At 43.3% G+C, this 72089-nt stretch overlaps 2 protein-coding genes across 2 annotated transcripts in view; one reads left to right on the forward strand and one right to left on the reverse strand.

Moving 5' to 3' along the window:
* Window positions 1–7403: 7403 nt before the first annotated feature.
* On the reverse strand, window positions 7404–44470 carry CA13 (carbonic anhydrase 13). Its single transcript, XM_068983647.1, has 7 exons — window positions 44434–44470; window positions 39365–39562; window positions 28537–28655; window positions 22026–22121; window positions 20700–20762; window positions 20027–20182; window positions 7404–7523 (listed from the first exon to the last, which is right to left on the reverse strand). Exons 1-7 carry the CDS (start codon window positions 44468–44470, stop codon window positions 7404–7406), a joined length of 789 nt encoding a protein of 262 aa, XP_068839748.1.
* A 24546-nt stretch (window positions 44471–69016) lies between these two features.
* RBIS (ribosomal biogenesis factor) overlaps window positions 69017–72089 on the forward strand; it is a 7406-nt gene continuing 4333 nt past the window's right edge. The window contains exon 1 of the mRNA XM_068983453.1: window positions 69017–69130. The gene's annotated coding sequence lies outside the window, so the exon portion shown is untranslated. The remainder of the gene's footprint in view (window positions 69131–72089) is intronic.

Raw genomic sequence — 72089 nt, forward strand, 5'->3', positions numbered from 1 at the left:
GCTATGGTTTTTCCTGTAGTCATGTATGGATGTGAGACCTGGACTATCAAGAAAGCTCAGCACCCAAGAATTGATGCTTTTGAACTGTGGTGTTGGAGAATACTCTTGAGAGTCCTTTGGACTGCAATGAGATCCAACCAGTCCATCCTAAAGGAGATCAGTCCTGAATATTCATTGGAAGGACTGATGCTGAAGCTGAAACTCCAATACTTTGGCCATGTGATGCGAAGAACTGACTCACTGGAAAAGACCCTGATGCTGGGAAAGGTTGAAGGCAGGAGGAGAAGGGGAGGACAGAGGATGAGATGGTTGGATGGCATCACCGACTCAATGGACACGAGTTTGAGTAAACTCCAGGGGTTGGCAATGGACAGGGAGGCCTGGCCTGCTGCAGTCCACGGGGTCGCAAAGGGTCAGACACGACTGAGTGACTGAACTGAACTGAAATAAAATGCTGTTTCCCTAGGAGAAAATCACCATAAAAATAAAACAGAATAAAATGAAGGAACAGGATATATTGAATTCTTTTTAATATGCTGTCTCATTTTTTGTTTTCTTTTATATCCATTCAGTAAATAGATTCAAATAATACCATTGTTAGTCTTAAAAGATTTACTGAGACTTTCCAAGGGAAAATAAAAAGCCTTGAGAATAAGAAAAATAAGTTTAAAAGTTTACATATCAGCTAAATAGGTCTACGAGTTTGGTTTTGTAATCTATATATTATGAATAAAAGCAGACACTTGAAAACTCTCCTTAAAGGACAGAGTGGCCTTCAGATTTTAAACTCTAACTTGAGTGAATGTGACTTGTCCAAAAACAAGTGCCAACTGGGGAAAAGGTTGATTAGTCACAAAAGAACAGAAAAAAGGAAAATTGCAGAGGCGCATATTAATAAAGTTTACCCAAGCATGACCCAATGCTGAGAAAATATTAGCCAACAGACCAAAGTTCTTCTGCCAAAATTATCCGTATTTTAGAGGCAGTGCTGTGTAGATACAACCAAAAAAATTCTATCATTATGGTCTCATTTAAAAGCACCCTTTTAGGGACTTGGATGTTTCCTGCTCTTCCAGGTCTCGTCATATGAAACGCTCACTGCTTCTGCTCATCGTCTTTGTTCTGAGTTCCATACTCACCAAGCAAACGTTTGATTCAGTTTCCTGTGTATGGTAGCCTTCCTAGTGGAACTCAGTAAATGTCCCCTGAATGAATGACCCAGCTAAGGACCATGCTCAAGGTCCAGCTTGAATATCCCAAGCTAAGGTAAGACTCGTATCACTCTTCCTAAATTAATAACTTGAGTTTTGTTTTATATAACAGCCTTGCAAACTCACTTTTTGTGGGTGTGCACTTGAAAAAGGCATTCATTGTGGTGACGAATTGGGTTTCAGACCTTGCAGAGCTGAGCCCTGTGTCTAGACCTGGAGAGTCCCGTCAAGGCAGATCAGCTCGTGAGACTTCTATTGTGATGGCCAACACCTGGCTGCACATCGCCCTCTTGTAATGCTATGACCCAGCAAGAAAGCAGAATCGTAACTAACCTGACAAGACAGCTACTCTTTTCCAAGAGGAGAAGCAAGAACTGGAAGATAGAGGCCCTGGAGAGATAATTCCCTAAGGATGGAAGAGAAAGAGATACGGAAAGGGGATCATTAAACGTAAAAGACGGGGTTAGGAAAGGATGTGGCAGGGAAACTTGAAGGTCATGGTCAAAAGTGTTCAGAAACACCCAATGGGAAAAACAGAAAGGGCTGGAAAGAATTTTTCCAAACTCAGTACTTACAACAGAAGGAAGAGAAGTTTGCTAGGAGCAAAAAGTCAGTGAATAATTTCTGTTAGCGGAACCCAGGGAACTACTATATAACTCGAGTGACTACAATAAGTAGTGTGGGCTGAATTCAAGGAGTTAACCTAAATTTAGGAAAAAATTATGTTGTTCCTTTAGCACCTAAACAGGAATTAATGCAAATTTCTTGACCTTGAACTTGATATTAGGAAGAATAAATCTAGAAGTACCTGAAATTAAGTGATTAATCCTATGTCAAATAATCTGAGACTATGAAGAAGGCAATGGCACCCTACTCCGGTACTTTTGCTTGGAAAATCCCACGGACGGAAGAGCCTAGTGGGCTGCAGTCCATGGGGTCGCTAAGAGTCGGACACGACTGAGTGACTTCACTTTCATTTTTCACTTTCATGCATTGGAGAAGGAAATGGTGACCCACTCCAGTGTTCTTGCCTGGAGAATCCCAGGGAAAGTGGAGCCTGGTGGGCTGCCATCTGCGGGGTCGCACAGAGTTGGACACAACTGAAGCGACTTAGCGGCAGCAGCAGCAGCAGCAGCATGTGACTACTATTTACCTTTTCTATGTGAGTAATGCATATATATGTGCGTACATGGGCTTCCCAGGTGGTGCTAGTGGTAAAAAACCCGCCTGCCAACACAGGAGACTTAACAGCTGTGGGTTCGATTCCCAGGTCAAGAAGATCCTCTGGAGGAGGGAAGGGCACCCTACTCCAGTATTTTTGCCTAGAGAATCCCATGGACAGAGGAGCCTGGTGGGCTACAGTCCATCGGACATAAATGAAGCGACTTAGCACCCACGCATGCACGTGTATGACTACTAATACTATTTACATACCACTTACAGTCACAGCCCTGACGCTAAGAAGCCAGCAGTTTTAAACATCATTGCTTTTGCATTAGCACTGCAAGTGTCCAGTAGTGAAAAAGGCAGATAGCTTCCTGGACAATTAGGCAGTGGTTTTCTTTTTCTTTGGGGTTTTTTTTTGTTGTTGTTGTTGCTCATTTGTTTGTTGTTTTTTGAATTTGTTACAATACTGCTTCCTTTTTTTTTTTTTTCCTTAATGCTTTGTGTTTTTGGCTGTGAAGCTCGTGGAATCTTAGTTCCCTGGCCAGGGATCAAACCCTCTGCCTGGGAAGGTGACGTCTTAACCACTGGTCTTCCAGGGAAGTCCTTGTTTTCTTTGGTTTATTTGGCTGTGCTAGGATCTTCTGTATTTTCAGTGGTACGTGGGATCTTCGGTTGTGGCATGTGGGATTTAGTTCCCTGACCAAGGACTGAACCCAGGATCCTGGCGTGGAGAGCCTAGAGTCCTAGTCACTGGACCACCAGGGAAATCCAGAAAATAGTTTTGACTTCACTGACCCCTTGAAACTGTCTCAGAACCCTCAGGGGTCTTCAGACCAGACTGAGTGCCGCTGGTATGTACCATGTGCTGTGGAAGGCAATTCTCTAGTTGTCCATATGAGGGCAGTAGAAGGTTTTACTCGGAGGAGTCGTATGAGAACCTGGGCTTTGGCAAGAACCTGTCTGGAGACAGTTCCGGGGACCCTGGTGGCTCAAATGGTAAAGAATCTGCCTGCAGTGTGGGAGACCTGGATACAAAGAGTCGGACACGACTGAGCGACAAGGCACAGCACATCCTGGGGAGAGGGCGTCCCGTTTAGTTACAACACAACAATGCAACCTATAGTCCCTACACATTTATCTTGGCTTAATTTCACAACTGGTAAAGTAACATTTCCCTTACAGGACAAATTGCTTGGATTTTTAGTTTCCCTGGTGGTTCAGACAGTAAAGAATCTCCCTGCAATAGGGGAGACCCGGGTTCTATCCCTGGGTCAGGAAGATCCCCCTGGAGGAGGGCATGGCAACCCCCTCCAGTATTCTTGCCTGGAGGATTCCATCGACAGAGGAGCCTGGTGGGCTACAGTCCATGAGGTCACAAAGGGTTGGACACGACTGAGCAACTAACACACAGAGTACAGATCAGTAATTATGGGCACTTGCCAGTTTATTGAGGAAGGACACATCTCAGGATGTGCTAAGTTTACACAGAATCAGAGCAGCTATCCATTCGTGTGTTGGCTGGTTAATTCTTTCAACAGATGCTTCTTGAGCCACCCATAAATACACGGCCCTGTGACTAGCAGGCATCATCACTCCACACTGGTTGATGGGCAAGTCCGAAGGAGGCTGAAGAGTTGAGGACAAGATCTAACTGAGACACCTTGCTTCCCGGGAACCTGAGGGCTCACCTGGAGACAGACCACAGTGGTCAGAAGCCGGTGTCTACACACGGAGCACCCGCTGATCCGCTGGGTCTCTGTCCCGCATGGGCCAGGTTTTCTGGCTCCTCCTTGGGTACCACATCTGCCCATCTCTGTTCTTCCCTCTCACTGGGGGAGAGGACCCATTTATCACTTCATGAGAGTTGGACTATAAAGAAAGCTACCTGCTGAAGAATTGATGCTTTTGAACTGTGGTGTTGGAGAAGACTCTTGAGAGTCCCTTGGACTGCAAGGAGATCCAACCAGTCCATCCTAAGGGAAATCGGTCCTGGGTGTTCATTGGAAGGACTGATGTTAAAGCTGAAACTGCAATCCTTTGGCCACCTGATGGGAAGAGCTGACTCATTGGAAAAGCCCCTGATGCTGGGAAAGATTGAAGGTGGGAGGAGAAGGGGACCGCAGAGGATGAGATGGTTGGATGGCATCACTGACTCCATGGACATGAGTTTGGGTGGACTCTGGGAGTTGGTGATGGACAGGGAGGCCTGGCATGCTGCAGCGCATGGGGTCACAAAGAGTCAGACCTGACTGAGTGACTGAACTGAACTGAAATGACTGAGTTACTTTCAAATGGCATAGGCAGTGATAAAAAAGCAAGGTTAACCTCATGGAACTGATTCATTGGAAAAGACTCTGATGGTAGGAAAGACTGAAGGCAGGAGGAGAAGGGGGTTACAACAGAGGATGAGATGGTTGGATGGTTGGATGGCATTACCAACTCAATGGACATGAGTTTGAGCAAGCTCCAGGAGTTGGCAATGGACAGGGAAGCCTGGTATGATACAGTCCATGAGGTTGCAAAGAGCCGGACACAACTGAGCAACTGAACTGAACTGAATCTCATAGCTAGTTTAGCCATAGTTGTGTAGGGTTTCCCAGATGGCACAATGGTAAAGATTCTGCCTGCCAGTACAGGAGACAGAAGACACACAGGTTTCATCCCTGGGTCGGGAAGATCCCCTGGAGGAGGGCATGGCAACCCACTCCAGTATTCTTGCCTGGAGAATCCCACAGACAGAGGAACCTGGCAGGCTATATTCCATAGGATTGCAAAGAACTGGACATGACTGAGTGACTGAGCATGCACACACACACACCAGTTCTATAGGATAATGTCCTAACTTGTGAAAATATACACTAAAGTTTCTGAGATGATGCAGTAACCTGTTGGCAACTTTACTGTCAAATTCAGAGGGGAAAAAAAAAGGTGTTTACAGTTTTTCTGCGGATTTGAAATTATCTTCTAAATACAGAGTGTAAAAGTGTAATTTCATTCTGTATCTTGCATAAACAAGTTCAAAGTTTCTCTCATTATCTTTATTGCGATTGAATCCAATTTAAGTTAAAATACAAAATGCTTAACAAATATAGATCCAATCTAGGCGGGAAACAAAAGATTAGTATTTACAACTCTTTAATCTTTTCAAAAGATAACAATTTTGGATAACACTTAGACCTTTTGCCTCTGAGAGATAAATAAATTAGCAGATAATTTTCAAGGAAATCCGTGCTGTGCAGACTTTTTGAGTCTACTAAAGTCCAATTTGTAGCATAGAACTGATGGAATACTGTGGCAGAAACCGTGAATTACAAAGTGGTAATGCTCATACACAGCAGTTAGAATCCCTGTCTTGCATGCTCGTTACTTTCTCTGAGAAAACAGACTTCTTTGACTCACTCACTTTAGCTTCTTTCCAAACTAAAGAAATTCATTCAACACCGGTCTTTCTAAAGCCATTAGAACTTCTGGTTACACAGGCAGATTTAATAAGTATTCCTTTAAGAAAAAAATAATTTTCAAGAGATAAACTGCACTTTACTTGTTACCTGAACTTAACAGTGCATTTGATTGCAAGCAGCAAGATAACTACCGAAGATACAAAATAAAGTTTTTAAAACATTCAATGAATTACATATTTATTATATGTCAATCTCCTACAAGGCCTCAAGCTAGATAACGTAAAGCGAAAAAGAAAATCAAAGGAGCTTTTGTCTTAGGAACTCATCTTAATGCAAATATATGTCACTATTGCACAACTTTCTACTGGATTCTTTCAATTATGATACTCTACATCCAGAGGAAGACAGGTGTCTGAAACAAATCATCACAATTAAGGAAACTCAATTAACTTCTTTCAGAAGATGGCAGAGTGGACTACGTGTTCGTCTTAAATTTGATTATTAAGTTAATGCTGAGTGTCACTGCCTTTGTACCAGAAAGAGCAGAAGGACCTCACTGTAACGACATTCATTAAAGTGAATGTCAAGAGCCAACTTACAAAACTGCTTAAGAGATGGAGGGACGCTTGTGTCAGGGGAGAGAGGTGTTGCTATGGAAATGGGTTGATGGGACTGTGGACTGAGAAAATATTTGAGACTCAAGTAATTTTCCCCATTAGTTGATAAAACAGTGATCTTCACAGGACTGCTCTCTGCTCTGCTGTCAAAACACAGAGAAAAATTAGGCAGTCTGTCCCTCGAGCCCATGGGCATGCATGGCACCTCATTAGTTTCAAACCACACCCTAAACATCATTTGTGCCATATACTGTCAATCACTGTGTCTGATCAATTATTAGCCAGTTTATTATTAGCATCACCATGTGAATGAGATAGGTGGTGCAAGTCATTAAAGTTTAAATAGCTACTTATATCCCGGGGAAGTCCTCTCCAAAACTGGATGGGCTCTTCTTGAGCTGTGGAATAGACGCTTTAATTCACTATATCCCATCTCGCCATAGCTCTCATTCTGTTTGGTTTATTAGAAGTACTCTGCAATGAAAACCAGCAACATAATCCAAATGAAAATTCACTTGAAAAGGAAATAGTATCTACTTTTATGAATTGGAATGATATCAAGATATCCAGTAGAATCACTTGTTTAGAAAAAGGTACCACAACCCTACTATTCTGGGAATGAATTTAGGTATATTGCCAACACCACTGAGAGATGTGACTGATCAGTCTCTATGGCAAGGGACGATTCCTAACACATTCTGAGGTTTACAATGCCCGTCATGTGGTCACACAGGTTAAAACAGACGTATTCCATGGGCTTTAACACATCAAACATTGTCTGCTGCTTATAAACCTAAGAGTGCAAATCTGAGACAGGTGACTTAAGTCAGTTTGATTCAGAAGATCTGATTTTCTTTGGGCACAAGCTGATGGCAAAACGGCTATGTCACCCCATAAACATCACCCCATAAACTACAATTCTAGGAAAGAACAGTTAGTTGGGAGTTTTGTATTTGTTTTGTTTTCTCTCCACAGGCATGTCTGGGGTGGTTTCTTGGCGACGACTTTTAACGGAAAGAGGCTCTCACTTTTCGGCCCTTCAAAGGCTGTGGTGGACGGTGATTGCTCAACAGAAAAGCCGCTGTTTCACCCTCCCTGCTGCACAGGAGGGTGCGGAATGCAGCCAGCTGTTGGAGAAAAGAGGAGAATTATTAGCAGAGAAAGTCACACCAGTGTTAATGAACTGCTCTGCCTGGAAAGTTAAGAAGCTTATAAGCTTTCTTCTACTAGGAATTAAATGTATTTCAGTGAAAATTTTCTACGTTATGGCTCATATGTCATAAAGCAACTCTTCTGCCAGAGTCTTCAGTTCAGTTCAGTTCAGTCGCTCAGTCGTGTCCAACTCTTTGCGACCCCATGAATCACAGCACACCAGGCCTCCCTGTCCATCACCAACTCCTGGAGTTCAGACTCATGTCCATCGAGTCAGTGATGCCATCCAGCCATCTCATCCTCTGTGGTCCCCTTCTCCTCCTGCCCCCAATCCCTCCCAGCATCAGAGTCTTCCAATGAGTCAACCCTTCGCATGAGTCTTACCACTATACAAATACCTATGGCTTCAAAAATAAGTATAGAAGCAGTCTTCATCTGAAGATCAAATAAGGGAGAAAAAACATTTAGGATGTGGTTTAGAGAGAACATATGTAGAAATGAGAAAATGTGACCTCCAGTGGCAGAATGAAGGTGGGAAGGGCTTTCCAGGTGGGGCCCCACTCCTCGTCTGCTATTAGTGAGCTGTGTGACCTCGGAAATTCACTTACTGTCTTTAGTCTTCAGTTCCTCCCCTATAAGGTGAAGCCCTGGATTAGATTACCTCAGCAGGAGCCATCAGTTCTTAGAATTACACTCAGCACTTAGAGCACTCCAATATAATGGAGCCACACGCTATTCATCCTATACAATGTCCATCTTTTATGGACTTTTTTCCTTAAACAGTGATTTATCCCTCACCATAACTGTGCCTTATAAGCAAATAACTAGGGGAAAAGCCTAGAGTCCTCCAACTGCTGACACTATTTCAATACAATTTAAGTGATACAGGCATATTTCTCAACACAAACGTTTACTTTTTCATATCACACACACAACAAAATGCTTGCTTACCTTATAACCTTCATATAGTACACAAGCGTCAAGAAGAAAATAGAAATTACTAGTAATCACATCACAAAATTTAACCCCTGTTCACATTATGGAGTATATTCTTCCAGAAGTTTCTTTGTGTATAAACGCTATACACTGGAGCACGCATTCGACAGTTTCAGTGCAAAATAAGCTCAAGATATTTACGCATCTGAAACCTTATTTTTTCTCTTAATATATATCCTTTGCATGTCAATAGATATTGGTCTACTTTTTTTAATTGTTGAAAAGTTTATGTTATAAGCATGTTTATGAGTTATTCAGGAATTCCTTGGCGACTTAACATTACTAAGATTAAGAACAGGTTTATAGTCATAAAATGAAAGCTGGGTAAAGTATCTGAATAATTCTGCTGTCTCAAAAACACTCACTGAAAACATGCTGCCACATGAGTAAGTTTTTGGTGCTTTGCTGTTTGCGTGTGCACAAATTATTAAACTGTTGGAAACAGCCTTTATTCTCTAAGCTTTGATAGTCATCTAATCAAAGAGTCACAGAAATTCTGATCAGGACACGTCACTTAGGTTTCCATCATTACCATTTATCTACAGCCTAAAACAGTTCTCTTACAGGACTATCCAGGATAGGAGACAGAGGTGATAGCTGTCCTTCATAATAAATAGGCAACAGTTTATAACCATGCTCTACGGAGATAAGTTCAAGTATCACACAAGCAGTTATGTGTTCCCACAGTGATATTTTGAGGTATCTTTTCAAAGAGTAGAGATATGAGGAGTATAAGATAAATATTTACAACTTGCTATTACTCACGTTTCATCAGACCATGTCACTATGGCAAAAGCAAGATGAGACATAAATAATTCTCTGGTAAAGTCAAGCTGGAATCAAGATTGCTGGGAGAAATATCAATAACCTCAGATATGCAGATAACACCACCCTTATGGCAGAAAGTGTAGAGGAACTAAAAAGCCTCTTGAGGAAAGTGAAAGAGGAGAGTGAAAAAGTTGGCTTAAAGCTCAACATTCAGAAAATGAAGATCATGGCTTCAGGTCCCATCACTTCATGTCAGATAGATGGGGAAACAGTGACAGACTATTTTTGGGGGGCTCCAAAATCACTGCAGATGGTGACTGCAGCCATGAAATTAAAAGACGCTTACTCCTTGGAAGGAAAGTTATGACCAACCTAGACAGCATATTAAAAAGCAGAGGCTATGGTTTTTCCAGTAGTCACATATGGATGTGAGAGTTGGACCATTAAGAAAGCTGAGCACCAAAGAATTGATGCTTTTGAACTGTGGTATTGGAGAAGACTCTTGAGAGTCCCCACTGCAAGGAGATCCAACCAGTCCATCCTAAAGGAAGTCAGTCCTGGGTGTTCATTGGAAGGACTGATGCTGAAGCTGAAGCTCCAATATTCTGGCCACCTGATGCAAAGAGCTGTCTCATTTGAAAAGACCCTGATGCTTCAAAACATTGAAGGCGGGATGAGAAGGGGATCACAGAGGATGAGCTGGTTGAATGGCATCACCAACTCAATGGATATGAGTTGGGTGGTTCCAGGAGTTGGTGATGGACAGGGAGGCCTGGTGTCCTGCGGTTCATGGGGTCGCAAAGAGTCAGACATGACTAAGCGACTGAACTGAACTGAACTAAAAGTCAAGTTGTTGTTGTTGAGTTGCTAAGTTGTATCCAAATCTTTGCAACCCCATGGACAGTAGCCCATCAGGCTCCTCTGTCCATGGGATTTCCCAGGCAAGAATACTGGAGCGAGTTGCCATTTCCTTCTCCAGGGGATTTTCCCAACCCCAGGATCAAACCCTCATCTCCTGTATTGCAGGAGGATTCTTTACTGCTGAGCCGCCAGGGAAGCCCAATATACACCCTTAGCCCTCTTCAATGCCTCTGTACACTGACAGTGGCTCCCTACCTCTGCAGCGTTTTAGCCTCATCAGTTTAGAACTGGAACTTAGCTCTAGATCTTTCTCTGACCAGTTTGCTCATTTTGCTGAAAGTCTCTGAGCCCGTCCTGATGTCTCATCAAGTTCCTTCCCTTTCTGGCTCTGGCTCGCCCTCCCAGTCACTTAGTCCAGCTTGGTAGACCCTGCATCTCCCAGGCCCTGCTTACATTGGTTTGTCTTGGCCGTGGGGTCCCCCACCGCCGCACTGGGTGCAAAATGCAGCCCCTTGACTGGCCACTACCGGCCCCTTGCCCTCCCCAAGCCTCTGGCTTCATTCCAGCAGAAAACCTGTCCCTCTGTTCCTAAGGCTGACACAGCCTCTTCACAGCTCCTGCAAGAACCTCCGCAGCTCAGTTGGAAGGCTGAGGAAGGTACGACCTGTCTTACTGTTTTCTTGGGCTCTAATACTGAAAGCTTGCATTTCTTCTCTAGTAACCCCAGTAAGCAGATATCGCTTTTCTAATGTTTTGGAAACAGTTTTGATTAGTCACTCTCGGGCTCAAACATCTTTAATAGCTCTCCGTTGCCTGCCAAAGTTGAGTAATAATAAAAATAAGCTCTCTTATAAAATATGATGGGCCAGGTACTATGCTAAGTGTTTCACATTACATATTGCATTGAATCCCCTGAACAACCCTATCAATAATATACTATCATCCCTATTCTAAAGGTGAGGGACTTGCAAATGAACCATCCAGTAAATAAGACATGCACTAACCACAGCACTCCTCTGCATCTCTAAGTGTTTTTCTTGTTCTGTTTTTTTTCACCATTTTCTTCTGATCTTTTACTTTTTATTATGGAAACTTTCAGACATACACAAAGGTAGACAGGGCAACATGATAAACCATCGCCAGCTTTAGCAGTCATCAACACATGGCCAATTCTGTTTCTTCCACACTCTCACCCATTCTCTCTCTCCATCTCTGAATCCTGCCCAAATCGTAGTATTTTGAAGCCAATTTCAACTGTCATTTCAGGCATAAACATTTCAAAATATATCTCTAACATACATGACATTTTGAACTTTATTCAGGCCCCAAAACAAACTTGTGCGCACAGCTGCTAAGCCTCTTGGCCACCTGGTTCCAAATCATCTCTCTAAATCGTCTTCTATTATTGTACGCACAGGTCCCAGGCAGTCTTGTGAAGAGAGTGGGGAGGGGGACTCAGAGAATCTGAATGAAAAGACTTAGGTTATTCTTAAAACTTCAGATTCCAGGACCTCATCTCAGACTGCTAAATCAGTTTTCTAATAAGGCTCAAGGACCCGCTTGGCTTTCTCAGGTGATTCTTTACATATATAAATAACTTTATTTATGTATCTGGTTTTGGCTGTGCTGGGTCTTTGTTGCTGTGAGCCTTTCTCTATTGCGGTGGCCAGGGGGGGCCGCTCTCCACTTATGGTGCATGGGCCTCTCATTTCACAGCCTCTCTTGTGGCAGGGCGGGGCTCTGGGTCACGCGGGCTCCGCAGTTGCAGCGCGCGGGCCCTAGAGCGCAGGCTCAGTAGTTGCAGTGAGCGGCCTCAGTTGCTCCGAGACATGTGGGACCTTCCTGGATCAGGGCTGACCCGGTGTCTCCTGCACTGGTGGGCGGATTCTTCTCCACTGAGCCAGCAGGGGAGCCCTGTCAGGTGATTTTTGCATACACTAAACTTTGAGAACCACAGGTGCAAAGTTACCCACATGGCATGATGCAAGAGATACAGACAAGTGTTTAAAAGATCCTTGTTCTTCAGCAGTTTAGAATCTAAATCAGAGGACACAAGAAAAGCATAAAAACTATAACACAATGGCTTTGCTTGGTACCTTGAGAGGATGATAAGGTATAGGGAAGTTCTTGCCTTTATTTACGCTACTCCTTGAAATCCCCCCTTTCTTCTTATCCCACTTTTGAAACCAACCCAAATGTCAGCTCTTTCATGAAGTCTTTTCCTGATTTCTCCACTGAGAACTAGTCTCTCCCCATGTGAACTTCCCTATACCTTATCATCCTCTCAAGGTACCAAGCAAAGCCATTGTGTTATAGTTTTTATGCTTTTATTGTATCCTCTGATTTAGATTCTAAACTGCTGGAGAACAAGGATCTTTTAAACACTTGTCTGTATCTCTTGCATCATGCCTTGTAAGAATTGGCCATTATTAAACAATTCCAGAAATGACTTGTAGTGTCTTCTATGATTTAAAACTTTAATTGCAAAGCTAAGTAGATAGAGTTTTATATATTAGGTCAAGCAATGTTGAAGTGCATGAATTCTTTTCCCCATTTCACCATAGTCTAATGAGGCAGAAGTTAGGAAAGTTTTCCTAGACTGTTAATTATCATTCATTACAAAATACAAAATTTTACTATTAAAAAGGACATTAGAGTTTTGATTCCAGATATATCGGACTAAGAACCCTGCAGACAACCTTCCTATAGAAGATAACTCTAAAACCCAAACACAATACAAAAAAGCAACCAGCTGCAGGTACTGAAGAGTGAAGGGAAGTACAAGGATTCAGACGAGAAGTTCATGTTCACTCAGAAAGGTGAGTTCCTGTCTCTACAGTTTTTCAGCTGGACAGGTGCCGTCTGCACTGGAGGCATACCTGCCTTGCAAGGAAAGAGCCAGAGAGAGGATCCCCAAACTCTATACCAAGAACCATACATGGCTTTACTGAGACTGGAACTACTGCAAGAGAGAGAAAATTTCCAATTCAAGTCAAGCCAAGAAATTTATCTGCTAATCCAAAGGAAACAATAGTCATCAGAGAAAAACAACAGATCCAGAATCTCCACAACTTAATGTGTATAACATCTAGGCTGCAATGCAAAGTTACTCAATATACAAAGAACCAAGAAAATGTAAACAGGATCAAAGAAAAATCAATGAAGTCAGACTCAAGATGAACCAAATGTGGAACTCACAAGGATTTTAGAGCGACTACTTTCACTAACTGTGAGCTACATGAAGGTAAACAGGGCACATTTCTCAGTGCGTGAGAAATCCCAGTAGAGTAATGGGAATTCTCAGAAAAGAAATAGAAATAAGAAAATCAAACAAATTTTAGAACTAAAAACTATAATCTCTAAAGCAAGAAATTCAGTGGCTAGAATTAACAGTCAAATTGACATGACAGGGGAAAGAACAAATGAGCTTGACTATAGGTCAATAGACACTATCCATGTAAGTTCAGTTCAGTCGCTCAGTCGTGTCCGACTCTCTGAGACCCCATGGACTGCAGCACGTCAGGCCTCCCTGTCCATCACCAACTCCCGGAGTTTACTCAAACTCATGTCCATCAAGTCGGTGATGCCATCCAACCATCTCATCCTCTGTCATCCCCTTCTCCTCCTGCCCTCAGTCCTTCCCAGAATCAGGGTCTTTTCTAGTGAGTCAGTTGTTCGCATCAGGTGGCCAAAGCACTGGAGTTTCAGCTTCAGCATCAGTCCTTCCAATGAATATTCAGGACTGATTTCCTTTAGGATGGACTGGTTGGATCTCCTTGCAGTCCAAGGGACTCTCAAGAGTCTTCTCCTACACCACAGTTCAAAAGCATCAGTTCTTCGGTGCTCAGCTTTCTTTATGGTCCAGCTCTCACATCCATACATGACCACTGGAAAAACCATAGCTTTGACTAGACAGACCTTTGTTGGCAAAGTAATGTCTCTGCTTTTTAATATGCTGTCTAGGTTGCTTATAGCTTTTCTTCCAAGGAGTAAGTGTCTTTTAATTTCATGGCTGCAGTCACCATTTGCAGTGATTTTGGAGCCCAAATAAATAAAGTCTCTCACTGTTTCCATTGTTTCCCCATCTATCTGACATGAAGTGATGGGACCAGATGCCATGATCTTCGTTTTCTGAATGTTGAGCTTTAAGCCAACTTTTTCACTCTCCTCTTTCACTTTCATCAAGAGGTTTTTTAGTTCTTCACTTTTTGCCATAAGGGTGGTGTTATCTGCATATCTGAGCTTATTGATATTTCTCCCAGCAATCTTGATTCCAGCTTGTGCTTCACCCAGCCTGGCACCCATTGTGAAGAGCAGAAATTTTAAAAATATTTGAAACTAATAGAGCCTTGGGATCTCTTTTGAACAGGTCAAATGTATGCATAATTAGAATATCAGATACAGAAGCAATCTATAAGTCCATCATGAGATGAATGGATAAAGGTGTGGGGTGTATTATATATGGTACATATATACATATGGTGTGTATGTGTGTGTGTTATGTATATATATATACATAACACATACACAATAGTATATTACTTCATCATTAAAAATGAAAATGCCATTTACAGCAACAGGAACCGACCTGGAGAGTATCGAAAAATAAGTCAGAGAAAGACAAATATTGTGTGTTTACACTCATATTTGTATCTACAAAATCAATGAATGACTATCAGAAAACAGAAACAAATTTACAGATACAGAGAAAAAACTAGCGGTTATGGAAGGTAGAAGGGTGGGGGAGAGGCGATACTGGCGAAGGTGATCAGATGCACAAACCATCAGGTGGCACAGAATAAAGAAGTCACGAGGATATCAGGAGCAGGGCAGGGAGCGCAGCCAGCACTTCCCAGCAACTTCACACGAACAAAAACATTAGATAATTACACTGCACACCTGAAACATACAATATTGTAAGCAAACTACACTTCAATGTAAAAAAGAATATCAGACGGAAAGAGAATGGAGCATAGCATACACAAAATTGATTCATAAATAATACAAGACTAAAAGGTAAGAGCTAAAACTATTACTTAAAGTAGGAAAAATATTTTGTGGCATATAGCCAGGCAAAGATTTCTTAAACAGGACACCAAAGCACACACTGTAAAAGGTATTTTGATAAAATGACCTTCATCAAGATTAACAAGTTTTCTTTAATTTTGGCTCTTCAAAAGACATGGTGGGGGCAAAAAAGACAAGTTTTGTAAAGCAAATGTTGAAAACAGGGCTTTTATCCAGATTGTATAAAAAAAACCCTTGCAACTCCACAATGAGAAGACAAACAGTTTAATTTTAAAGTGGACAAATTATCTGAACAAATACTTCACAAAAGAAGATATAAGCATAATCAGTAATTATATGAAAAAGTGCTCCACATCATTAGTCATCAGATAAATGCAAATTAAAAATCACACACACCATACATACCCACTAGAATGGCTAAAAGTTAAAATTACTTAGAAAACCGAGTGTTAACAAGGATGTAGAAAAACTAGAAATGTTTTGCATTGCTGATGCAAACAGAAGACTGAAGAGTCACGTTAGGAAGCAACACGGCAGTCCCTTATAAAAGTAGGTGTGACCCAGTAACCCAGTGCGAGGTATCGCCACAGGAAGTGAAAATATGGGTCCACACGGAAGTGTATATGCCAATTATTCCTAACAGCTAAATATGGGTTGGTGCTACTGCTGCTAAGTTGCTTCAGTCGTGTCCGACTCTGTGCGACCCCATAGATGGCAGCCTACCAGCCTCCCCCGTCCCTGGGATTCTCCAGGCAAGAACACTGGAGTGGGTTGCCATTTCCTTCTCCAATGCATGAAAATGAAAAGTGAAAGTAAAGTCGCTCAGTCATGTCTGACTCTTTGCGACCCCATGGACTACAGCCTACCAGGCTGCTCCGTCCATGGGATTTTCCAGGCAAGAGTACTGGAGTGGTGTGCCATTGCCTTCTCCAGAAATATGGGTAGTTGCTATTTATAATGGTCCCAAACTGGAAGCAACCCAATGGCTAATCAGTTAGTGAACAGATTTAAAAAGAATGCGTATCCATACCATAAATATTGCATGCGTGCGTGCTAAGTTGCTTCAGTCGTATCTGACTTTTTGCGACCCCGTGGACTGTAGCCCGGCGGGCTCCTCTGTCCATGGGATTCTCCAGGCAAGAATATTGGAGTGGGTTGCCAAGCCCTCCTCCAGGGGATCTTCCCAACCCAGGGAGCAAATCCGCATCTCTCATTATCTAACCTGCTTTGGCAGGCGGGTTCTTTACCACAGTCGCCACCTGGAAGGCCCATAAATATTACTCAGTAACAAAGAGGAAATCAATATAACTTAAAAATGTTATGTGAAATGAGTGAAGTGAAGTCGCTCAGTCGTGTCCAACTCTTTGCGACCCCACGGACTGTAGCCCACCAGGCTCCTCCGTCCACGGGATTCTCCAGGCAAGCATACTGGAGTGGGTTGCCATTTCCTTCTCCAGAGGATCTTCCCGACATAGGGATGGGATCCGCATCTCCTGAATTGGCACGTGGATTCTTTACCTCTGTGTACTATATGATTCCATTTTAATAAAATTCTAAAAAAGACAAAATTCTTGGGACATCTCAGCGGTTGCCTGGGGCATGGGTGAGGAAGAAGGTGGACTATAAAGGGGCACAAGCAAACTTCTCCAGCCAAGGGATCTATTCCATACTTTGATGGCAGTAGTAGTTGTTGCAATAATCAAAATCATCACCTGCATACTAAAATGTATGAATCTTACTGTATGCAAATATCATAATGAACAACAAAGGTTTGTTGTTGTTGTTGTTGTTGTTGTTGTTTTCAAAAAAAGGAGCTCAGAACTAAATTCTGCACATCAAATTTCAGCAGATGAGGAAGCCAATTTAGATAATCTGGGATAAACCACAGAGACTTGGCAAGAGACGTCAGCCTTCCAAAGGATGACAGATCTGTTATGAGAAGTATCAAAAACAGTGTATCTTTTTACTGACCTGGCAGTTAAATCAAGCATTTCAGTAAATGACTCTAAGGAGAAAAATGGACTTGAATCAAGAAAAAGGAAATGGAAACCATCTGATTTGCCCTGTAGGTCAAACAGTGACTTGGCAAGAGATAGAAGCAGGAAAAAAACCTTGAAAAAATCGGCACCAACTTACTAAAAAGAGGATTTAATCTTCACAACTCGTGACATTATATAGTGGAATAGGAAATGAAATAAAAACAATATTTTCCAGATTCTTCTAAAATAAGGACCGCTAAAATTAATATTAAAAATTATCTTTTGTAAAGTAACTCTCAAGTCAGTGGTGTACACAAAAAGGACCTTCATTTTACTTTATGCAAAAGAGCTAAGCAACTAAATAATCTTATCATGTGATGGAATATTTTAAAATCTGCTTTTTATTTTAGAACAGTTTTAGATTTACCAAATTACTGCAAAGATAGAATAATTCTAGTATACCCCACAATTCAGTTTCCCCTTTTTCTTTTTCACTCTTAAAGAATGCACAAAGAAGTGCCCTCTGTTATTAACATTCTACGTTAGTATGGTACATTTTTAACAATTAGTGAACCAATACTATTAACTGAAGTCCACCCTTTATTTCAATTTCTTCTGTTTTTACCTAATATCATTTTCTGTTCCAGGATCCTATCAGGAAATAAATTCATACTTGTTGTCTTGTCTGCATGAGTATTTCATGATTATGACAATTTTTTATGTTTTTCACAACCTTGTCAGCTTTGACGATTATTGATCAGATATTTTGAGAACTGGGCACTGCCTGATGCTTTTCTCAGTTAAAATGGGACTGAACTTTTAAAATATCTTTTACTTCATTCTTTAAATCTTAAAATCACCATAATAATTTGGATTACTAAGCTATTATAGTCATCATAATAATTGTGATTACTACCCAAATAATCATTTCAATCTGACTGAAAATGTCTGACAGTGTTCCTGCTACAGAAGATTTAAGTGAATGCCTCAGAATAAGTTATCACTCACACTAAAGCTCTAAAATGCAGCTATTATTTTATAAACTCTAATGGCATAAAAACCACATTAATAATTAATATTAATAAATGGAACCTCAAAATGAATTATTGCTCACACTAAAGTTCTAAATACAGTTATCATTTTATAAACTGCATAAAAACTACATTAATAATTAATGTTAATGATTAAAGTGAGGTATAATAGTGAATTCACATCTAGGCAGTCATTTGTACATTTGCAGGGTGTTATTTTTGATTAGGTTAAATGTATGTATTGTATGTGCCTAAATAATATTTTGATATATTCTCTTCCAAATCACAGGTGGATTAAAAAAATACATTTTTCAACTGGTTTTAATGGATAAATTAATTCTTAAAATATGAGAAAAAAACACGATTCCCTTTTTATTACTACCTTATTAACTCTTACTATTAACCTGTTCAAATTTAATAAAGAAGAGTAAAGCAAACCACTTAGTGCATGAAGGGGAGAAAAATGAACTGCATTAATAAAGCTGCTGAGTCCATGAGAGGTCATTTTTCCCATGATGCAACTCATGTTATTTATGACGGAAAAATCCACAGGAATTTCCATGTCAGTCACGCTCTGGCTATCTACCCAGATTTTTATAAAATGTTTTAATAAGTATGAGCCAGATTATTTTCTGGCTTTCATCCTAAACACAAGGTCAGCAGAAGCTGGATGATTCAACACCACAAGGGGAAACGTTACCTGATGCGACCTTCATAAAGGTGAACCAACTCTAGTCTTTGCTTAGGGGAAAAATGAAACAGTTAGGTGTGTGGGCCAGCCCACAACGGGAGTACATCATTAGCTGCAAAAATTACCAGGCTGTGTTCTTGCCAAGATTTCGCAGCATATAATTTGAAAAAGAAAACAATAACAAAACCAAAACCAAATCCATTAGGCAAACAGCATCCACCTGGCAGACTGGTCAGTCCCATGATGGGCTTCCCCGGAAGCTGCAGATTTGACCCTTGGGTCGGGAAGATCCCCTGGAGGAGGGCATGGCAATCCACTCCAGTATTCTTGCCTAGAGAACCCCAGGGACAGAGGAGCCCCGCAGGCTACAGTCCATGGGGTCTCGAAGAGCGGGACAGGACTGACTGACTACACCACCACCATGGGGGTCACAGCTCTATCTGGAGTCTCTAGGCATCAAAGACACGTTGAACCTGCCAACTGTTGGGCCCACTGACCCTGGAAGCCTGATCAGAAGAACAGAGAGAGGAAATGTGTTCCCAGGAAGAGCTCAGGCAGCCACCCACAGCTTCTAGGCAAATGCTTGAAAGCCCCTCAGCCAGCTTCACAATAGCTTTGCCAACAAAAGCCAAAAGATCAGATGGATTTCCTCAATCTAGCAAGTACAGAGTGCCGGGCCCACGGCTGTTCTCACTGTTTCGTTCCTGAACGTGGAATCTGCAGGAGGAGCAGGTCCAGGCACCGAGGTCAAAAAGGAGAATGTCGCCCTTTCAAGGAAGACTCGCTCCTGATTTTCCCTTTTGTATCGCGCGCAGACCTTCAATACCTCGGACCACACAAGAGAAGAAAGAGCAGAGCCCTTAAGGGGGCACGTCCATCCATGCCTGTCTGCACATCACATTTCTAGGAACTGGGAAAGAAATAACCTAATCATAGAAGGTCAGATAAGAAAGGAAGAGAAACCTCACCAGGTTCAACTGCTCATCTGACTAATGAAGGGAAAACACAGGCTTCATAACAGCAGAAACGAAGGGCAGGGTTTGAAACACAGACAGACACACAGACACAAGATTCAGCCCAGTCTCCTCTAGAGAATCAGGGTCAGCGTGGAGGAAGCAATGTACCTGTTGAGAGCTGATGTTTATGGGCTGCTTTAAAATGATCCAAGTGACGCTCTCCAGAAGAGGTGGGACCGTAAGAGAGCCAGGATACGTCCAATAATCCCGGCATGGAGGAAGCAGACATACCGGGTCGAAATTTGTGAACCGAGTTTGTTTACCCTGAGGAAGAAAAGAGAATTCTCATAAATGACAATGGGAAAGCTTTACACAGACCTCAAAAAAATAAATATCTGTGAAATGCTATTTCACTGGAATTCTGTAATTCATGGAACGATTTAGTATCTGCTGTTAGGTCTTTAAAAAAATCTATCTGCCTTACTCTAAAAACTGAGGATGAATTAGCGCCTCACCTAGATTTATTTAAGCAGCACTGGATTTCTTTTTAATGTAAGTGGCCTGACATTATTTGTTTTAGATAATTTTAGAAATTTTAGATAATTTACATAAAATTTAATGTAAATTTTAATACTTTACATTATTGTTTTAGATAATTTAAGATCCCGTCATAATTTTCAAGAGATAAGTGGCAATGTTACTTCCGCTCTATTGGTCAAAGATGTTTCAAACCCGCTTTCAAGCCAGCAGCATATGCTACGTCAAAGTCTAACAGAAAATAAGAGAATTCAGGAGAAAACAGGGAACATATTAGTCACTGGTAAACAGTAATTAATTTTACCTTTTCTTTAATGGAATCCAAAATGTCAGTAATCTTTTGCAGTTGGGGATTATGTTCACCAATCTGAAAACATGAAATTTCAAAAGAAATGGTTACTGTCTGACTCATTTTATTCACTATTTTTTATTTTTTTTTAGAACCCTAAGTCAACTCAGAACAAGCAGTGATTGTTCTATAATGAGGCTCTTTTTCACCTGCCAGCCGTATCACACCAGAAAAATCTAAGCAACAAGATACTATTACAGGGCTCCTTGGCTTTGATTCCAAAGCTGGAAGTAATGGTTTCATATTCTTCCAGCTTTATGAACGTTTAGGATACAGGTTCTCTCGAGAGAAACCTTGCTTAGGAAACTCCTCCATAACACCTGCACTGTTTAACTAGATGTGACTTTCAGACCCTGATTCTTGGTGACATCAAACATTAGAGGAAAACATCTCCCACTTTCCACATAAAATGACTTGAGGTTCTGAATCAACAGACTGTCATCATGAGGAGAAGCCTTCAGAAAATATATATATATTTCTTTTCCTTTGTTTGAGGTGTCCTGAGTTATCTGAAGGTGGTAAGTCATTCAGGGTTCAAGTATAATGCCTTTCCCCACTTGGCCTTCACGGCCACTACCAGACCTGGGGACCAAAAGAAGGAGCTGCTGCTGTGCACGCTGGTCTCCGCTCTGCCCCCAGCTTCCCCCAGCCCTGCACAACGAGTTACACCACACGCAGAGCCGCTGGCATCACGAGAGGGCACACCCTAAAGAATGTGGCGCAGTGGGGGTTGAGCCGCCCTGCCCTTTGCACAGGTATCAGGACACTGACACTTGTCTACCTCATATGAATCCCAGACAAAGGGAAACACAACAAAATCTTTAAAACTGATCAGTGCGTTTGGGATAATAAACCCTAATAAACTAGTGGTCAAACTAGTGCTTCAAGGATCAGGAATTTGAACTTTACCCTAACCTGTATCTCCAAATATTGAGCAATCAGGAAGAGCCTATCATAAAGATTTTCTTCTCAAGGTATCAGTGTAACACTTCTGCTATTAGGTAATACTTCTGATATTATTGTTATTGCAGCTACATTTGCTATTCACATAAAACTCATCTGTGGACAATAAGATGAATCATAAGACAAGCCTCCTAGGGTAGTCTTAGATGGACCATAAACTAACATATAAAATGTGAATATTCACTTCAAAAGGAAAACTGCAAGCCTAGAACAAGTTTATTATTATTGAGTAGAAAGTGGTAGACTACTCCACAATGAAACTCTTTATCCAACACGACTGACTAGTTATTCAAAACGAAACCAGTGGATTTTTTTCACCTGTAAAAATATTCCCAAGACAGCTAGTCCATCTGGCTCATGAGCTGCCTCAACAAAGCTGGGGTATTTGTCTGAATTCCAGTGAACAACGTGGAGCTGAAAGGGAGGAACAAGACATAATTCAAACATTATTTTTTAAACACCTTTAAAAACATAAATGCAGATGAAACATTTATATATATCTTCCTGTCCTATGCATGAGAACCTTGCACAGAATCCTCCTATTGACTTTGGTCTGAAAACTACACAAGGGAAGGATCCTGTCACTTAGCTGGTCTGTGGTGTCCTGTGCTGAGGTCTACATCATAGAAGGTTCTAGAGCATCCTGCCAAGCCTCTCTAGCCCAAAAAATCACCAACCATTGCTCCCAAGAGACTTGGGGCTCCCCCATGTCCACAGTTCGGTTCAGGCACTCAGTCATGTCTGACTCTTTGTGACCCCAAGAACCGCAGCACACCAGGCCTCCCTGTCCATCACCAACTCCTGGAGTTCACCCAAACCCATGTCCATCGAGTCGATGAGGCCATCCAACCATCTCATCCTCTGTCGTCCCCCTCTCCTCCTGCCCTCAATCTTTCCCAGCATCAGGATCTTTTCCAGTAAGTCAGTTCTTCACATCAGGTGGCCAAAGTATTGGAGTTTCAGATTCAGCATCAGTCCCTCCAAAGAACATCCAGGACGGATCTCCTCTAGGATGGACTGGTTGGATCTCCTTGCAGTCCAAGGGACTCTCAAGAGTCTTCTCCAACACCACAGTTCAAAACACCCACGTCCACAGATGGAACTGCAATTGCGCAGCCTTCTGTCAGACCCCCGCTGGCGGCTGAATCCAGCACACAAGCTCACGCTCACGGATGGGTGGGGAAGTCAACCCCCCAACAGAAGGTAATCGGGCACAATCCTGCTGCTAAGGGCAGTGCTCAACTGTCCTTGAAAAGTTTTAAGTCTTAAAAGTTTAAGACTATTTATGCCTTGAAAACGCAAATTCACCTTAAGAATAATTGTTTTTAGCAATAGTTACATATATTCTACTTTCTATGAATGTTCAAATTCTTTGCTGAGAGGAACTTTTAACAGGAAAAAGAGGCCTCAGGGTATTCCAAACAGAGCCATCTCAGGAAGAAAATGAGAGGCAGCTGCTGCCACAGACGAGGGGAAGAGGAAAATCAGGGAGACAAGCAGGTGGAGGGCCTGGCGCTCTAGCAGACAGGCTTCACCCGCGTCCAGCTCTCCCGCAGTAGCGGCTGACTGCAAGCTCCAGAGGTGTGCTCCGTGTCCCATCTGGGACGCAATGCAGAATCCCCAACTCACAAACAAGTGTGAAGGGCTACAGAGTGACAGCAAGGCGGAAAATCCTTCCTGGAGGATCTTCATTCCTGGCTAAGGGAAGGACAAACTGAGGCAGAAGCCAGGGGACCGCGAGGCACCCACCTGACTCGGCCTAGGTCACAGCTCGGCCCTGCTCAGCAAGGACCGTCCCTGAAGGACGGGCTTCAGGTAAGACCTCCATCAAAGGAGCCCTTCTGGCGCTCAGGGAGGAAACGCCTGTGAAGGGTTTCTTGCACAGATCACCCTCCTAGCTGTTACAGAGAGGATTTAGTACCATCAATGGAATGGTTTTAGCCATTCCTTTAAACATAACTTCCCATCTTACAGGCAACTAATATGGGAAGATTATTAGATAAATAAGAATTCTCCTCAACTGTGAACTATAAAAACTTTAAAATAGTGCACCATCCAGAAACAATCAAGGAAGACTGGAATACCCAGACAGATAACACAGGGCAGATTCCTGCAGTGCCATGTTTCATGCTCATTTGAGGTAGTCAGGGGGAAGCGCAAAGCACCTGAAAGCATTGGATGATGAAACAAAATTCATCTGGCTCACAGGAGAGCAACGCTGTTCCACAGGGAGGGAGGGGCAGGCAGGTACGCTGAAGCTGTTTGAAACGGCTCCAAGGCAACACAGCAGTTCACTTGGTAAGAGATGAGAGCAAAGAGACAGACAGATGCGAATTGCCCTCTTGAGGTTCACAATCCCAAAGGGCTAGAAAAGGAATGTGCCACTAAGGAGATGTAAACCCATCTATCATCTTTCCACTGGTTAAAAAGCAACAAGTATTTGAAATACTATGGGAAACTAAAGCAAGAAAAATCTTTTGTTCTTTTAAACGAGTCCTTCTTGCTCCCACACACCTTGCTTAACTGGAAGTGTCACCTAAGGGGAACTGACACAACTTTTATTAGCATTCATATATGAACTAAACTTCAAACAAATAACAAACGCACATTTCCTAACAGTGACAGCCACAGTGATTTGAACTGAATGACAAAAAGTCATCGCAGCCGATGTATAAATGGAAATAAGACTCTCCTCTATTGAAAAGCAGTTTCTAAATAACAGCATTATTCAACTTTGGTGTTTTTAAATTGCATACTACTGATACATAAAATGAGCTCATTATGCTGGAAGTCCCCATTAATGTTGAAATCATAATTTTACTATCAACTACATAGTTAATCTGCTTATCATATATTTGGTATAAATTATAATCAGATAAAGTTCTAAATATGCAATGGACTATTAGCCTACTTTTTTATTAATAGATATGCAACTCGAGATAAAGTCTTCCATGATTTAGATTATTTTAATCTCTGTAATGTCACAAATCATTAGATTAGGCTCCAAATTAAACTTTTTATATAGGTTACAGCCTTAAAGGGCTTCCCTTGTGACTCAGCTGGCAAAGAATCCACCTAGGTTCGATCCCTGGGTTGGGAAGATCCCCTGGAGAAGGAAAAGGCTACTGATTCCAATATTCTGGCCTGGAGAATTCCATGGACTGTATAGCCCATGGGGTCACAAAGAGTCAGACCTGACTGAGCAATTTTCACTCACAGCTTTAAATGGTTTTCCCTTTCATTTTTTTCACATTTTTATTTTTTAAGAGGATACAACTTGCTGATAATTCTGAAGTTAGGTACAAAAGTAGCTGGAAAGACTAAGGAAACTCTTTGGAATCACGTCTATAGCCAAGCACAAAGAGATACTTCAGAACTGAAACCAAACGCAAGTGATTCCCAAATGCCTCCGTCGGCAGCTCTGACCTCTTCTTTAGACTCAGGTCTGTATCCAGTACCCAACTTGAACGTGAGCCTGGAATATCTATGTTGTCGCTGTTCAGCTGCTAAATCACGTCTGACGCTTTGTGACCCCATGAACTGTAGCCTGCCAGTCTCCTCTATCCCCGGGATTCTCCAGGCAAGAATAGTGGAGGGGCTCGCTATTTCCTTCTCCAACGGAACTTCCCCACCCAGGGATCAAACCCGTCTCTTAAGTCTCCTGTACTGGCAGGTGGATTCTTTACCACTGAGCCACCTGGGAAGGTAAGCCCGAGGCATCTCCAAATTAACACATCCCAGCAGTTAATTCCTGTCTCAGCCTGCTCCTCCCTGAACTTTCCCATCTCAGCAAAAGCAGAACCATCCTCACAGCTGCTCAAGCCAAAAGACTGTGGCTTGAGTCTTTCGGCTTGAGTTCTCTTTTTCTTTCCTTCAGTCTTGACGCCCTTCTCCTGGACAGGTCGCAGGGATTTTACTTCCCAAACATACCCCGCACGTGTTTAACTCTCTTCACCTCCACTACCCCATAACACAAGTCACCATCATTGCGCATGTGAACACGTTCACAGCCTTCTAGTCTGTCTCCCTGCTTCCTCCACGTTTGCCCAACCTCTTTGCCGCAGAACAGCTAGCTATATTTTAAAAAATATAAACCAGAATATGCCATTGCCCTACTTGAAACCCTCCACGGATTGGTCCTGCTACACAGAGGTAAGCTGCAAACTGTCTGCCAAGCCCCCAAAGCCCGATGCAGCGTGGTCCCGGTGGCCTCTCCGGGACACGACTTAAAACTTCTCTCATTCGCTCCAATCCTGGAAGCCAAGGTCTCTCTTCTTGAACATGCCAACCTCATCGTTTGCCTGAGAGCCTTTTACCGGCTGTTCCCAGTCACTAGAAAGATCTCCCTGGATCTCCTCCAGGTGGCTTCTTCCGGCCATTCAGTCTCAAAGATAATCACACGTCATCCAAAAGAGGCCCCCCGTAAGCACCCAGTCACTCCACCAGATCATATGGCGGTGTTCCTGTGACAGACCTTACCGCGTGCGATTTATCTACTTGTTTACTGTCGCCGCCGAGCACCCCCGACCCCGAGGTCTGACCCAGACCGCCCCTCCCTCCAGTAGCCTTCCTGTCTCTCGCCAGAAACACTGAGTCCTCCCCGCCCCACCCCCCTCGCCTCCGATCAATCACCAAACCCCAAGGAAGCAGCACCTCCGCCGGCCAACGCTCCGAGGGCACCCTCTTCCATTCCCTGGAACTGCCCCCAAAGCCTCCCCACTGACTCCCTTGACCCACCCCCGCTTCAACCCAATCCGTTTGCAAACTGTAGCTTAAATTGGTATTTTTAAAGCACAAAGATGATCACTTCTTGATTCAAAGACAGCCAGCGGCTTCCCGCTGCACTGAAAGTGTTTGTGATACGTACAGGATTCACCTGCGAACGATCAGGCCCCTCCGGCCTCCCCGACTTCACCCCTGACAACCCCCGCTTTGTTCCTCATGCTCCATCTACACCGGCCTTTCTGTTTCTCGAATGTGTGACAATAGGTGATACTGTTCCCCGCCCCGAGTGCTCACGCACCTTCAGGCCTGCGGTTAGAAACCTCTCCCAGGAGGACTGGGGACAGGCTAGGATCTCAAAAGAATGAATGAATGAGCGCATGCCTGAGCAGATGAAATAAACAGCCTGACATACACACTAAGAACAGCATGAAATTCCAGTCAAAGCTTCAGCCTTGTCAAGAAGGAACACCTAAGAAGATGGTCGTTGCTCTGCAAGTCAGGACTCTGAGCCACTGGCGGGCTGCAGGATCTGAGGGCCCTTTGCAGAAGGCCACTTGCTAGCTCGCAGTCAGCCTCTCTCAGAGTGTGCTTTCAAGTGTAGGAGGCTAGAAGGCGTAACCATAAAGCAACGCAACTGGCTTGCCTAAGTGACTTAGGAAAGTTACAAGACAGTGACCCAAAGCCAGCTCTCAATCCCCGCAAAGCTCCTGAGATTTAGAACAAGATGTCACATTTAGAACACAAAACTCCAGGAAGCAAACATGAAAACTATTCAGTAGGTGATATAAACTGAGATGCCATACAGATTCAGGAGTCCCACTTTCCACATTCCTGGCATTTTTTTTGGTCCATTTTAGATGTAGATCTTATTCCTCCAGCCCAGGGACAGGGCAGGTCACATACCCTAAGCACTCGGCCTCAAACAAAAGTGCTTTAGTAGGTAAAAAGGACGCTTTGATTGATGGCTTCAGAGAGCAGCTGTACACGCCAATGGAAAAAGAAAACTGGAGAGAAATCTGAATCTGAATCTCTCTCATCAGCAGGGCTATGAAAGCATATCTCAACTCCACAACTCAGTAATTAAGAGAAAAATGAAGAAACATTGAACCTGCCTGGTAACATTGCTCTGTATTGCTGAAATGACTCACAGGACACATTATATATTTTCACTTAAGTAGCTTTGGTTGAATCCTACAATGATTCGCTTGCATCTCATGGTAAAACTAGGTGTTAGCAATATTTAACTATGGTAAAACTTGAAGAATATTGTGCTTTATCCTTTAACCAGAGGATTAGAAAAAGCAGAATATAATTAATGAATATCAGGTATAAGGAAAAGAAGTAACTCCCCAGTGGAAAAAAACAAGTCAATGAACACTTCACCCTGTTCTACTTTACTAAGGACTTGAAGAATTAACAGACTACATTTTAATACTTGGGGTTGTAGAGGTAAGGTAGAGTTCAGGAGAGTCTGTGACTTCACTTTTTGTCCCTAGAGGAATTTTGCCATTTACAATTAACTTTATAATATGGACTTTACATGTGTGTACACAGTTGGGCCTGAAACAAATGTTTCTTTCCCTTCCTTCCACTTAATCTGTCTGCAGTTTATCCATTTCTAAACTGGGCACAATAACCCTAAGCTTTAAGGCTCAGAAGGGGCAAATTTGTGGCTCTCATGTTGATAAACTCTCATACTGACACAATAAAGCAATTTCAGCCACTGAGATAAATGAATCTGGTGTAAAGAGAGTTGTCTCATGCGTCCCTTAAATCCCATCACAAAGACAAGCTCCGTGAATATGTATAACTGAACCACCTGAAACAGACAGCATCCTAAAACAACTGTACTCCCATAAAATTTTTTAAAAATGATAAGGACCTACTGTATAGCACAAGGAACTCTACTCAATGCTCTGCAATAACCTACATGGAAAAGAATCTGGAAAAGAACAGATATATGCACATGCATAACTGAATCACTTTGCTGTATGCCTGAAAGTAACATGACTTTGTAAATTGACTATATTCCAGTAGGAAATCAAAATCAAATTAAAACAGAAGGGAAAAACTCTGAGCCACGAATACATGGCTGCTGACTCACCTCTGCAGCATATCTCAAGCCGTCCACCACGTGCTCAGAGCCGTGATCATCAGCAGACCCCCAGTGAAGGTGAAACTGCCGTAACCTGTAGCTTCCAGTGAGGGGGCCCCCACGCAGAACTACACATCAATACAGTTTAAATTATTAGCAAGAAAAAAAAAAAAAGAAACATGTAAATATCCTGTCCACAAGCCACAGCATCACCCTGGATCATCCAACATCTCCATGTCCTCCAAGGGATTTCTTTTATAAATGTGTCATTCAGTTTGCTGGCAAGAATACAACATTTAGGTATGCAAGGAGTAAAACCAAGTGTTTTAAAAGGTTAGAGAATCCACAACAGATTTTTACAGAATATCTGGGAAATCGGATGTCTGGGAAACAGACAGGCTGGTTAGAAAGTAGAAAAACTGGGAGTTCATAGAGGTAAAGAATTGCTCTGTGAAATGGAGGCGGTCAGCCTCTCTAAATAAGAATGTGAACTGCAAAAGAGGCCCACCTTGAACTCGGGAGACCAGCCCAGCATTCCAGTCCGAGAACAGGCCTCAGTGTTAGAAGACCTGGGCTCACACTCTATTTACTGGGTCGTCTTGCACACACCCTCTAGTTTTGCAACCTCAGCTTTTCTGTCTATAACTTCAAGAAGAGTATATCTCCTCCTAACGTTGCTGTGAAAACAGAACAGAAACTGGAGGCAGAGCACTTATCACCGCCTGGCAGAGAGGCAGCAAGCCGGACACGTTAGCTGTGACTGCTTTTTCACTGTGGTTACGATCACTACAGAAACTGGCAAAGTAAGCACATCTTCTATACTTGAATCCCATCCTCTCGGAGAAGCATGAAATACAAAACAAAATTAACTCTTTTAAATTAATCCATCACATCTTTGTCACTTTGGCAGAGTATATTTTAGTCCTTTGCCTCAACACATATGATCTCTAAAACCATGCCAACAGAATCATATCTTAAGTATAAGCTTCTTAGTAGAAAACAGTCCTAAACTGTCTCCTCCCAATTAATCTTTATTGGGCGAATCTTCAAAGGATATGTGAGGATAAGAAAGCAAGGTAGGCTGATTACATCAAAAGCACGACTAATCTCTCATCAACACCAATAGGCTTGACTGTGGATCGGTGAGGTGCAGCCTTAAACAGTAGTTTAATTTAAATGACCCTCCTCTTCAGAAGAAACATATATACATATATATCTCAAAACTCATCAAGAATGAGCCACCTCATATAAGCAGCAAACTATGTTAAGCAACATCATAAAGTTTTCTACAAACAAGAAATAAAAGACAAAACAATTATACAGAGTGAAGTAAGTCAGAAAGAGAAAAACAAATACTGTATATTAACACATATATTGGAGAAGGCAATGGCACCCCATTCCAGTACTCTTGCCTGGAAAATCCCATGGACGGAGGAGCCTGGTGGGCTGCAGTCCATGGGGTCGCTAAGAGTCGGACACGACTGAGCAACTTCACTTTCACTTTTCACTTTCATGCACTGGAGAAGGAAATGGCAACCCACTCCAGTGTTCTTGCCTGGAGAACCCCAGGGACGGGGGAGCCCAGTGGGCTGCCGTCTGTGGGATTGCACAGAGTCGGACACGACTGAAGCGACTTAGCAGCAGCAGCAGTAACACATATATTTGGAATCTAGAAAGATGGTATCGACGATCCTACATGCAGGGCAGCAAAAAAAAAGACACAGAGGTAAAGAACAGACTTTTGGACTCAGTGGGAGGAGAGGGTGGGATGATTTGAGAGTAGAGCATTGAAACACACATTACCGTATGTAAAACAGATAACCAGCGTGAGTTCAGTGCATGAAGCAGGGCACCCAAAGCTGGTGCTCTGGCACAACCAGGAGGGAAGGGACACGTGTATACCTACCGCCAATTCATTCTGATGTATGGCAAAAAAACATCATAATATTGTGATTATCCTCCAATTAGAATAAATAAATATCAACATTAAAAAAAGAAAGACAAGGTAATACATTTGCCTAAGGCACACTCCTCTCCCAGCTATTCTGTAGGTGAAAGAATGATCCAAACTCCATCCGTATTGACCAGTACAAGTGAATTCATTTCTCCTTTGCCTAGTTTGACTCAGCTGAAGTTGAACAGCAGTGATTAAGAGTTGGTGATTAGGATCAAGGAATACTCTCAGCTCAGCAACTAAACTGTGCCATCTTTCAAAACTCACTTAAGTGTCTATGGGCTTCAGCTCTTTATGTCTGTAATTGTTTGACTATTTTTAATTAGGAGATTGGACTGAATGTTCTTTAACCTCTACGATCCCCAAAACTACCTAAGGAAAAACAAGTCAGGGGCACATGTAATAAAATCTTTTGTGAGACTGAATGGTTGGGACTTCCTTTAGATTCATTTATGTCCAGATTTCTTTAAGACAGATAAAGAGCCCTCTGAAAAACAGAAGGGGAGAGAGAGCCACTTAGACCAAACTCTAGAGCTCACTCTTCTGTTACTCCGACACAAAGAGAAAACTGCAGTTTCGCCTCCCACGGGACAGGAAGACAGACTGTCTGCTGGGATCCCTGCCGCACCCCCACCTAGTGGGGTAACCATCACAGAGGAGTAAGTATTTGATGAAGGGATGAATAAAATATTTCATTTGTATGTAGACAAACAGTTGCAAGGATGGTTCACAGATAAAATAGTCTAAAAGGCACATTTCCCTATGTGACTCCATATAGCATGGATGTGGCGGCATTTCAAACAGAAAGAAACCAACACTCCTATTGTCTCTTTTTCCCTTGCTGTTGCATAAGAAGATCTGAGCTGAACCATGAAGTCATTCCTTCACATATAAAAACCAGATTAGAGAGCCTGAGGGATCAACGCAGAATTAGCTTTGGAAGAAGATGCAAACAAGCTGGCTCAGGAAAAGACAGTGATATAAAAGTCACACACACGTTATTAGGGAATGTCCAAGAACACTGGGTGACCTCTTGAAAGCTTGCTCTGAATCCAGGGTTTAAAAGCCGGATTAGCACAACTCTGCTTAGTTAAGCAGTGGAGACTGCCTTACTCTTTACGTATCTGGACTCTGTCTTGATTAAAATGTCCAACCTGGGACTATGATCAGCAAATGTCTAATCACGAAGACCATTCTCGAGGAGCAGTACTCTACCGAAGAAACATGGAGTGGGAATAAATGAGTCCAAATACCAAGGCTCATCACAAGTGTTGAGATGGTCTATAAGAAAACAGCTAAACAATGCTATAAGATGAATAATGGTGACAAAAACTGTTTTTAATGAAGATGATTTATTGTTTGCAAAAGTCAAATTATTCATCTTACTTTTCAACCTAGATTAATAAATATATATTGTTGCCATCTTAAATTTGAAAATTAGCAATTATTTCACCCAAATCATATATATATATATGATCTCCAGGGGATCTTCCAGACCCAGGGATCAAACCCAGGTCTCCCACATTACAGATTCTTTACCATCTGAGCTACCAGGGAAGCCTCATATATGTATACATGCCTCCAATAAGATTTTAAAAAACTATTTCAAGTAAAACTCAATAAGAGGTCTACACCAATTAAGAAAGCAGGGTTAATTTTAAAGTTTGGGAAATTGTAATACCTTAGTAAATAGATATCAGTCATTTGCTCTGTGCTGTGAAGACCAACCAGAAACGTATGCGTTACTCAGCTGAACTTAACTTCTTAAAATTGCTAGCAGACGGTAGTCAGTTGCCCAAAATGATAAGCAAGGCTGGCAAAACAAAATTTTTTTAAAAATTACTTTTAAAATCGAAACACTTGTCTGTCCACGCATTTACCGTCTATCTCGCTAGGATACAAACCCCCTGAGAGCAGCACTGGCCTCATTCTCCTGGATAACCAGCGTGGATGGCGGTGCCCGGGTCAGTGAGCGTCATAAAGTAAGCAAGAGAAGCACTCCTTCACAACCTTCAGTTCCTACGGACGCTACTGAAGCAGCCTGGGCGCCGCTGAAGAGCACAGCCTTAGGACTTGGTGAATCTAATGAGCGCCGTGTCCTGATCATGGTGGAGCGAACAGCTCTCCGAAGTAAGAGTAAATGAACAGCACGCCTATGTTTTGGTTGGAATCTCGGAAAAGAGGAAACAGAGAGCACGAGAGAGAGAGAGAGAGAGAGAGAGAGAGAGAGAGAGAGAGAGAGAGAGAGAGAGAGAGAGAGAGAGAGAGAGAGAGAGAGAGAGAGAGAGAGGAGACAGGAACGGTCTGGGGCTTGAATTCTTTGATCCGGGAAGTCTGCACTAGTCTGGCTTCCTCTCCTCTGAGCACACGCACGTCAACTTACTCTCCGCTCACTCATTCGTACAGCAACCCTTAGGAGCTTACAGTGGGCCAGCAACTGTGCTCGGGGTAAGGACACGTGAGCAGCGCCATCTCTGTACCTTGGCTGGGAAGGGGGTGGGGAGCATGACTAAGGTGTGCTCACACGCCCCTTAACTGCTCCTGCTTCTTCTTTTTTAATGTGTGATTTGAGATCCTGTACACTTGGTTAACTTCGGGCAGTTACCTAGGACTAGTTAACAGGATTATAACTGAGAAACTGACAATTTTCAGAGCTAAAAAATTAAACTACAACCACTGAATCCATCAGGTGACTGGTATTCCTTTGTTGTTCAGTTGCTCAGTCGTGTCTGACTCTTTGTGACCCCATGAATCGCAGCACGCCAGGCCTCCCTGTCCATCACCAACTCCCGGAGTTCACTCAGACTTGAGTCCATCGAGTCCGTGATGCCATCCAGCCATCTCATCCTCTGTCGTCCCCTTCTCCTCCTGCCCCCAATCCCTCCCAGCATCAGTCTTTTCCAATGAGTCAACTCTTCGAATGAGGTGGCCAAAGTACTGGAGCTTCAGCTTCAGCATCAGTCCCTCCAATGAACACCCAAGACTGATGTCCTTTAGGATGGACTGGTTGGATCTCCTTGCAGTCCAAGAACCTCTCAAGAGTCTTCTCCAACACCACAGTCCAAAAGCATCAATTCTTCAAGGCCCTGCTCTCTTCGTGGTACAACTCTCACATCCATACATGACCACCAGAAAAACCATAGCCTTGACTAGACAGACTTTTGTCAGCAAACTGATGTCTCTGCTTTATAATACACTGTCTATGCTGGTCATAGCTTGCCTTCCAGGGAACAAAGTGAAAGTGAAGTGAAGTCGCTCAGTCGTGTCCAACTCTTTGTGACCACATGGACTGTAGCCCACCAGGCTCCTCTGTCCATGGGATTTTCCAGGCAATAGTACTGGAGTGGATTGCCATTTCCTTCTCCAGAGGATCTTCCCGACCCAGGGATCAAACCCAGGTCTCCCGCATTGTAGCCAGATGCTTTACCGTCTGAGTCACCAGGAAACAGCTGTCTCTTAATTTCATGGTTGCAGTCACCGACTGCAGTGATTTTGGAGCCCAAGAAAACAAAATCTGTCACTGCTTCCACTTTTTCCCCTTCTATTTTCCATGAGCTGATGGGACTGGATGCCATGATCTTAGTTTTCTTTTGAGTTTCAAGCCTCCTTTTTCACTCTCCTCCTTCACCCTCATCAAGAGGCTCTTTAGTTCCTCTTCCCTTTCTGCTAATAGAGTGGTGTCATCTGCATATCTGAGGTTGTTGATATTTCTCCCGTCAATGGTCAATCATAACACCAGCTTGTGATTCATCCAGCCCGGCATTTTACATGATGTACTTCACAAATAGAGCTTCCCAGGTGGTGCTAGTGATAAAGAACCCACCTGCCAACACAGGAGATGTGGGTTTGATCCCTGTTTCAGGAAGATCCCCAGGAGGAGGGCATGGCAACCCACTCCAGTATTCTTGCCTGGAGAATCCCACAGACAGAGGAGCTTCACAGGTAACAGTTCATAGCAAAGAGCTGGACATGACTGAAGCGACTTAACACAGCACTGCAGCACTTTGCATGTAAGTTAAATAAGCAGAGCAATGATATACAGCCTTGACACACTCCTTTCCCAACTTGGAACCAGCCTGTTGTTCCATGTCTGGTTCTAATTGCTGCTTCTTGACCTGCACACAGGATTCTTAGGAGGTAAGTAAGATGGTCTGGTGTTCCCATCTCTTTAAGAATTCTCCACAGTTTGTTGTGATCCACACAGTCAGTCTTTAGCATAGTTGATGAAGCAAAAGCAGCTGTTTTTCTGGAACTCCCTTGCTTTCTTGATGGTCCAATGAATGCTGACAATTTGATCTCTGGTTCCTCTGCCTTTTCTAAATCTAGCTTGTACATCTGGAATTTCACAGTTCACGTACTGCTGAAGCCTAACTTGAAAGATTTTGAGCATAACTTTGCTAATATGTGAAGTGAGTGCAACTGTACGGTAGTTTGAACATTCTTTGGCATTGCTATTCTTGGGGATTGGAATGAAAACTGAACTTTTCCAGTCCTGTGGCCACTGCTGAGTTTTCCAAATTTACTGACATATTGATTGCAACACTCTAACAGCATCATCTTTAGGATTTGAAATAGCTCAGTTGGAATTCCATCACCTCCACTAGCTTTGTTCATAGTGATGCTTCCTAAGACCCACTTGACTTCACACTTCAGGATGTCCTGCTCTAGGTGAGTGAGCTCACCATCGTGGTTGTCTGGGTCATTAAGATCTTTTTTGTACCGTTCTTCTGTTTATTCTTGCCACCTCTTTTTAATCTCCTCTGTTTCTGTTAGGTTCTTACCATTTCTATTCTTTATAGTGCCCATCTTTGCATAAAATATTCCCTTGATAGTTCCAATTTTTTTAAGAGATTGCTAATCTTTCCCATTCTGTTGTTTTCCCCTATTTCTTTGCATTGTTCATTTAAGAAGGCCTTCTTATTTCTCTTTCCTATTCTCTGGAACTCTGCCTTCAGTTGGGTAGGTCTTTTCCTTTCTCCCTTGCTTTTTGATTCTCTTCTTTTCTCAGCTATTTGTAAAGCCTTCTCAGACAACCTCTTTGCCTTCTTGCATTTCTCTTCCTTGGGGATGGTTTGGTCACTGCTTCCTGTACAATGTCACAAACCTCTGTCCATAGTTCTTCAGGCAGTCTGTCTGCCAGATCTAATCCCTTGAATCGATCCATCACCTCCATTGTAAAATCATAAGGGATTTGATTTAGGTCATACCTGAATGACCTAGTCATTTTCCCTAGGTCTTCCTTCAACTTAGGTCTCTATTCGGCAATAAGCTCATGACCTGACCCATGGTCAGTGCAAAGTCTCTCTCCCTTTTTTTTAACTGACTACATAGAGCTTCTCCATCTTCAGCTGCAAAGAACATAATCAGTCTGATTTCAGTATTGACCATCTGGTGATGTGTAGAGTCATCTCTTGTGTTTTGGAAAAGGGCATTTGCTATGACCAGCATGTTCTCTTGACAAAACTCTTAGTCTTTGCCCTGCTTCAAGGCCAAACTTGCCTGTTATGCTGGGTATCTTGTGACTTCCTACTTGTGCATTCCAATCCCCTATGATGAACATCTTTTTGGGTGTTAGATCTAGAAGGTCTTATAAGTCTTCATAAAACTGGCCAACTTGAGTTTCTTCAGCATCAATGGCTGGGGCATAGACTTGGATTCTGTGATTCTGAATGGTTTGCCTTAGAAGTTAACCGAGGTCATTCTGTGGTTTTTGAGACTTCACCCAAGTACTGCTTCTCAGATTCATCTGTTGACCGTGAGGGCTACTCCATTTCTTCTAAGGGATTCTTGCCCACAGTGGTAGATATAATGGTCATCTGAACTAAATTTTCCATTTCTCGTTCATTTTAGTTCACTGATTCCTAACATGTCGATGTTCACTCTTGCCATCTCCTACCTGACCACTTCCAGTTTACCTTGATTCATGGATCTAACATTCCAGATTCCAATGCAGTACTGTTCTTTACAGCATCAGACTTTACTTTTACCCCCAGACACATCCATGAGTGAGCATCATTTCCCCTTGGCCCATCCGCCTCATTCTTTCTGGAGCTGTTAGTAGTAATTGCCCTCCACTCCTCCCAGTAGCATACTGAACACTTTCCAACCTGGGCAGCTCATCGTCAGTGTCCTATCTTTTTGCCTTTTCATACTGTCCATGAGGTTCTCGTGGCAAGAATACCAGAATGAGTTGCCCTTCCCTCCTCCAGTGGACCACGTCTTGTCAGAACTCTTCACTACGAACCATCTGTCTTGGGTGGCCCTGCACAGCATGGCTCACAGCTTCATTGAGTTACGTGAGCCCCTTTGCCAAGACAGGGCTGTTATTTACTGTATTCCAGGAACTATTTCACTTTTTAAAATTTCAAAATTAGTACCACAGCCTATAAAAAAGTCAATGTTTGAACAATGAATAATCCACCAATGTTTAAGCTATTTACGTATCAAATGGTAAATATTAATTGATTGTTGGTGATTTATAGTTTTATTGAGATTTTGCCTACATAGGGCTTCTCTGGTGGCTCAGACAGTAAAGAATCCGCCTGCAGTGAGGAAGACCTGGGTTCAATCCCTAGTTTGGGAAGTTCCCCTGGAGAAGAAAAAGGCAACCCACTCCAGTTTTCTTGCCTGGAGAATCCCATGGACAGGAGAGTTGGCAGGCCACAGTCCACGGGGTCACAAAGAGTCAGACAGGACTGAGCAACTAAGCACAGCACATTTGCCTACATATGCCATAATGCCATATCATGGTATTTTCCATATCCTTCAAAAAAATTCATCCCCCCCAAAATATGCTTTTAACTGAAACATACCTTTATTGATTACTTTCTGTGTGCTAGGCGCCATGCTAGGTAGATGAGTAAGACACAGCTGTTGCTCATTTCAGCTGAGTGGAAAGAAACAGCTGGCAGTCACAGTGCAGTGTGGGAAGTCCTGTAGGAAGGAGTCTGGGATGCTACAGACCACGTGGAGGAGCCAGGCAGGTGAGATTCCCGGAGAGACGGGATCCTGTCTGGTTTCAGAAAAACCAGAAGCTCAGGTGAGAGCACTCTTGTCTTTCCTCATCAGATTACTATTTCCCTTCCTATGGCCGATAGGAGTTCTTCCTAAGAAATTTCTTCCTGGGTGAATTTCATATCCACCTGTCCCCCTTTTACAGGACCATTAAAGTCCTGAAAGGCAGCTCCCCCAGGTTAACCACTGGTTGTGCAGCAGCCCAGCCAAAGAAGCCCTGCCAGGACCATGCAGAAAGCTTCCTGCCTGTGATCCTGTGACTGGTGGGATTCAGAGTTAGCTTGGGGAAGAACTGCTTCTTTACAAAATGGAAACCGCTTTATTCAAATTAAAGTGACCTGCTACAGAAGTATCTGTTTTTTATCGCTTGTATTAGCTATGGTGGTCTCCACCTTTTGAATAATTTAACCCCTCAAATCACCATGAAACATCCCCTTCATTTATCGTGAGAAAAAAAGAATGAGGATCATGACCTCTATTTATGCAGCTTCTGGATCAGAAGAATACAAATATGGTGATTGCCAATTAACCCTGGTAATTTCATTGTGATCTAGGTAGGAATGAGACCCTCGCTTATGGGTGAAGCCACACACTACCTATCACAGACCCAGTGTCAAAGGTGGAAACAGACAAACTGATTCCACTGATTAACATGAGAGAAAGAGAGAGGGAAAGAAAGGGAGTGAGAAGGCCCAGATCATCACTGGGCAAATTAGAGGGGGAGTTTTTCGTAACTAAGGTTTTTATGATGAAGTACAAGCTAAACAGTTCTTACTCTAAAAGTCGGAATATGGATGGCCTCAGTTTTTCACTTGCGATATCATAAACAGTATCAAACTACTAATGAGGGCATAAACTTTGTACTTAGAAACCTTGGACTACTATAGTGTACCTACCACATCAATCATGTCTATTAATACAGGTTCATAAAGTTGAGGGCTTGAAATACAATTTAATACATGTAAAAAGTGAGGTTGCTTCTCCCCTCCCTTATGCATTTACTAAAATGTTCTGATGAAAATGAATCACTTTTATGACGTTAAGAAAGATGAGGAAGAAATGGAATGGTCGTATCATTTTTGCTAACAACATAACATCATATAGACACAAGAAGACATTATTACTTATCTAAATCTAAGCTTAATGAATAAATGGGGGATTCCCTGGTAGTCAGTGGTTAGGACTCCATGCTTCCACTGCAGAGGGCCTGGGTATGATCCCTGGCAGGGGAACCAAGATTCCTCAAGTCAAGTGGCAAGGCCAAAATAACAAATGCATGAAGACTTCTAAATAAGGGTTTTCATAATCTAACAATTTTTCATTAATAAATACAGCATCATCCTAGTGTCAGACTAAAAATTAAAAAAAAAAATGTCAGATACCTTTAACGTATTCCAAAATATGATTCTCTCTAATTTTCTCTTTCATCTACTTTAAACTTGGTATCATCTACTCTTTGGGCAAGAAGTATACCTGAAGGAGGATTAAATGTTCATTTTCTGGAAATGCTCTTTTCTACTTCATTCAGTTAACAAATACACTAGTTTTTTTTTTTGTTTGTTTGTTTTTCTGGTTGGCCCATTATTTATTCACAGTGTGAAAGACCTTATCCTGTGAACTAATCAAACACAACTTTATTACAAGTCCTAGCAGGGTACTAACAAGGAACACACAAGTGTCTCAAACGTGGAGGATCAGCATGAGCTTATCCACTGATTCATGCTGATGTTTGGCAAAACCCAACACAATCCTGTAAAGCAATTATCCGCCAATTAAACATAAAGAAATTTTTTAAAAGAGAAGAAGAATGCACCATCCAATCATTCAAGCTCCTCACCCCCAACCAAAAAAAAAAAGGGTAGAGCCAACCTGATTTGTCGTCCGTGTCATCAAAGTCAACGTTGAAGGAGTGGCCGCTGTTACGGATGATTTTAGCTGAGCTGGCGTCGTACTTGATACCAAGAGGTCGGAGGGAAGAATCATATCTCACTTCTTTGGTTTTAATCTCAATCGGAGATTGTTGATCCCCATCAGCAATAGGGAAAAATTCACTCCAATGAACAGGACCTTCAATACACAGGACCAAGCACAAAAGAAACAGTAAGTTATTTTGTTCAACCAAAGGCCTGTTGAGTACCATGTGCTGTACTTGACGAAAACACGCAGATGAGTAAAAAACGACCTTTACCTTCAGGACTTTAACATCTGACTGTTTTGCTTCATTTTACAAGACCAAGTGATATTATTATAAGTATGGAAACCTCTTGGTTTGACTGAATTCATCTTCAGAGTTAAACTCACCCTTGTTGACAAAGGAATATGTAAGTTTCATAAAGTACTTTGCAAATGCCTTCTACCAAACTAAAAAATAAATGGCACAGTTCATCACTGAAAACAATGAGACTCAGGCTCAGCTCCAAGAACGAACTGTGGCCGTGGCACAGGTCAGGCTCATGAGCTAAAGGAGCTAACGTCGCGGAGAAAGCAGTCTAGTGAAGAAAGGGTGTCGTTCTTTCAAATGTTCTTCCCACTTTTCTTCATTCACTGTATCCGTGGGTATCACCCAGGCCTCAATTTAATTTCCTGTAAATAATGTGCAACAGACAAACTAAAGAAGTATATAACTTTTTCACATAGCATAATCCATGTAAAATGACTCCACCATATCAGGAAATGTAATATGGTTGGTTTTCTGCAATAGAATCAAGTAACAATTTATTTCTCTTTCTATATTCCAGAAGGTCCTTCCACGGTTGTTTTGCCAATACTACATTTGAGTTCCCACCCAAGGAACAACTGTCATCCCAGTCCTGCATTTATAGTAAAACTTGCATTAAATTCCCAAATTAAGCATGTTTGGTAAATTGAGGTGAACCAATAAACTGGCAATTCTCTTGTCCAGCCTCATCATGTCTCTGGGAGATTCATTCAAGCTCCGCCTCTTAAAATCAACAGCAAGACACAACTTCAAATAAGCTCCAAGCTAGCCTCCAGACTTTACAGGCTAGAGGTTCTTCTCACCTTCTCTTCTCTGCCTGCAATCCGCACAACCTCTACCAGGCCAGTAGAGAAGGCTGCTGACTAAGCTTTTCCCTGCTCACTAAGCAACTTACTTGATTTTTCTAAAACTCAAGTGCTTACTAAAATGACACAGCATGACAATGAATTAAGCATTTGCTACTGACAACAAGAAATAATTTTTTTAAAGATAAGATTTAGAATGAAATTTCAAGAAGTACAAATATATCAGAGTTATCAATAGCTTCAGTCTCTAAATCAATGTTCCTTCTTATTCATCTTCTTTGCAAAGGAGACAGTATAAATTCTTTACTTCATACATGCATCAGGTGCAAAAAGTCAGAACATGAATACATACCACACACATAACTTAGACATTGTTCTCTTATGAATCATACACTTTGGACTTGGAAGCAACTTGAAAACCAAAATTCTTTGGTTACATCTTATTACAGGAAGTTACTGCTGCTGCTGCTGCTGCTGATGCTAAGTGGCTTCAGTCGTGTCCAACTCTTAGTGACCCCATGGACTACAGCCCACCAGGCTCCTCCGCCCATGGGATTTTCCAGGCAAGAGCACTGGAGTGGGTGCCATCGCCTTCTCCAGGAAAGGTACATTTCCTTACTTACTAAGTACTGTCATTCACCTTTCTAGCACTCTTTTTGTACGCAAGCCAGTCCTTTTACAGTGTGAAAAAAAAAATGTTCTATTTGACTGCCCACAAGTATGCCTCAACCTATTGAGAATCCGACTTCAAATACACACGTGTGTCACTGTATGTTGTTAACTATTTTTCTAATTAGGAAAGAGTTTCTTTCTACTCTTAATCCCTTTATGCTTCTATTTCCAGTTCTTTATAGCCAGAACTACTTTTTAAAACAGAGGCAAACCAAAATAAAATAAAAATAATATCACTTTGCATCAGTCAATATTATCTAGTAACACGATGATATGTTCATTTCCCTGCCTCTTAAAAACGCCCCTTCCTCTTTTATAAATTCTCCATAACATACAACTTTAAAACTCATCTAAACACAGGTGTAGAGATACATGGTAGTTCTTTCATTGATTCAGGAACTTTCAAAGACCCATGGAGATACGTAGTTTTCAATGACTGTCACATTTCCTAAAGCTAACTAGTAAAATTGTCAAAGGTTCATGGGAGAAGTTATAAGTCGTCTGTGAAGGCGGTGGCACCTTCCAATGCCTCCCCTTTAGATGTTCCATTTCATCATTGCTACTATTCCCAGTTTATTTCCTTTAATCTCCTCGTTCACTGCTCTTGCCAGTCTAAACTGAAAACAAGCAACAGAACTTGCCCAGTCAGGAAACAACACATTAATAGGATTTTGCCAAAGTTGATCTACTTAAAGGCGTGGTCCTCAGAAAGCTATTGAATCTAAAATCAGGGAGTGTTAGTCAGTAGTATCCAGCTCTTTGCAAATCCATGGACTGTGGCCCGACAGGCATCTTTGTCCCTGGGATCTCCTAGGCAAGAATCCTGGAGTTTCATTTCCTTCTCCAGAGGATCTTCCTGACCCAGGGATCGAACCTGGGTCTCCTACATTGCGGGTGGATTCTTTACTGTCTGAGCCACTGGGAAGTCAAAAGCAGGCAACAGCCCTACAATTCTTAGCAGAAATACAAAATAATTCCTTGTTAATGGCTTTTCTAAGAAGGATCTTTCTTTTATGATTTCAATTTTTATTTTTTTCCTCCAGTTTTATTGAGATGTAATTGACATGCAGCACTGTGTAAGTTTAAGGTGTACAGCGTAACAGTTTGACTTACAATACATAACCCATGATATGATTACCACGAGTTTAGTGAACATCAATCACCTCATATCCATTCAGAATTAAAGAACAGACAAAATATTTCTTCATTGTGATGAGAACTAAGACTCTCTTAACTTTTCTACATAACATACAGCAATGTTACCTATATGCATCATGTTGTGCGTTAAATCCTCAGCACTCAGTTATTTTATAACTGGAGTGACCACCTTCATCCCGTTCCACCCCCCCCCCCCCCCCTGCCAACTCACTCTGGTAACAACCGTAAATCTGGTCTCTTTCTCTATATGCTTGTTTGTTTCTGAAGCATAATTTATCTACAACACGATGTTAGTACCTAGTGCACAACACAGTGATTTGATGTTTTTATACACTTCAAAAGGACCGCCTTAAGTCTAATTACCATCTCTCAGCACACAAAAGTATGACATAATGTTCTACCACGTTCCCCACTCTGTACATTTCATCCTCATGAGTCATTTATTTTGTAACTGGAAGTTTGTACCTCTTAATCTCCCTCACGTATTTCTAAGATGGATTTTTAAAACTTCAGATGTACTTCACTGGAACGAATATTTTCTAATCTAAATTAATAAAGAGTAATCAATATTCATTGATTGAAAATACCCTTTTCCTTCCTAATCATAGTCAGGGCACTGTTAGTACCGAGAAACTATTAAATAGGGAAGATCCCCTGAAGTAGGAAATGGCAACCCACTCCAGTATTGTTGCCTGGAAAATCCCATGGACAGAGGAGCCTGGTGGGCCACAGTCCCTGGAGTTGCAAAGAGTTGGACAGGACTGAGCATGCAGTCACACAAGTATTAAATAACAACAACAAAAATTATTCCAGCGGAGGGAAATTAAAAGAAATTTCAATTTTCCCAAACATAAATTGAAGATTAGCAAAATGTAAGATTATAACTGTAGTCTCAATCAAAGAGAAATCCACCTATATAATACTTTTCATTATTAAAACTCTTTCACTTGCTGCCATTTTTCAACTGGCAAGTTTATCATAGTCTCAAAAATGCTACAATTAGAAATGAAACTCTTCTGTTTCTTTGTGAAATTAAGCTTTCTATAAAACTAAGTGTACAATACTGCTCAATACCATGCATGTTGATCCCAGGAAAGTATTGTTACTATTATTATTCACAGATCTGATATTGAGAGTAAGACTTTCTTGGTGTCCCTTTGCACATAATGGCTATTTGAAATAATCAGTTTAATGTAAAATAAGAAAAAATAGTTTACTTTTGATAACTTGGACTATACAAGAAGAAAAGTATACATATTATTACTGTTGCTCCCATCAATAAACATGTTTTGACCAACGCCTTAAAATATCAATGATCCGTTGCTAACAGCCAGTCTCTGCAAGAATGAGTGTGGAAGGAGAAAGAAAAAGCGTGGAGAAGTAGTTTAAAATATAACTTCACTTCTCAAAAAGAACCTAAAATCTTGCTAAAATCAGCAGTTCCAGGCAACCAACTGCAGGTTGCTGGGGGAACATTTAATAGTAACAGCTATTAAGAAACCTGCGGGCCATTGGTGGCCAGGAAGACAACTTAAATCTCAGTGTTGCGATTCAAGTCATTAAAATTTCTTAAGTATATTGTCACATATTGTCCACGATTTGCCTCCCCTAAATGAATAAAGAGCTTAAGGGACTAAAAAAGCAAGCTTGCCCTCAGCTCATAGAAGTCTGCCGTCAGATCTGTGAACTGATCTGCGAGCAGCTCTCGGCTGGTCGAATGCCAGGGAGCAGACGCGTCTGAAGGTGGGGGGCCGGGGTGTGTGGACCGGGGTCACCCCCGGCGCTGTCCGCGTCTACACGGCGCTCAGGCCCCCGGCGCTGTCCGCGTCTACACGGCGCTCAGCCCCCCCCCCCCCCCCCCGCGCGCTGTCCGCGTTTACACGGCGCTCAGCCCCCCGCAGCCCCCGGCGCTGTCCGAGTCTGCACGGCGCTCAGCCCCCCGCGCGCCGTCCCCGTCTGCACGGCGCTCAGCCCCCCCGCGGCCCCGCGCTCGGCTCCGCGGAGCGCCGCTGTCTCCAAGGAGGACCCCAGAAGCCCCCCGGCGCGCGGACCCCCGCCCGCCCCCCGGCCCGCGCGGCGCTCACCGTCGCGCTCGCCGTAGCCCCAGCTGAACCCCGACATGGCCCCTCGCGGCGGAGCCAGCGGCGGGCGGCCCGGCTCCAGGCCCCGCGGCCCCGCCCGCCCTCCTCTGCCCGGCCCTGCTCCGCCCGCCCCGGGGCGGTGTCGGGGTGCAGCTGGGGGCGCCCTGGGGCCGCGGCCGGGCTCGGGCCGCGGGGCGCGGGGCCCGTCCGGTCGGTTTGATCCAGGGGGAGAGACTGGTCTCGGCGGGGAGGCGGGGGCTGCAGACGGAGAGACCGAGGGGAAGGAGGGGAAGGCGGCCCTGGGGGCTGCTTCTGAGCAGGGGTCCTGCTGGAGGGGAAGGGCTGCCCCAGGGCCGTCGGGGACCCGGGAGCCCCCTGGGCTGTTTAATAGAGTTTCATTTAATGTTTAAATGCAGTGTAGTTTATGAACAGATTTGTGCAAAGAGCTTCTTAATTGGCATGAACCAGTGAATTGTCTCAGTCGTGTCCAACTCTTTGCGACCCCATGGACTGTAGCCCGCCAGGCTCCTCCGTCCATGGAATTCTCCAGGCCAGAATACTGGAGTGGGTAGCCTTCCCTTGAATACTGGAGTGGGTAGCCTTCCCTTCTCCAGTGGATCTTCCGCACTGCAAGCTGACGCTTTACCATCTGAGCCACCAGGGAAGGCCCTAATTGGCAGGACCCTTGCAGAGACCCTGATGGCTCAGCTGGTAAAGAAGCGGCCTGCAGTGCAGGAGACCCTGGATCGATTCCTGGGTCGGGAAGATCCCCTGGAGCAGGGACAGGCTACCCGCTTCAGTGTTCTTGGAATTTCCTTGTGGCTCAGCCCCTAAGGGAGATCTGGGTTCCATCCTTGAGTTGGGAAGATCCCCTGGAGCAGGGACAGGCTACCCACTCCAGCATTCTGGCCTGGAGAGTTCCATGGACTGTGTATGTAGTCCATGGGGTCACAAAGAGTGGGACACGACTGGGCGACTGTCACTCATTCACTTGCATAAGAGACTGAAAGAATGACTGAAAATCTCTCCTTTTCTCTTGCCGCCCACGTGGCTGCTGCATAATGTGGTGACTGCAAGTCCCAGAGGTCCAGCTTTAGGCAACCACTCATTGTTCAGGGACCACTAACTAAGGATGGATTTGAACTGTTCTTCTCTGGACTTGATGTAAATGCTCTACAGTCAGCCAGTAGCTCCTTCTGCTTGTGTAGATCTTAATGATGTTAGAATGCAACAGAATAGAAGAGGATGCAATTAAATACAAGAAACAATGCTTCTTTTGCACCTAGGAGAAGGCCAAGGCTTTCATACGCCACATTCTATGGCATAACTGGATTCATTTATGCCAATAATATAATAGGAACCAAACTTTTAAGAATAAGGTCTAATCGATATTTATTTTTCATCACAGAAGACAATATTCACATATATATTTATTTACACATATATGGGTACATATAGGCACTTCCCTGATGGTTCAGACGGTAAAGCATCTGCTTACAATGCAGAAGACCCAGGTTTAATCCCTGGGTCAAGAAGATCTGGAGAAGGAAATGGCAAACCACTCCAGTGTTCTTGCCTGGAGAATCCCATGGACGGAGGAGCCTGGTAGGTTACAGTCCATGGGGTTACAAGAAGTGGGACCTGACTGAGCGACTTCACTTCTTCTTTTCACTTTCATGGGGCTTCCCAGGTGGTGCTTGTGGTAAAGAACCTGCCTGCCAGTGCAGGAGATGTAAGAGGTGTGGATTCAGTCCCCGGGTCGGGAAGATCCCCTGGAGGAGGGGATGACAACCTACTCCAGTCTTCTTGCCTGGAGAATCCCTTGGACAGAGGAGCCTGGTGGGCTACAGGGGCTACAGCCTGCGATCCCACAGGGTCGTGCAGAGTCAGACCCAACTGAAGCGACTTAGCACACATACACGGGTGTATATAAGATATAAAAGTACTTATAACATATACATGTGTAAGATACATATAAGTATCTTAAACTTATTTAAGAATGTTGTCTTGCAAAGTTAAGTCTGGGTCACTTAGCTAAGTGCCCTAAGTCTGCACTAAGTCTACAGATGTAGTTGGGGATATATTATGAATGCTGTGAAGGAGATTGTGAAAGCTCAAAACTCCATAAGCCACCTTCTCATGGCGTCCTTGTCTCAGATCAACTGTCTCATATTTTATAAACTCAAGGAGCCTCTGTGTAAGGAACTTGGTGTCCCCATTTCCAGCAACTCAGATGACTTAGCACTTCAAGGTTAATGATGGTCTGGTCAGTTCCTAGTGCTCAAGGATAATCCTTGGACGAATGAATAAATGAATGAATGGACCAAAATTGTTAAAGAAGTTCCAATTAGTGGGCTTCGAATCCTTCCCAAATTGTTCATTTCACTGCCTAGGTTCACAGTGTCCTCTGGCTTGAATTTATTGTGTACTCTATCCAGTTTTCCAAAACAGCAAGCTAACTATTGGAATCAGACTACCGTTTACAGAAACTGGTTAGATAATCCGTAGAGCATCCGCACAATCAGCTACTGCCAATAGTTGAAAAGAATGAAGAAGATCTCCATGAACAGAGACAGGATGAGTCCTGGGACAGATCCAGTGAGGGGAAAAAAGAAGAGAAAAAAAGCAAAGGTGCGAAAGAATGTATGTAGTATGCTACATTTTCTTATTTTTTAAAAAAAGAAAAGTAAGAATTTCAGACTATCTGGTTTAGGTTGGGAGTCATACTGAAAGGAAGTGATGGGAAAGAGTATGTCACGGAGCACGTTGATCTTTCTGTCGACCATTTGTAGGTCGTGGCCATGCATGGGACTGGCCGTGTCTTGCCACGCTGTCAACCTTAGATTTGTATGGGGTGACACCGCTGTTTATGGACCAGTCTAAAAGCCCTGTCAAGACCAGGAAAGTACTATCAGCAGAACTTCTGGGTGAGGACACGTTACGTGGAAATGACAGCTGGCCTGCCTTTTGTCATTTAAAAATATCAGTGGTTGATGCATCTTCAAGCCTTCCCTTTCATTCTGGATCACTATCAAGTGGGAAAATAAGGGGCTTATCACACTCATAAGCTCATACCTTGGTTATCTGTAGCTTCAGTTCAGTTTAGTTCAGTTCAGTCGCTCAGTTGTGTCTGACTCTTTGCGACCCTATGAATTGCAGCACACCAGGCCCCCCTGTCCATCACCAACTCCTGGAGTTCACTCAAACTCACGTCCATCGAGTTGGTGATATTATCCAACCATTTCATCTGTAGCTTAGGGAATAGTATTCTCACAACCATCTCCTGGATGATAGATGGTTGATCTTCTAAAGTTTTTAGCATTAACTACTTTACCAACTGAGCTATCAGAGCTTCCATGGGTCGGGAAGATCCCCTGGAGAAGGGACAGACTCCCCACTCCAGTATTCTTGGGCTTTCCTGGTGGCTCAGCTAGTAAAAAAATCTGCCTGCAATGCAGGAGGCCAGGATTTGATCCCTGGGTTGGGAAGATCCCCTGAAGAAGGGAAAGGCTACCCACTCCAGTATTCTGGCCTGGAGAATTCCATGGACTATATAGGCCATGGGGTCGCAAAGAGGTGGACATGACTGAGTGACTTTCACATTAACACAAACATATATAAAACTATTGTATTTTCCTTCTTTAGTAAATGATACTAAAATAATCATGGGCTTCCCAGGTGGCTCAGTGTTATAGAATCCACCTGCCAGTGCAGGAGACTCAGGAGACATGGGTTCAGTCCCTGGGTCACGAAGATCCCCTGGAGAAGGAAATGGCAGCTTGCTTCAGTATTCTTGCCTGGGAAACTCCAGGGACAGAGGCACCTAGTGAGCTGCAGTCCACAGGGCTGCAAAGAGTCCTATAGGACTGAAAGACTGAGCATGCACCCACACATACATATTTGCAGATTTTCTAAAAAAAAAAATGGATAAACTACAAATTACCAAAAACAGTTCCCTATAGCGATGGCTGAGGATGGAGTGTAGGTATAGGGATGAGAGTGAGATTTCTCAGTACATCTTTTTAACTTTCTAGTCATTAGTGTTTTATATTATCAGAAAAAATAAACATAAAAAACAAAACCTAAAATTGAATTTTGGCAGAAACTAATGAACTTAACTGTATATTAATGTGATACTATAATAACACAGAAAAAGAAAGTATGTTTTGAATAGAGTACTCTGGTTGTATATTCTTAGTAGAATATATTACATATTAAGAAGAACAACAAAACAGTCCTGAACTTTACTGCCAGATTTAATTTTGATAATACTGTTAGTGTTGTGACTGAGAAATCATTTTTGTGTATACTTCTTATGTTAAGACTAATGAGTAAATATATTGCTTTACACACTGACTTTCATTCTGGCTAATACAAATATGAAATGCAAAAGCTAAGATGAACCCTGTGGTACTGGATTTGAATATTCTGTTCACTGACTCTGAAAGCATTAATACCCCCAATGCCAAGGAAGCTAAGGAAACAAACTTTATAGCTCATCGTTGATGGACCTCTTGTAAGGCTCAATGCTTGATTTTATATTTGCAACTTTTGAAAATTATTGGGTTGGCTTAAAGGTTCATTCACTTTTTTCATAAGATGGCTGTAGTACCACTTGGTTGTCTTCAACTTCATTTACAGCACTTAATATCGTACCATTTAGTTGTCTTTAACTTCATTTGAAACAATTTTGTAAGTTGTACTGTGTCAGTTCAGTGCAGTTCAGTGCAGTCGCTCAGTCGTGTCCGACTCTTTGTGACCCCATGAATCGCAGCAAGTCAGGCCTCCCTGTCCATCACCAACTCCCAGAGTTCACTCAGACTCACATCCATCGAGTCCGTGATGCCATCCAGCCGTCTCATCCTCTGTCATCCCCTTCTCCTCCTGCCCCCAATCCCTGCCAGCATCAGAGTCTTTTCCAATGAGTCAACTCTTCACATGAGGTGGCCAAAGTACTGGAGTTTCAGCTTTAGCATCTTTCCTTCCAGAGAAATTCCAGGGTTGATCTCCTTCAGAATGGACTGGCTGGATCTCCTTGCAGTCCAAGGGACTCTCAAGAGTCTTCTCCAACACCACAGTTCAAAAGCATCAATTCTTCAGCGCTCAGCCTTCTTCACAGTCCAACTCTCACATCCATACATGACCACAGGAAAAACCATAGCCTTGACTAGATGGACCTTTGCTGGCAAAGTAATGTCTCTGCTTTTGAATATACTATCTAGGTCGGTCATCACTTTTCTTCCAAAGAATAAGCGTCTTTTAATCTCATGGCTGCAGTCACCATCTGCAGTGATTTTGGAGCGCCAAAAAATAAAGTCTGACACTGTTTCCACTGTTACCGCATCTATTTCCCATGACATGATGGGACTGGATGCCATGATCTTTGTTTTCTGAATGTTGAGCTTTAAGCCAACTTTTCACTCTCCTCTTTCATTTTCATCAAGAGGCTTTTTAGTTCCTCTTCACTTTCTGCCATAAGGATGGTGTCATCTGCATATCTGAGGTTACTGATATTTCTCCCGGCAATCTTGATTCCAGCTTGTGTTTCTTCCAGTCCAGCGTTTCTCATGATGTACTCTGCATATAAGTTAAATACTGCATGTAAGTTAAATACTGCATGTAAGTTAAATACTGTGTCAACATACATTATAAAAAAATTGGTGAATGTTTCTGTAGCCATTAATGTTGACGATGGAAGAAAAATGTAACATTTTCAGCATATTATGCTTCATTATTTCAAGAAAGATAAAAATGCAACCAAAAATTTTAAGAAAGATTTCTGCAGTGTATGGAGAAGGTGCTGTGACTGATAAAACATGTCAAAAGTGGTTTGCGAAGTTTTCTGCTGGAGATTTCTCACTGGTGGGTCAGCTTTCTCACTGGTGGGTCAGCTAGACCTGTTGAAGTTGATAGTGATCAAATCAGACATTAGTTGAAAACAATCAATGTTATACTATGCAGGAGATAGCCAACATACTCAAAATATCCAAATCAAGTGTTGAATATCATTTGCACCAGCTTGCCTTCTTCAGTGATCAATGCAAAGAAATAGAGGAAAAGAACAGAATGGGAAAGACTAGAGATCTCTTCAAGAAAATTAGAGATGCCAAGGGAACATTTCATGCAAAGATGGGCTCGATAAAGGACAGAAATGGTCTGGAGCTAACAGAAGCAGAAGATATTAAGAAGAGGTGGCAAGAATACACAGAAGAACTGTACAAAAAAGATCTTCATGACCCAGATAATCATGATGATGTGATCACTAATCTAGAGCCAGACATCTTGGAATGTGAAGTCAAGTGGGCCTTAGAAAGCATCACTACGAACAAAGCTAGTGGAGTTGATGGAATTTCAGTTGAGCTGTTTCAAATCCTGAAAGATGATGCTGTGAAAGTGCTGCACTCAATATGCCAGCAAGTTTGGAAAACTCAGCAGTGGCCACAGGACTGGAAAAGGTCAGTTTTCATTCCAATTCCAAAGAAAGGCAATGCCAAAGAATGCTCAAACTACCACAAAATTGCACTCATCTCACATGCTAGTAAAGTAATGCTCAAAATTCTCCAAGCCAGGCTTCAGCAATACGTGAACCATGAACTTCCTGATGTTCAAGCTGGTTTTAGAAAAGGCATAGGAACCAGAGATCAAATTGCCAACATCCGCTGGATCATCAAAAAAGCAAGAGAGTTCCAGAAAAACATCTATTTCTGCTTTATTGAATATGCCAAAGCCTTTGACTGTGTGAATCACAATAAACTGTGGAAAATCCTGAAAGAGATGGGAATACCAGACCACCTGACCTGCCTCTTGAGAAATCTGTATGCAGGTCAGGAAGCAACAGTTAGAACTGGACATGGAACAACAGACTGGTTCCAAATAGGAAAAGGAGTATATCAGGGCTGTATATTGTCACCCTGCTTATTTAACTTCTATGCAGAGTACATCATGAGAAACGCTGGACTGGAAGAAACACAAGCTGGAATCAAGATTGCTGGGAGAAATATCAATCACCTCAGATATGCAGATGACACCATCCTTATGGCAGAAAGTGAAGAGGAGCTAAAAAGCCTCTTGATGAAAGTGAAAGAAGAGAGTGAAAAAGTTGGGTTAAAGCTCAACCTTCAGAAAACGAAGATCATGGCATCCGGTCCCATCACTTCATGGGAAATAGATGGGGAAACAGTGGAAACAGTGTCAGACTTTATTTTGGGGGGCTCCAAAATCACTGCAGATGGTGACTGCAGCCATGAAATTGAAAGATGCTTACTCCTTGGAAGAAAAGTTAAGACCAACCTAGATAGTATATTCAAAAGCAGAGACATTACTTTGCCGACTAAGGTCCGTCTAGTCAAGGCTATGGTTTTTCCTGTGGTCATGTATGGATGTGAGAGTTGGACTGTGAAGAAGGCTGAGTGCTGAAGAATTGATGCTTTTGAAGTGTGGTGTTGGAGAAGACTCTTGAGAGTCCCTTGGACTGCAAGGAGATCCAACCAGTCCATTCTGAAGGAGATCAACCCTGGGATTTCTTTGGAAGGATTGATGCTAAAGCTGAAGCTCCAGTACTTTGGCCACCTCATGCAAAGAGTTGACTCATTGGAAAAGACTGATGCTGGCAGGGATTGGGGGCAGGAGGAGACGGGGACGACAGAGGATGAGATGGCTGGATGGCATCACTGACTCGATGGACGTGAGTCTGAATGAACTCTGGGAGTTGCTGATAGACAGGGAGGCCTGGCGTGCTGCAATTCATGGGGTTGGCAGAGTCGGACACGACTGAGTGACTGAACTGTATTGGTTATATTTATCTCTGTGATGTTTGCATTCCACATAAATTAAGAGGAAAAAAACTTTATTGACTCCTATTTCTCTATGTAAACATAAAGAAAACATTCCATTTTTATGGATTAAAGATCTAAATGTAAGACCGGAAACTATAAAACCCCTAGAGGAAAACATAGGCAGAACACTCTCTGACATAAATCACAGCAAGGTCTTCTATGACTCACCTCCTACAGTAATGGAAACAAAAGCCAAAATAAATAAATGGGACCTAATTAAACTATAAGCAAAGTGAACAGGCAGCCTTCAGAATGGGAGAAAGTTATAGCAAATGAAGCAACTGACAAAGAATTAATCTCCAAAATATAAAAGAAGCTCATGCAGCTCAATTCTAGAAAAATAAACGACCCAATCAAAAAATGGGCTGAAGAACTAAATAGACAGTTCTCCAAAGAAGATATACAGATGGCTAACAAACACATGAAAAGATGCTCAACATCACTCATTATTGCTTCAGTTCAGTTTAGACACTCAGTCGTGTCCGACTCTTTGTGAACCCATTAACTGCAGCACACCAGGCCTCCCTGTCCATTACCAACTCCCAGAGTTTACCCGAACTCATGTCCCTTGAGTCCATGATGCCATCCAACCATCTCATCCTCTGTCGTCCCCTTCTCCTCCTGCCCCGAATCTTTCCCAGCATCAGGGTCTTTTCAAATGAGTCAGCTCTTCACATCAGAGAAATGCAAATCAAAACCACAATGAGGTACCATTTCACACCAGTCAGAATGGCTGTCATCAAAAAGTCTACAAGCAATAAATGCCGGAGAGGGTGTGGAGAAAAAGGGAACCCTCTTACACTGTTGGTGGGAATGCAAACTAGTACAGCCACTATGGAGAACAGTGTGGAGATTCCTTGAAAACTGGAAATAGAACTCTCTTATGACTCAGCAATCCCACTGCTGGGCATACACACTGAGGAAACCAGAACTGAAAGAGACACATGTACCCCAGTGTTCATCTCAGCACGGTTTATAATAGCCAAGACATGGAAGCAAGCTAGATGTCCATCAGCAGATGAATGGATAAGAAAGCTGTGGTACATATACACAATGGGGTATTACTCAGCTATAAAAAAGAGCGTATTTGAGTCAGTTCTAATGCGGTGGGTGAAACTGGAGCCTATTATACAGAGTGAAGTAAGTGAGAAAGAAAAACACCAATACAGTATATTAACGCAAATATATGGAATTTAGAAAGATGGTAACAATGACCCTATATGCTAGACAGCAAAAGAGACACAGATGTAAAGAACAGACTTTTGGACTCTGTAGGAGAAGGTGAGGGTGGGATGACTTGAGAGAATGGCATTGAAACATGTATATCACCATATGTGAAATAGATGACCAGTCCAGGTTCGATGCACGAGACAGGGTGCTCCGGGCCGGTGCACTGGGATGACCCAGAGGGATGGGATGGGGAGGGAGGCGGGAGGGGGGTTCAGGAAGGGGAACACATGTACACCCGTATCGGATTCATGTCAATGTATGGCAAGAACCACCACAATATTGTAAAGTAATTAGCCCCCAATTAAAATAAATTAATTTTAAAAATAAATAAAATAAAATTATATGACAAAAGAAAGAAAACATTCCATTTTTAAAACAAATTGTGATGGGTGATGAAAAGTGGATACTGTACAATAATGTGAAAAGGAAAAGATTGTGGAGCAATCTAAATGAACCACCACCAACCACACCACAAGCCAGTCTTCATCCAAAGAAGATGATATTGTGTATACAGTGGGATTGGAAGGGAGTCTTCAGTTATAAGCTCCTTCTGGAAAACCAAATGATTAATTCCAACAAGTACTGCTCCCAGTTAGACCAACTGAAAGCTGCTCTCGATGAAAAGTGTCTGAAATTAGTTAACAGAGAAAGCATAATCCTCCATCAGGATAATGCAAGACCCCATGTTTCTTTGATGACCAGCTTCTCTGGGAAGTTCTGATTCATCTGCCATACCCACCAGACACTGTACTTTCAGATGTCTATTTCAGTCTTTGCAAAACTCTTTTAATGAAAAAATGTCATTTTCCTGGTAGACTGCAGAAGGTACCCGGAACAACTGTTTGCTCAAAAAGATAAGTTTTGGGAAGATGGAATTATGAGGTTGCCTGAAAAATGGCAGAAGGTCGTGGAACAAAATGATGAATACACTGTTCAATAAAGTCATTGGTGAAACTGAAAAATGTGTCTTTCATTTTGACTTAACAAAAAAAAAAGGAAGGACACTTTTGGCCAACTCAGTATATTAGCTTCAGACTCTGCAAATCTGCACCTCCCTCTTGCTGTGGAGCACCAGGTACCCAGATTGCTCTTTACAAGGACTCAGAGTCCCTTGGAGAAGTGGCTGCTTTCAGAAACGGAACAAGGAAAGATCAAGGTGAGCCTAGAACATATTTTTTTATGCCAGCAACCTAGAAAGTATTCAAAAACTGAGTCAAGACACAGACAAGCCACAGAACTGGTGAAAAGGCTTTCCCAGATAGACACAATACTCTTAAAACTTAACAGGAAAAACATCACTTGATTTTTAAAATGTGCTAAAGAGCTTAACAGGCACCTCACCAAAGAAGGTATACAGATGGCATACAGGCTAGCTCACTTCTCACATCTGACTCTTTACGAGCCTATGGACTCTAGCCCTGCAGGCTCCTCTGTCCACGGGATTCTCCAGGCTAGAAGACTGGAGAGGTTTGCCAGGCCCTCCTCCAGGGGATCTTCCTGACCAGGGATCGACCCCACATCTCTTACGTCTCCTGCATTGGCAGGTGGGTTCTTTACCACCAGCGCCACCTGGGAAGTCCTATATGGATGGCCAACAGGCACAGCAAAGAGGCTGCACATCAATACGTCATCAGGGAAATGCAGGTTAAAACAAGATGCCACCTATTAGGACTGGTGAAAACCCAGAACACTGACAAGACCAAACGCTGGCAACAATGCAGAGCAAAATGAACTCTCACTCATTGTTAGTGGGGACGCAAAAGGGAACAGCCATTTCAGAAGACAGTTTGGCAGTTTCTTACAAAACTAAGCATGCTCTTACTGTACAATCCAGCTGTTACACTACTTGTTTGGGATTTACCCAAATGAGTGGAAACGTGTGCCTTCACAGAAGTCTACACATGGATGTTTATAGCAGCTTGATTTATAATTAGCAAAACTTGAAAGCATCCAAGATGTCTTTCAGTAGGTGAGTAGATAATATTACTTAGGAGTAAGAAGAAATAAGCTGTCATCATAAAAAGACATAGAGGGAACTGAATTGCAGATTGCTAAGTGAAAGAGGCCAATCTGAAATGTCTACATACTGTATGATTCTAAATATATGATGTTCTGAAAATAAAAAATCTATGGAGATGGTAAAAAGGTCAAAGGTTCCCAAAGGGGCGCCAAGATGAACAGGCAGAGCACAGACGATTTTCAGGGCAGTGAAATCACCTGAAACAGTGCAATATCCATACAGTATCACCACTAACGAAACAGTGTGTGATACTACCATGATGGACATGTTATTATAAATTTGTTCAAATCTACAGAATGTAAAACACCAAGAATGAACCCTAATGTAAGCGGTGGTCCTCAGGTGATTATGATGTGTCAAGGTAGGCTCATCAAAGATATCCTCTGGTGGGAAACCGTTGAAAGTGGTTGAGGTTATGCACGTGTAGGGGTAAAGGGTGTTTGGAAACTCTCTGCACCTTCCTCTCAATTTTGCTGTGAACCTAAACGGCCACCCCAAAATAAATCACTATAAAATGGACCCATAAGAAAACTACTAGGGTCATGTAAAACACATACGCCTCCCCCCACCCCACCCCCGCAGCCCCGCCATGTGATCTAGCTTACAGGAGGTCCCACTGCCAAACTTGGGACAATTTGGCCATCAGAAAGAAAAATGATACTAATACATTAAACCTCTCCTTCAAATGTCCAGGGGTCCATAGTGATACAGAATGAGAGAGACAGTGAGAGAGCATGAACTTCCTTATGAGAGAATAGCAACTCATGCAGAGGAAATGATAGGATGTTAAGCAGCAGCTTTTGCAAGGCCAATGTTGTGCCCATTTCTGGCAAGGATCAGGAGCAGGTGCTAAAACTTCTGGGTGGAAGATTTCATTATTGGTGAATAAGCTACCTAGGATTAAGAGACGAAAGGTACACATCACCAAAACACAATGTGTAAATGCTTAAAAAAAACCCCACAATGTGTGACCTCAGTTCCACTGTAGACTGGGGGGAAAGCTGTCACAGATGCTTGGGGGACGACTGGAGAAATATAAGCAGAGACGCTGTGTGACACTGAAATGACGTGAGTTTCCACAGGTGTGATGGTGGGGTGCTTTAGGAAACGAATGTTCAAGCTCTAAGGCTGAACTACGTGAGGCTGGCCACTGAGTCTCCGTCAATGACTGGGACATTAGTTGAGGGATGTCTGGAAGCTAATGACGCCATCCTTGCCATTTTTTCTGTGGGTTTTAGCTTTCCAAAAGAATCTGTGGGGACAAAAACCTTCTACTTCCTCAAAGCAATGAACCTGTTAACTTGCTAGGTAATTGTATAGCTCTGTGTGGACTTTCATTCACAAGAAGCCTCTGTCTGAGATCACAGTCGTCAAGTAAAGTGAGGTTCGCACTAGCCAGAAAACCCAGAAACCCTGACCGAAGACATGGCCATGCCCTCCACTTCACCCTCAAATGAGTTAATCCAATACAAGCTTCCTTTGCAGAAAAGCATGCTTAAATCACCTCTCCTCACTGAATCAGAGACTGTACGTATGTGAGGCACTCCTACGTAAGTTTTCACCCTAGCCATGCAAATATTTGATTAAACATAGCAGCAGATTAAAGAAAAATCAAAGTATGAATTAAAATTCTTTTCTTAGGGGACATACACAGACTCTTTCTCTGACATACACATTTTTATCCAGGGATTCTTTTTAGAAAGTCTAAATGTCAGCTGAAGTGGCTATTTTCATCTGACTTTTGGCTGTGGTTTAGTCGCTAAGTCGTGTCCAACTCTTGTGACCCCAGAGACTTTAGCCCACCAGGCTCCTCTGTCCATGGGATTCTCCAGGCAAGAATACTGGAGTGGGTTGCCATGCCCTTCCCCAGGGGTCTTCCCAACCCAGGGATTGAACCCAAGTCTCCTGCATTGCAGGCAGATTCTTTACCAGCTGAGCTAGGAGTTACCTATCAGGAAAGCAACACGAACAAGGTTCCCTATTCCTCGCTTAACTAGAGAGGCAAGCCTCACAGGCAGGAACACTGCCTCAGTCTGCAGAGTCCCAAGTCCAAGGTGCTCTCACTTTGCACCCGTTTCCTTCAGTCACCAAGTCCTGTGATTTGCAGCCCTGAGACTGATTAACCAAGAGACTGTCTTATCATTTGCTTGTTTGATGTCTTGCAGAAAGTGTTGATTTTATGGAGCTGATATGGTAAGCCGGTTTTGCTGTCTTTAATTTTCTATTCCTAAGGTTATCCTAAGGTTATTCCTAAGTATCTGGCAGAGGAACCAGAGATCAAATTGCCAACATCCGCTGGATCATGGAAAAAGCAAGAGAGTTCCAGAAAAACATCTATTTCTGCTTTATTGACTATGCCAAAGCCTTTGACTGTGTGGATCACAATAAACTGTGGAAAATTCTGAGAGAGATGGGAATACCAGACCACCTGACCTGCCTCTTGAGAAATCTGTATGCAGGTCAGGAAGCAACAGTTAGAACTGGACATGGAACAACAGACTGGTTCCAAATAGGAAGAGGAGTACGTCAAGGCTGTATATTGTCACACTGCTTATTTAACTTATATGCAGAGTACATCATGAGAAAAGCTGGACTGGAAGAAACACAAGCTGGAATCAAGATTGCTGGGAGAAATATCAATCACCTCAGATATGCAGATGACACCATCCTTATGGCAGAAAGAGAAGAGGAGCTAAAAAGCCCCTTTTGAAAGTGAAAGAGGAGAGTGAAAAAGTTGGCTTAAAGCTCAACATCCAGAAAATGAAGATCTTGGCATCTGGTCCCATCACTTCATGGGAAATAGATGGGGAAACAGTGGAAACAGTGTCAGACTTTATTTTTTGGGCTCCAAAATCACTGCAGATGGTGACTGCAGCCATGAAATTGAAAGATGCTTACTCCTTGGAAGAAAAGTTAAGACCAACCTAGATAGCATATTCAAAAGCAGAGACATTAGTTTGCCGACTAAGGTCCGTCTAGTCAAGGCTATGGTCTTTCCAGTGGTCATGTATGGATGTGAGAGTTGGACTATGAAGAAGGCTGAGCACCGAAGAATTGATGCGTTTGAACTGTGGTGTTGGAGAAGACTCTTGAGAGTCCCTTGGACTGCAAGGAGATCCAACCAGTCCATTCTGAAGGAGATCAACCCTGGGATTTCTTTGGAAGGAATGATGCTAAAGCTGAAGCTCCAGTACTTTGGCCACCTCATGCGAAGAGTTGACTCATTGGAAAAGACTCTGATGCTGGCAGGGATTGGGGGCAGGAGGAGAAGGGGGTGACAGAGGATGAGATGGCTGGATGGCATCACGGACTCAATGGATGTGAGTCTGAGTGAACTCCGGGAGTTGGTGATGGACAGGGAGGCCTGGCGTGCTGTGATTCATGGGGTCACAAAGAGTCGGACATGACTGAGCGACTGAACTGAACTGAACTGAAGGTTATCCTGAGGTTAGAATTGCATAAGGCAGGCTCTCCAGGAGACTACACTGAGGCCCAAAGGGTCTAAAGGTCTTGTTCAAGGGACTGAGATTTCACACCTGGATGAGAACTCTCAGATCAGAACTGGAAAATGTCTATCAAGAGTCAGTTCTTAAGTCACTTCCCAGATTACAACTTTCAGAAGCTAAACAATTTGTCCCTTAGGATCAGAGAAGAGCACATTGCTAGAACCCTGCCTTCTACATTTTGGTCTTTTGTTTAATCTCATATTGCTTTTTAAAGCAGTAGAAATGTATCCATACCCTATTTTATAGTATTTTGTGTCTTACTTGAATGTAGTATAAAAGCAGATAGTGACAAAGGAGAGCCAAGATTACTTACAAGAAAAGGAAGTTGCATAAACATCAGAACGGTGTTGAAAAGTCCAGATAATTGATGCCAGAATAATTCAAGTGCCAAAGAATTTAGTTATTCCTTGACTTGGAATGAGTAAGTCAATGTCACTCTATTCCTGCCAACATTTTGAAACATAATGACAGAGATAAATTTGGGTGCTAACAGACATTCTGTCATCAGCTCTTCTAAAGCTTATTTATCCTGTTTTGTCCTCTAGGAAAGGGAAGTCTATTCTATCAAGAACAGTGCCCATATCTCCATCTCAGTACCAAGCAAGGCTTGATACAGCCTCACCTGGACCCCACCATTCCACTACTGAAGGTCTGATGCACTACCCTTACACACCTAACAAAACCTCCCACTCTGCACACCATTATATCCTTTATAACTGACATTACCAACCCCACACTGTCATCATTGCCATCAGCATACTAAGAATGTGTTCTAGAATTTTCTCTCTTAGGGGGAAGTTTCTCCCAGCACATACTTACAGCTCCCATTGGCTACCCACCCATCGCCTCTGGTGTTTCTTGGGTTTTTCTCTCCATGCGTATTCAGTCACTCAGTCGCCACCAGGCTCCTCCATCCTTGGAATTTTCCAGTCAAGAACACTGGAGTTGGTTGACATTTCCTTCTCCAGGGGATCTTTCTGATCCAGCGATTGAACTTGCGTCTCTTGCATCTCCTGCATTGCCAGGCAGATTCTTTACTGCAGCACCACCTGGGAAGCCCTTTTCTCTTTCTATTCAACTATGTTAGTAAGTTTTATCCAGAGATACAGGTGCACAGAGTGCGGGTGTGTCTGTGTTGTAAAGACGTTTATTATAAGGAATTGGTTCACACAATTATGGAGGCTGACAAGTCCCCAGATCTGCAGGATGACCCAGCAAGCTGGGGACCCTGAAGAGTCAACGGTGCAGGCCCAGTCTGAAGGCTGGCCAGTGGTGACCCGGGAAGAGCCAGTGTTTCGGTCCCAGTCCGAGGGAGGCGAAAAGCTTCTGTCCTGGTTCATAGGGGGTCAGGCAGGAGGAAGTCTGCCTTACTTGGGACAGGCTCAGTCTTTTTGTTTCATTCAGGCCTTCAGTTGAAGGGGAAGAGCCACACACATTGAGCAGGACAATTTGCTTCACTCCATCCACTGATTTCAATGCCAATTTCATGCAAACACATCCCCATAGAAACACCCAGGATAGTACTTGACCAAACATCCCGGGACCCTGGGACCCAGTCAGGTTGACAGAAGAAATTAACCATCACACAAACCTTTAAATTGTGGGGGACTGGGCCTCCCCGCAGGATCTCTCCTCTCTCTGCATGCTCCTCTAGGTCCTTCCGTCAATTTCCAGGATATAATCTCCAGAGATCAGATATCCACTTTTGCTGGCTATCCACTAATGATTGATAATGCTCTTCCAGCATTATCCACATTTTACATTCTCAACTGTTTACATTTTTTTTTCAGAAAAGTGGAAACAAAAGTGATGTTTGTTTAAGTGATGTGTCTTATTTAACCCGATATATCCCAAACCTCATTGTCTCAACATGAATTAATAGAAAAAATTAATGAGTGTGCCAATTATCAGTTTATTATTAGAGTGATTAATATTAGATTAAATGCCATTATGAAATTCAGCATTGAACTGCCTGCTCTGTGATAACAGAGCTTTAAGAATCTCTTTGCAGCAAGCACAAAGGGTGTTTTCTCTGTGGAGGGACCCTGTAAGGGGGGAGACTGCCTTCCTGGTTCTGGCATGCTGTGTTTTTTTTTATGTTTTCTTCTTGCTCCTCTTGGGCATCTGGCAGGGACACGTGTGAGTGTGCTTGCAGGGGCAACCTCACAGCCTCAGCTCCAGCCCAGTGACTGTCTCTCTGCCCCTCCCAGGGCGGACCCCACATGGCCCAGCTGCCATGCCACCCTGTTGGCACAGAGACGCCCCCACTCGCTGTGCCCAGCTGCTCACCAGCCTCAGGCGGTATGCCCCACGGACAGCATCCACCACGGTGCTCATGACCAGGACCTTTACCATACACTAGGCTGTGTATCGCCCTGACAAGAGCTGATTTCCCATCCCTGAGTCCCTTTTGCAACCTGCATGCCAGACGTATTCCTCTGTACCCTGGAAGGGTGTTTCTGCTTGCCTGGCATCTATGGACCAGCTCCGATCTGGGCCACCTTGAAACTTCTCTTCCATCCAATGGGCAGCAACCAGGCTTCTCCATTGATCTGAGTCCTAACTTCGGAAAGGAGGCCAACCACCAAGCTTGTCCTTCCTTGGAAACTCTCCCTTAGCCAAAGGGTATTCCTGAGTGTTCTCTGACATCTTACTCCCTTTTAGAGTTAACAATTCTTTACAGTAAACGTTTCCTGTTCAAGTTACTGTGTGATTTCTGTCTCCTGGTTGGATCTTAAGTGAAACACTGTATCTTCTAAATTCCTTTTTCTTAGGAAGTCTTCTAAACCTGATTTGTATTTCACTCTGACAGACTGCCTCTGTTCACCCCGCCTTATTCTAAGTGACTGATGGCTGTATGGACTCAGTGGCTACTATGCTGGGCAGTGCAGTTCTGGATCCCCTGGACTGTACGCAACTGCTGCAAGTTCAGCTGTCCAGAAAGGAATGCCTTATCGCCCTCCTCCGCCCCATTCTCCGCACAAATGTCTCTCATTAAATGGCACTACCACACCCTCAGCTGCACAAGGCAGAAACCTGCTACTCATATTTCCAACTTGTCTCTCCCCTCACCTCTAAATTTTATCAATTTTGACTCCTAAACAACCTGTTGATGTGACAAAAACATAAGAGAAAGAAAACGGCACTTTAAACATATAATGAAGTTCAAAAGACATAGAATTCTATAAAGGTCTTTATGCACTTTCTTCCTAACCAAAACTTCAGTTTCTTAAAAGGCATCAACATTCCATATTCACAAGGATGCAGTGAAATAGGCATATTCATACACTGTTGGTTCAGTTCAGTTCCAGTCGCTCAGTCGTGTTCGACTCTTTGCGACCCCATGAATCACAGCACACCAGGCCTCCCTGTCCATCACCAACTCCCGGAGTTCACTCAGACTCACGTCCATTGAGTCGGTGATGCCATCCAGCCATCTCATCCTCTGTCGTCCCCTTTTCCTCCTGCCCCCAATCCCTCCCAGCATCAGAGTCTTTTCCAATGAGTCAACTCTTCACATGAGGTGGCCAAAGTACTGGAGCTTCAGCTTTAGCCTCATTCCTTCCAAAGAAATCCCAGGGCTGATCTCCTTGCCCTGGATTTCCTTGCAGTCCAAGGGACTCTCAAGAGTCTTCTCCAACACCACAGTTCAAAAGCATCAATTCTTCGGTGCTCAGCTTTCTTCACAGTCCAACTCTCACATCCATACATGACCACAGGAAAAACCATAGCCTTGACTAGACGGACTTTTGCTGGCAAAGTAATGTCTCTGCTTTCCAATATGCTGTCATCATTTTCCTTCCAGAGAGTAAGCGTCTTTTAATTTCATGGCTGCAGTCACCATCTGCAGTGATTTTGGAGCCCAAAAAAATAAAGTCTGACACTGTTTCCCCATCTATTTCCCATGAAGTGATGGGACGAGATGTCATGATCTTAGTTTTCTGAATGTTGAGCTTTACTCTCCTTTTTCACTTTCATCAAGAGGCTTTTTAGTTCCTCTTCAATTTCTGCCATAAGGGTGGTATCATCTGCATATCTGAGGTTATTGATATTTCTCCCAGCAATCTTGATTTCAGCTTGTGCTTCTTCCAGCCCAGCGTTTCTCATGATGTCCTCTGCATATAAGTTAAATTAACAGGGTGACAATATACAGCCTTGACGTACTCCTTTTCCTATTTGGAACCAGTCTGTTGTTCCATGTCCAGTTCTAACTATTGGTAGAAACAAAATATACATTTCTATTTCTGGAAACAATTTGGTAACTTAAATCAAGTATTTTAAGTATTTATAATCTTAGATCTTATTCATCGTCATGCTCTCCAAGAAAATGTTAGATTGCTCAAAGGTTTATGTAGAAGGGTGTTCATCACAACATATTCATAACAGAAGAAATCTAGAAACAATGGAAATGATAATGATAAGATGATTGAAATAATATCAAACATCAACAAGATGTAACTTTAGAAAGATACTAAGTATATTTTAAAATATGCTTAGTAAGTGTATATGTTTACATTTATAAATTATAAATTATCTAAAGAAAAATTCCAATTTTTAAGAAACAACATAGTTTATCTGTTTAGAAAAAAAGGCTGCAAAGAAATATATTTTTAGAAAGTTAAGTGGTGGAATTTATTCATTGTTCAAAACTATCTGTTGGGCTCCCTTTACTTGCCAGGCACTGTTATAGGCACAGAGGATACAGCTGCTGCACTAACCAGCTTCCAAGATAGTCTTCAATGACCCTCACCTAGAGTTCAGCTCCTTTTGTAGTCTCCTCCACCGAATAGGGCCAGCAGGTATAACTGTAAAAATTCAGTGGAAGCAAAGGTGTACAACTTCTGAGTCTAGGGCATAAAAGATATTGCAGTTTCTCCCTGGCTTTCTTGGGTCATTCAGTCTGGGACCAGCCCACTTCCACAGCAGAGGACACTGAAGCAGACCAGCAGAGAAGTTCAGGAGGGGATTTGGGGCAACCTGGCAATAGCCAGCACCAGCTTGCTGCCATGTGAGTTGCTTTGCAAGAAAACCCTCCAGTCTCAGCCAAGCCCTCAGATGCCTGGAGCCTCGGCCAATATCTAAGTGAATCTCGTGAAAGACCCTGGGCCAGAACCATCAAGCCAAGCCTCTCACAAATTCCAAGCCCACTGAAATCATGAGAAAATAAATGAAGACTCTTACTTTGAGCCAATCAACTTTGGAGCGATTCATTATGCTTCAGAGAACTAATACAGCAGCACATAAAACCAGATAAAATGCTTTGCCTTTATGGAGCTCACATTCTAGCAGGAGGAGACAGGTAATAGGCAAAGTAAACAAACCTATGGGATGCTATGTAGTGATAATAGACGGTGGAGAAGGAGGGCAGGGATGTGGGAGGCCTTGGAGTTTTACAGAGGTAGTCGTGAAGCCCTCACTGAAATCAAGGGCGTATGAGGGAAGACAGGAAAGAGGTTCCCAGGTGGCACAGAGGCAAAGAATCTGCCTGCCAATCCAGGAGACGCAGGAGTTGGGTGGGAGTTGACGGAGGGTGGGCTGCGGGGTGCGTTTCACTCTCTGGGTCGGGAAGATCCCTTGGAGGAGGAAATAGGAACCCACTCCAGTATTCTTGCTGGAAAATCCCATGGACAGAGGAGCTTGGTGGGCTAGTCCACGGGGTCACCATGGGTTAGATATGACTGAGTGACTGAGCACACATTCAAAGAGGAGAGGGAGGAGCTTTACAGACATTTAGTGGGTGAGCACTCCAGGCACAGAAGTAAGAAAGCATTCAGGGTTCAGGGGTGGGGTGAGGAGGTGGGGGGAGGAAGGTTGTCAAACAGGGCTTCACTGGCCATTTTAAGGACTTTGGCCTTTATCCTGAGTGATGTGGGAAATACTGGAACTTCTGAGCTAAGGAATGACATGATCTGATTAACATCTTAGCAGGATTCCTTCTGGGATGGGTAGAGATTACAGCAGGGGAACCAGTTAGGAAGCTATTACAGTAATCCAAACGAGAGAAAGACTGTGGTGAGTTAAGGCAGAATGCAGTAACTGCTGGCTGTTCACTTCCTTCTTTATGCTTTTCTGAATTTCCCGAATTTCTACAAGCACTCTTCATGACTTTTCTAATCCAAAAGGATAAAAAGATGTTCATGAAATCCTTATAGTTTTCAATAATTTCTATCTTATTTTAAAAAATATAGACAATTACATAAGTCTTAGTAGGATTTCAGAACAACATAGTTCTGAACAAACAACACACAAAAAGACAGTCGGAAACTGTCGACTTCAGTCTAGATATGATCTTGGGTGGCCTGGGGCTGCAATGCCTTGGAGCACGGCTGGGGCTCCCAACCAGAGATGGAGGCTGGGTCACAGCAGCGAAAGCACCAGGTCCCAGGGACTAGACCAGCAGTTAGTGACAAGGGCCCCGGCCCTTTGGCGCTGCAGAAAAGAACTTCCACAAGACAGAAAGTGGTGAAGCACGTATTTATTAGGAGGAAAAGTACAGTACGTATGGATAGACACACGGGCAGACTCAGAGACGGAGTCCCCGAGTTGTGCTCTGGAGGCGGTTTAAATCACTTACGTGCGGCATTTCTTCCAGATTTCCTCTGGCCACTCATTTCGATTTGCCTGGGTTCACAGTCCATATTCTGTATATTTCAGGATCTTCCCATGTGTGTGCACGCATCTTAGCCAAGATGAATCCTACCAAAAAGGGATCTGGGTAGAACAGCAAAGGAGCCTTTTATGTGCATATGCGGCCAGGGAGGGTCTCCTGACCTTGGGACAAGAAATATGTGGTCTGTGCAGGGTCCAATCTTCTCCCTTTGATTGCCCTGCTATTCTTGTCTTGGCGTTTTGGTCAGTAGAGAATGAATCTCTCCTTGACACTGGGGTAAAGTAGATTGCTTTACCCTGGGGAGCCCATCTGCCTCCTGCCTCATATAGACTCTGAACAGAACAATATCAACAGAAAAAAATCTCAAAATCATTGCTGAGCTTTAGGCAACTTGAGTGTTTACATTGTCAACTAAACATGGTAATTACAAATCACAGCAGCCTTTAATTTTGCTTTAAACACTGTTGAAATCTGGAGTGCCAAATGCCTCCTTTGCAATTACCAATTTTCTGTTTTAAACATGTATTTTCTAAGTATTCCCCAATTCCTATAACTTTTAACCATTGCTTGCATTTTAACCTAGAATCACAAAAATTGTGAAAGGATTTCATGTACTCTTTGAATATCTTTATTGCCTTTGTGATAGGGATTTCATTGTTCCTCACCTTCAGATATTTCATACACAAGCCATCCTTTGTGATTGTAATTAGTTCAGGTTCAGGATTTCCAAGCATTTGGCCAGGATATTACTCTGAATAAAATCTCCTTAATTAAATTAAAAACATATTTGTCAAACACATATCACTTCCAAGGAACAGTACTACAAGAAGCTAAAAAGAAGTGTTCTGGGTATTTTTCAGTCGTGCTAAAACTGATAGAGCTTTAAAGTCATTTTTAGTGTATTGGCTACAATCTCTTCTCTGCTTCTTATACTTAAGGAAATTGTATTTCATTCAGCAAATGTTTATGCCACACCTTCTATGCACTGGAAATATGGAATCCTGGATGGAAATATAAAGGTGAGTAGTGAACCTGGCCCCTGAAGAGTGCATGGACTAGTCGAGAGACAAACATACATACCAGTAATATGATATTTAAGTTATAGAAAATAAATAATAAAAATATAAAGCCTGTGATCCACCTCCTACAGCTTTAGACTATCTTATATGCAGAGTACATCATGAGAAACGCTGGACTGGAAGAAACACAAGCTGGAATCAAGATTGCTGGGAGAAATATCAATAACCTCAAATATGCAGATGACACCACCCTTATGGCAGAAAGTGAAGAGGAGCTAAAAAGCCTCTTGATGAAAGTGAAAGTGGAGAGGGAAAAAGTTGGCTTAAAGCTCAACATTCAGAAAATGAAGATCATGGCATCTGGTCCCATCACTTCATGGGAAATAGATGGGGAAACAGTGCAAACAGTGGCAGACTATTTTGGGGGGCTCCAAAATCACTGCAGATGGTGACTGCAGCCATGAAATTAAAAGACACTTACTCCTTGGAAGAAAAGCTATGACCAACCTAGAGAGTATATTTAAAAGCAGAGATATTACTTTGCCGACTAAGGTCCTTCTAGTCAAGGCTATGGTTTTTCCTGTGGTCATGTATGGATGTGAGAGTTGGATTATGAAGGCTGAGCGCCGAAGAATTGATGCTTTTGAACTGTGGTGTTGGAGAAGACTCTTGAGAGTCCCTTGGACTACAGGAAAATCCAACCAGTCCATTCTGAAGATCAGCCCTGGGATTTCCTTGGAGGGAATAATGCTGAAGCTGAAACTCCAGTACTTTGGCCACCTCATGCGAAGAGTTGACTCATTGGAAAAGACTCTGATGCTGGGAGGGATTGGGGGCAGGAGAAGGGGACGACAGAGGATGAGATGGCTGGATGGCATCACTGACTCAATGGACGCAAGTCTGAGTGAACTCCGGGAGTTGGTGATGGACAGGGAGGCCTGGCGTGCTGTGATTCATGGGGTCGCAAAGAGTCGGACACGACTGAGCGACTGAACTGAACTGAACTGAACTGAGGAAGTGTCGTTTTTCCTTCACTGCAGAGTGTTACTGATTCTTACCCTACAGATATTTCCAGGAACCTGACCTTGACGAAAAGACGGAAGGTCCTGTCTGCTCTACTTTATTATATAGAATATGTTATAAATGATTAGGCTTCCCTTGTAGCTCAGTAGGTAAAGAATCTGCCTGCAGTGCAGGAGACCCGGGTTCCATCCCTGGGTTGGGAAGATCCCCTGGAGAAGGAAATGGCAACCCACTTCAGTATCGCTGCCTGGAAAATCTCAGGGACAGAGGAGCCTGAGGGGCTAGTCCATGGGGTCGCAAAGAGTCAGGCATGACTTAGTCTGAAAATAAATTCTTCTGTCACTGAGGGGTTAAAGGAAGAAAAGACTGTGCATTTCTATAATCAATCATGAAGCTTTTCATGACAATTAACTGGCTCCTCACAAGAAACGCATATTTCCTTGAAGGGTAGCTTTCAGTACTAGAGAGGGAAATACCCACTCCAGTGTTCCAGCCTGGAGAATCCCAGGGACACGACGGGGCGGCTCTCACTTCATTCTTGCTGCAAGGCTAGTTTACTTTCCTGTGCGTCTGCCGTACTGTCAGAAGTTCTCATCTGACTCAGGAAAGCACTTCAGCTCATTACAGTCCTCCCCTAGGAAGTCCCAGCGCTAGCCCTGGATGCGCTCAGACCCTAGGCGCTCTGCGCCGCCCAGCGAGCCTGGGGCGCCCCCAGCGGCGCGCGGCGCCGCGTCCGGGAGTGCGGCCCGGCCAGCCCGCAGGACGCGGCCGAGGGCCGACCCGTGTGAGACGGCCCGCGCGGCTCTGGTGACAAGACGCGCCGCCTGGCTTCTGTACGCGAGCCTGTGCGAGGAGCTCGAGGCGCGCCGCGTCTTCCGTGTCTCCCCGGGGAGAGCTCCTCAAGGCAGCACCGAGCCAGACACGCCACCGTGCGGGACTTCACACGGCGGGCAGGACGTCGCGCTGCGGAAGAGGCTGCGCGGCGTTCAGGGACGGGAGCTCCGCGGCGGAGACGGCGCTATGGGCGGCCCTACGTAGAGTGGGTGGGAACCAGCGTGGGCGGAAAGGGCGGGGCTTATATTCGTCTACAGACCGAGCTGTGGGACGGGACCGCGCTCTGTGGGGGCACCGCGCTCTGTGGGCGGGGCTTACCTCTGTCTACCCACCAAGCTCCTGGACCGGACTGCGCTCTGTGGGCGGGGCTTACCCTTGTCTACCCACCGAGCTCTGGGGCGGGACCACGCTCTGTGGGCGGGGCTTACCTCCGTCTCCCCACCCCCCAAGCTCTGGGACGTAAACACGCTCTGTGGGCGGGACTTCGTCCGGGGGCGGAACCGCGGCCCTGAGGAGGCCCTTTGATAGGCCCTCTCATCCCGGGACTTCCGGGCCTCGCGAGTGCATATGGCAGCACCTGGAACCTGAGAGGCTACCCGAGGGTGTCGGAGGCTTGGTGAGAGGTTAGTGAAGGACACTTCCCGGGCGCTAGCGCGAAGCTTCGCGGGGCTGGGGCGGGCCTTACGGGCCGCTGCCGTCTGGAGGTCGGCTTGGTCGCTCTCTGCCTTGGGCGGCTGTCCTCGGCCGCCGGCCCGCGGGCTCAGGCCGGAAGGCCGAGTCCTGGGCCCTCAGCCCGGGGCGGGGGCCCAGTGTACAGTCGTTGTTTTGTCATTCGTTTCCACGGGGTCGTCACGGGCGACCCCTGTTCCCGCCCTGCCCACCGCTAGCTGTCACCTTCTGCACGAGCCTTCCCCGAGTCCCCAGGCCCGTTGGATCTTTCCGTTTGTTCAGTCCGCTTTATGCTGCCAGTCTCAGCCCCTGTCTATGTGTCTTGTGTTTGTATATGTTTCATATGATGCATATGAGTTCTCTACCGCACTTGGCACATAGTAATTGGTTAATGAATGATCGGACTCTGGTTACTTATTGGAAGGATTTTAGATTAATTTGGAGTGACTTTCTATGTGTATTTTCTGCTTCTATATTACGTATTTTCTACTGTGTTCTTTTTTTTTAAATTAGGAGTACTATTAGGGTTGGGGAAGCTTTGCTGTTTCTGTTGTTTCCTAAAGTGTGACATTGAAGGAGAGATACAATGTGAGCAAAGGGAAAAAAGGAAGAATGTGCAGAGTCTTCAGAGATTAATTAGTATTCTAAGGTGGAAAATTCTGAAAGAGATGGGAATACCAGACCACCTGACCTTCCTTTTGAGAAATCTGTATGCAGGTCAGGAAGCAACAGTTAGAACTGGACATGGAACAACAGACTGGTTCCAAGTAAGAGAAGGAGTACATCAAGGCTGTGTATTGTCACCCTGCTTATTTAACTTCTATGCAGAGTACATCATGAGAAACACTGGACTGGAAGAAACACAAGCTGGAATCAAGATTGCCGGGAGAAATATCAGTAACCTCAGATATGCAGATGACACCACCCTTATGGCAGAAAGTGAAGAGGAGCTAAAAAGCCTCTTGATGAAAGTGATAGAGGAGAGTGAAAAAGTTGGCTTAAAGCTCAACATTCAGAAAATGAAGATCATGGCATCTGGTCCCATCACTTCATGGGAAATAGATGGGGAAACAGTGCAAACAGTGGCAGACTTTATTTTTTGGGGCTCCAAAATCACTGCAGATGGTGACTGCAGCCATGAAATTAAAAGATGCTTACTCTTTGAAAGAAAAGTTATGACCAACCTAGATAGTATATTCAAAAGCAGAGACATTACTTTGCCAGCTAAGGTCCGTCTAGTCAAGGCTATGGTGTTTCCTGTGGTCATGTATGGATGTGAGAGTTGGACTGTGAAGAAGGCTGAGCTCTGAAGAATTGATGCGTTTGAACTGTGGTGTTGGAGAAGACTCTTGAGAGTCCCTTGGACTGCAAGGAGATCAACCCTGGGATTTCTTTGGAAGGAATGATGCTAAAGCTGAAGCTCCAGTACTTTGGCCACCTCATGTGAAGAGTTGACTCATTGGAAAAGACTCTGATGCTGGAAGGGATTGGGAGCAGGAGGAGAAGGGGACGACAGAGGATGAGATGGCTGGATGGCATCACGGACTCGATGGACGTGAGTCTGAGTGAACTCCGAGAGATGGTGATGGACAGGGAGGCCTGGCGTGCTGTGATTCATGGGGTCACAAAGAGTCGGACACGACTGAGCGACTGAACCTGAACCTGAAGGTGGCTACAGAGATATAGCAGAAGATACCTTTGACACATTTATGCTAGAATCAGGTTTCCTGCAACATGTCAGGATGGAGAATATTGCTTGTGGGTTGGAGAAGCCATTGAAGGATTTTAACATTGGGACTGTTCATTTCGTACCACTGTGCAGGATAGACTTGAATGCTTATCGCTTAAGCCAGGGCTTGACAGTCTTTCTTTAAAGGGCCAGATTGTACAGATTTTTGGCTTTGCAAGCCACAGTTGTAGCAGGAAAGCAGCCACAGACAATACATACATAATTAAATGGACAGAGCTGCGTTCTAATAAACAATCATTTACAGAGGCAGGTGCCTGACCTGATTTGGTCTGTGGGTGCTGGGGTCCAGCCCCGGTGGATCCAGGGAATTCGAAGGGTGGATGGAGTCGGCGAGGAAAACTTATTTATTTATTAATATAAGATTAGATTAGGAAGAAATAGTGTAGTAGGAAGATTAAGTGGAGAGAAGAGGCTGATTAACTTGGGTTACGTGGAAAACCAATAAAGCCCCAGACAAGGAGCTTGCACCATCTACGTTAGGCCGCTGGCGCCCGTTTGAATATCGGAGAGTGCCCCGCCTTGGGCTCTCTCTTACAGATTTTAAAAGCCGGGACGAGTAAGTAGACATAGCGAGCCTCCACGCCCCAGATGGGAATTCAGCCTGAAATTAGAGTAAAGGGGAGACACGGGGGAAACCAGTCCAGCGACTGGCTCTCCTTCTATTGTCCTTCAAGGCCTTTTATACTTTTGATTATACATAGAGATCAATGGGTAATACAAAATTATGTAGCGTTTGCAGCCCAGACTCTTTCTGTATATCTTTTTGTATACAAAAGTTCTCAGGTGATTTACATTATCTTCTGGCCAAGAGGCTTGTTAACACTTTTTGGCTCTCTTCCTTAATGAATGTCAATTTCGTTTCCCCTGAAGTGTTTTTCTTTAATCTGCATCTCCTTAAAGCGCTAAAGTTACATGTCTATAGAACAAAGGTGCAGTGGGTTATAACAAAGAAGGTACTTAACTCAAAGATCGAATGTTGCTAATACCAGGTCTACTACTTGTTTTTCTATATACCAACTATATCTAAAAATAAAGGATATGAAAATTTGGCAGCAAGTATTGGCTCAGCAAATGAAACTTTTAATCAGTCCTATTCTAGTGACTTTGACTCCTTGGAAGCCCCTACATTCCTAGGATGTTTTAAGCTTCCTGTGCCTCCTGCG

Source organism: Capricornis sumatraensis, chromosome 11 (assembly GCF_032405125.1).
Source record: "Capricornis sumatraensis isolate serow.1 chromosome 11, serow.2, whole genome shotgun sequence".
NCBI classification, from domain to species: domain Eukaryota; kingdom Metazoa; phylum Chordata; class Mammalia; order Artiodactyla; family Bovidae; genus Capricornis; species Capricornis sumatraensis.

Bases quoted from the DNA above. Each gene is read 5' to 3' on its own strand.
- CA13 (XM_068983647.1), bottom strand. From the start codon at position 44,470: ATGTCGGGGTTCAGCTGGGGCTACGGCGAGCGCGACG. The intron at 28,656-39,364 runs GTTGGCTCTACC...ATTGATGTGTAG, and splicing joins TGACACGGACGACAAATCAG to TTCTGCGTGGGGGCCCCCTC. The intron at 22,122-28,536 runs GTGAGTCAGCAG...CCTCCCTTTCAG, and splicing joins GCTTGAGATATGCTGCAGAG to CTCCACGTTGTTCACTGGAA.